The sequence below is a fragment of the Choloepus didactylus genome, chromosome 2 (assembly GCF_015220235.1).
Source record: "Choloepus didactylus isolate mChoDid1 chromosome 2, mChoDid1.pri, whole genome shotgun sequence".
Lineage (NCBI taxonomy): Eukaryota > Metazoa > Chordata > Mammalia > Pilosa > Megalonychidae > Choloepus > Choloepus didactylus.
The window spans coordinates 60,278,679-60,350,767 of record NC_051308.1 but is presented as its reverse complement, the minus strand read 5'-3'; the positions used below and the strand labels follow the sequence as shown (position 1 = coordinate 60,350,767).

The window sequence follows — 72,089 nt, the reverse complement described above, 5'->3', positions numbered from 1 at the left end:
GATCACCACAATGGCTCCTGTTCCAGTTTCCTAATGCTGCCATTATGTAAAATACCAGAAATACATTGGCTTTTATCAAAGGGATTTATTAGGTTACAAATTTACAGTTCCAAGGCCATAAAAGTGTCTAAACTAAGTCATCAACAAGAGGATACCTTCACTGAAGAAAAGGCCGAAGATGTCCAGCACACCTCTGTGAGCTCGGAAAGCAAGTGGCTGGCATCTGCTGGTCCTTTCCTCCTGGGTTCTGGTTTCAAAATGGCTTTCTCCAGAATGTCTCTGGACTTCTGTCTCTTTTATCGTCTCTCTCTCAGCTCCTGTGCATTCTTGCTTGTTCTCCCAGGGCATTTCTCTCTAAGCATCTGAGGGTCCTCTCTTAGCTTATCTGGGGCACATTCTGTGCTTCATCTCTTAGCTTAGTATCTCCAAATGTCTTTCTGTCTGCATCTCCAAGTGTCTGTGTTGGCTCTTAGCTTCTCTTCAAAACGTCTTTTTGCTTCTCTGAACTCCTTATCTCCATGAGCTCTCTTAAAAAACTCCAATGATCTAATCAAGACCCACTCAGAATGGGGGTCCACACCTCCACGGAAAAGATTTAATCAAAAGTCTCACTCACAGTTGGGTGAGTCACATCTCCATAGACATACTCAATCAAAAGTTTCCCCCCAACAAGACTGGATTAAAAGATCATGGCTCTTCTGGGGTCCATAATAGTTTCAAACCAGCACAGCTCCTAACCAGTATCCATGCTTTAAACATGCCCCTACAAGTCTATTCTCAATATAGCAATCGAACCTTGAGGACATTATACTAGGTGAAATAAGTCAGACCCAAAAGGACAATTATTGTTTGATCTCATTAATATGAACTAATTATAATATGTAAGCTCACAGACATAAAATCTGGAATATAGGTTACCAGGATCTAGAATGAGGCTGGAGAATGGGAAGCGGTTGCTTAATATGTGCAGAATTTTTAACTAGGTCAAATTTAAACATTTGGAAATGGAGAGAGGTGACAATAGCATGTTATTGTGCGTATAATTAACAGCACTGAATTGTGGGTGAATGTGGTGGAAAGGGGAAGTTTAGAGTCATGTATATCACCAAAAGGAAAGCTGGAGGTTAAAACATGGGAATGTATAACACAGTGAGTGTTGTGGTGGATGATGAGTGATTATCAGGTCAAATATATAAAAAAGTTCTTTCATGAACTAGAACAAATGTACAATGCTATTACAAGGAGTTAAAAATAGAAGAGTATACAGGCAAAAAATGAACCTATTGCAAACTATGGACTATGGTTAATAGTAATATCTTAATATTCTTTCACCAACAGTAACAATTGTACCACACCATTACTAGGGGTCAATAATAGGGGGGAATAAAGGGTATGGGATATTTGGGGTTTTCTTTTTTATTTCTTTTTCTTGAGTAATGAAAATGTTCTAAAATTGATCATGGTGATGAATGCACAACTATGTGATGTTACTGTGAGCAACTGATTGTATACCTTGGATGGACTGTTTGGTATGTGAACATATCGCAATAAAATTGCATTAAAAAAATACAGCAATCAGAGTGATCTTTTTAAAACCTCAGTCATATCATGGCCTCCTCAGCTCAAAAGCCAGAAATTTGCTCCCTGTTTCTTTTGTGGTAAAACTCAAAGTCCTCAAAATGATGCTACACAGTCTGAACCCCTTACCTCTCTGACCTCACCTTTTATTATTTTCCCTTTCAGTCGCCCTGTTCCAGCCACAATGACTTCCTCGCTGTTCCTAGATCTTACCAGGAGGCCATTTCCTGTTTTGCCTTAGCTGTTTCCTCTGCCTGGAAACCTCTTCCCTCAAGATCCCCAAAGGGCTAACTCAGTAGGCTCCTTCAAATCTCTGCTCAAATCTCATCTTCTTATCTTGCTCAGACCCAGCTACCTGACTCCAGAACTTCCCTACTCCTTCCTCTACACTGCCTCCCAGGATACTCAGCTCATAACTAGTTATACATGGGAAAAGAGAATTAAAAATCCACTTTGCCTTGTGTCTCCTCTGGTCTTGTGTTAGAACCTGTGAAAAAAAGGATACCTCCTAATTTCATAGGGATTAAATGAATTGTCCCATGTCACAAGGCTTGTAAACAACCAAGTAAATGAGTCTTTCTGATCCATACGCTGAGCCCTTTTTTTCAAACCACTCTGCTGCAACCTTTCTTTGTCCTGCCCTGACACAGGCCCTTATTTACCTGGGTCCAATTTCAGCTCTAGTCGGGAAGTAGAAGGGAGTTAGCTCAGGAAGACTTTTTTTTTTTAAGTTTCCAGATCATTATAATACGTTCATCAATCTAAACTGGGAAAAAATGCACACAATTTTTAATCTATTTCATATTTTCATCTGTACAGGTTAACTAGAAAATCGCTAGGAACAGAAAAGTGTATTAAGCTATAATCTTCTTCATCCCACTGGGGTCCCGGGTGCTTATTCGCAGCGTTTCTGTCCCTTCTCCCCTGCCTCCCATTTCACCCCACCTGTACCAACTGAGGACGGTCTTTCAGGATTTGGCAACGTTGCTGAAGAACAGTCATTTTTCCTAGCTAGGAGGCAAGTTTCCACAGTGGTTCAACACAAGGGTTGTAGGTGGACTCGTTCTGCCTGGGTTCAAACGCTGGCTCTGCCACCTTCTAGTGCTGTGGGTAACTGATTTCGTTTCTAAGCCTTAATATACGCAGATTTAAAGCCTAGAAAATAAAAAAGTTCCTCCTTTATGGGTGACTGCTAGGCTGGAATGAGAGAGCGCAGGGAAAGCAGGCTGCGCAGGCGCGGTGAGCACTCCGCGCGGGTTCGCGGTTGCTGTTTCACCAGTGCTCCTCCCACGAGGGCTCAAGCTGCTCCCCATTCATGACCCAAAACACTCTGGAAGAAGGTCGTGTTGATTGACTCTGGAGCAAATTTACACCTTGTGAAATGACCTTCGGATGTGTGTCAATGCTAGTCAACTTTCTTACTTCCTTGTTGGGGGAGTATCTGCATTCTGTTTAGTCCCATATACTTTTTATAACTTTTATGTTATAAAATAGCAGTTCTAAATACAAATTATTTCAATTTTTATCTTTATCCACAATCCACATTCCCAGCAAGAATTCTATAAATTTCTGATTCTAAGGGAAGTCTAGCTTCCTGCCACTCCCTCAATTAATGTACAACTGTACTAAGTAACACCTCCTCACTGTGTTCAAACTACATGATCAAAATAGGAAAACAGACTTCCTAAAAACAGAACTAATGCTAGACATCAACTCTCCATGTCTGGTTCATTAATATATATACACACATATATATTTGCATGTTATTAATTCTTTTAAAAAAACTAATTTAGGAATCTGAATTATGTAAAACTTAAGAACAATGGCAAGGACTAATTTGCTCCTTTTGCTAAACAGTGTAAGGTAACTGCTTTACCGTTTAAATTCATTTTCAGTTTCTAGGAATAGGAAGATGTATTTAAAGAATTTCATCAACAGAATTATCAAAAAGAGGATTTATCAGACCATTAGAAATCTCTAAAAATAAGTTTAAAAGTCTGTGTAAGTTACTATGGATCTATGCATCATTCCCTTTACAGTCTTCTTATTTGTAATCAAATAACAACATACCAGCTAGCTGATCACTTTGATTTTCTGCAGTCCTTTTCCTAGGTGCAATATATTCCACCCTGCAAAGACTGAATGACTCAGAACATTCAAGCTGCAAACCTCAGGTTTGGAGGGTGGATGTGTTCCTTCTCTCTTGCAAGTACTGCTGAGAAGAATTAGGATATGATTTTTTTTTTTTGGATTTGAAATTCAGTGTTCGAAAGGCCAAAGAATTTAAACATGTCTCTCTAACCCCAAGAAGAAAAAATGTAGAAACAAGATTGCCATAAAAACAGTTCTGATTGCTAAAAAGATTGTTGTACTTAACTACATTAGCATTTGCATGGTCCCAGTAGGACATGGGGGAAATACCTCAAGGTTGCTAAAAAGGTGGGGAAGCCGGTGAAGTTTGCACCTTTTTTCACCTATTGTTTAAGTTGAGCCAGTTTTTTCCTGGCTGGATAAACAGACCACATTGAAGGTGAAACAGGTATTGTGAAAGCTATTATTACTTAAAGGGGAAAAAAAATTTATTATAAATACTGTAAAACGTGGGAAAGTGAGGATTTTGAGCACTGTGACTTTCTTGTGGTATCTATACAAGTAGTTCCCAGACCTGGCCGAGTATCAGAATTGCAAGGGAGGTTTTCATAAATGTAAATTTCAGGTCCCTTTCCTACTCCCAAAATCTGAAGTGATAGGAATGGGGCAGAGACCTGGAATCTGTAAAAACGCTTCCCCAAGGGATTCTGACACACAGCTAGGTTTGGGATCAGACAAAGCTGATAAAACACAAAAGGTGCAGCCAAACAAATGGTCAATCACTCCTCCCCCAGCTCAGTTGTAAATTGTATGGGTGAAAAGTCAAAAAGTACTTTAAAATTTAGGAGGAGGCATTTTTTTTCAGTTTAAATTGTCACATGCTAGTAATATATCCTTAATTGTGTTAACTTTTAAAATTCCCAATTAAATCCTTAACTTTAAAAAGTTGTTTTAGAACATACCCTTGTCACCTAATTCCTGTTTATATTGATGAGTTATTAACATCTTTGTGCTCCTTTGCAAGGCCCGGGGCTTACCAATTTCCTTCAGTTCCCTCACACAATCTTCACAGCAACCCCCCAGCTCCTATTATCCCCATTTTACAGATGATTAAGTGGGGCATTGGAGAAGTAAATTGTTCCAATGGTAAAGCCATGATTTAAACCAAGATATCTAATATGTACGCTTGGTGGTCCATCACAAACAGCTGATTTGGGTTTGTTGGTTGGTTGATTGGTTGGTTGGTTGGTTAAAAACTATTTGGAGGAATTTACATATGAGATTTGGGTCTGTTCAAATCTTAATCTACGGCTGGAATAATCTTCAGACATTCAGCAAACACTGAGTTCATTATCATCGTGCCTAGTACTGGGAGCCCTGGGCAGACACAGAGAGCACCAACAGCTCTCCACTTGGGATGGCACTCCCCCAACTCCACTGTCTCCCAGGAGCACACTCATAGTGGTCTAAACTGTCAGCTCTCCACTTTTGATTCAGAAATGTTCACCCAAATGATGGGTGTAGAATGCTCTCAAGGTACACAGGTGGGTGGGGCCCTCTTTGAAAGCCTTCACAGAGGATGTGGCTTATGAGCTGAACGTTGAAGGATGAGAAACATTTCACTAAACTAAGAGAGTGTTGTAGGCCCAGGGCAATATGTGCTAAACTTAACATGTCTGGCAGGGACCAGGAGACTAAGATGCAGCTGGGGCTAGGGGCCACAGAGGGAAAAGGGGGCAGGGAAAAGACAAAGAAGGGGATTTGATGCTCAGTAAGGAGTTTAGACTTTAAACAATGCAACAATGGTTTTGATGCAGCAGGTTCATAGGACTGGATTTGCATTTTAGAAAGATAATGCTTGCCTTAGGGTGGAGAGGGACTGAGTGGCAGGGACAGGGACTGAAGAGATCAGGTGGAAGGAAGGCAGTCCCAATAACCTAGACCACATCCCGCCCACATTACAGCAGTGATCCCAAGGCCAAAGGAGGGGTTTCCCAGAGAAATTGCAGAGGCTCAGGCCTCAAGCTTTAGAGTTGGTGTGTTGAATGCTGGCTCCAAACTCTAGCTGTGGCCTTGAGCAAGTTTTTAACTTCTTTCAAACCTCAGCTTCCTCATTTTATAAGGGGGGAAACCTGCCTCCTGGGTTACTGTGCAGATGAAATGAGATCCTGCACTTGGCACAGGACCTGCACATTGTCCTCACCCAATGAATGGTGAAAACAGCGATGGTGATGATGATGATGATCTTGCTGTATGACTAGCATGGACCAAGGGCAGGCAAGGGAAGAAGTAAAGCTATCTGCAAGGTTTTTCTCTGGGTGGGTAAAAGGACATGTCATCAACAAGACTGGCATTACAGAAAAAGACCTCGCCTGGAAAAAAAGGCAGTGAGTGTGGGTTTGAACATGTTGAGCTTGAGTTACCTACAAGATTTTGTTTTATTAATACTTAGATTGAAAGAGCAGTCAGAGCTAGAGGTAAAAACTCATGAGTCATTCAGAATCATGTCTGAAGCCTTGGAAAAGGAGTCTTAGGGAACTCCTTTCTTGGTAGGGGATGTTGATGGGAAATCCAACTAGGAATTAGTTTGTTTAAAGTCAAAGCTCTAGTTCAGGGATGTCAGAAACAGAGCCATTCAACAAATACGTGCTGAGAGCCACCGACGTGGCACAGTCCCTGAACCTGATTCCTGGAGAGTGGGGAGATCACTTCGGGGGAAGCAGGCAGGGTACAGTGATGTTGAAAACTGGCCGGAGGCCCATGTGAGCTCCCACACCAGGTAAGGCCTTCCAGCAGATGCAGGAAGTGACATTTGAGCTAAGACCTAGGATTATAAGGAGTTTACTAAGGAGGGGTCTCTTCCAAGCCCTTTATGCACATTACCTCATTCGGCCCTCACAGCAATCCAACCAGGTAGGTCCCCTCATTATCCCCATCTTAAAAATAAGGAAACCTACCCACAGAGATGTAAATTGTCCTCAGAGCTAGTAAATTGGGAGAATGAAGACCTTGACCCAATCTAGCTCCAGAGTCCCTGCTCTAACCCCTGAACCAACCGCCTCTCACTGTGATAAATGCCGTGAGAAAAGGAGACTTAAAGAAGTAGCAACCAACAGAACATCATAGAGGTTAAGAGCACAGAGGCTGTTTGTGGAAATAATGAGTGTTTGTTAAGTGTTTGCTATAGTATTATTTAAAGCACGGCAGTTTAATAGAGAATTGGTCAGAAGTGCCAGATTAAAATGCCAGCTTTACTATTCACTAATTCTTTAACCCCAGGACACATTATGATCTCCAAAAGTCTAATTTTTTTTTATCTGTAAGATAGGTCTGACACTAAAGGATTATTCTGAAGATAAAGGGATATATCCCACTTGAAAGGGATATAACCCACTTGACATACGTAGCACAGTCTGTTGTACACAGTGTTATCTTTAGTGGCCGGTTGATGTGGAAAAAGGTTCCCAGTGCAGATAACACACCATCCCTCATAAAAAGCTAGAGCTCAGAGCAGACACAGCATCAAAACAGGATACTTTAGGAAGCATTCTACAAACTAATTGTCATTCTCAGAAAAACACATGGGTAGCATAAAAAAACAAATCCGTTTAAGAAGAACGCCAACCAATTGGCTGGTATTACCAATTCATAAGGGAAATTAAATTTATTTTATTTCCTACTATGAAAATTAGCTTGGCTACACTAAAGGAAAGTCTATTTCACTGAAACACAGCTCACTGCAAAGTGATTCAATCAGGAAGGACAGGCTTCTTACGCATTGTTCCTTTTTCTCCCTCATCCTATCCTTATAGTATTGCCCCTTGGGAGGGAGAAACAAAACAGCAAAATAAAAGCAAATTAGCTCTTGGGAAGAATAGACACCAAGCACTCCAAGGGCAATGTTAAGTACCATAACAGAGGTACAGAAAGACGCCTCTCGGGTCGGCGGGATTGCTGGATCAGTGTTTCAGACAGCAAACGATGGTTTCCTGGGTGGACAGGGCTTCAACGAGGCCCTGGAGGCACGGTTCTGCCTGCCTGTGTCTCCCACGGCAGATACCACTCCCTCCTCACCCGGACCATGCAGCCAGAAAGCCTGCTGTGTTCTCCGCATGACGGCATCTGCACTTGCTCACGAACAGGAGCACTTCTGGTCTTATTTTCTGCCTATCTCTACCCACTGCTAAAAACTGTAAGGTCCACAAGTGCCTAGAGATTGTCTTTCTTGTTCACCCTGATGTCTTCCCCGCACCTGGCAGGAAGTAACGAGCTCAATAAATATTTACCAAATCAATAAAGGAATGCAGATGAACATGATCAAATTGCAGAGTCAGAAAAGTCAAAGCTGAGTTTGAGAAAACGGTGACTAGTTCATTCTGTCCAGCTGGGCACAGAGAGAGATGAGGCTAGAAATGCTGCTTGCAGAAGCCCTTAAAACAGTCTGGACTTAGTAGATAGTGGAGAATCTCTGAGAGTATTTGACCAGTAGAGTCCCACAGATAGGACTGTCCTTAGGGAAGGTTAACCTGACGACTGGGGATAGGATAGATTGAAATGAAGATAGAAAACTCATAGGAAAACCATTGTTACTCCTAAAATTGGCAAAATTTAAGAAGTCTGACAAATTGGAGAGAATTTGGGGAAACAATTTTCCAAACAGTTGAAAATCAATTTGGTTGTATCTCTTGACAGTGAAATTGTGGACATTCAAACTGCAGCAATTCTACATTTAGGTGTATAGCCTAAGAAATTATTGCATAAATCCAACAAATGTGAAAGTGGCATTATCCATACCATGGAATACTAGACAACAATGAAAAAGAATCAGCAGGAATTTTATATATATATATATATATATATATATACGTAGATATGTATATATATATACGTAGATATGTATATATGTATGTATATGTAAAAACATGGATAGATCTCAGAAACAATTTTCAGTGAAAGTAAGCAAATCATAGAAAAAGAGGTATAGTGTAGAACATTATGTATATTCAAATCCATAAAACAACACTAAATATTTTTGGGTCCATAAACATATATAAAATATTAAAATATAAAATATTTAAAAGGGCACATTGAACTGAACCTGGATTCTGCAGGTGAGAACGGAAGGAGGGACTAGAGTTGGTGTTCAAAGGGAACTTGACTTTATCTCCAGTGTTTTATTTCCTTTAAAAAATGGAAACAGACATGACAAAACTGCTAACAGTTGTTAATTTTGGATGATAGGGATATAGTACAGTGCTTACTTTGTTCTAATTTTCTGTATTTTAAAAAAGTTCTCAAAAGATTTTAAATAGTTTTTTAACTTAAAAAAAAAACGGTGACATGTTTGAACCAAGAGGACCTGTTAGGAGACCATAGTGACAGTTTTCACCCGCGGCTATAAGGATCAGAAACAAGGGAGGTTGGGCAGCAGGAATCAGAGAGAAGCGAGTTCACAGATGGAAAAACTAAGCAGCTGCATTAGTAGAGGGCGCCAAGAAGCCAGAAAGGATGGAGAGTTTAAAGTTATAATCTTTTTTTAATGATGGGAGACGAGTTCCATTTTAGAAAGTTTCGCTGTATTAATGGGATATTCAAGTGATGTCCAGCAAGAAGTCAGAATTCAGTTTGGAAACTCAGTTGGAGCCAGGGCTGAAAAGCCCTGTCCCTGGGAAAGTAAGGATTACCATGGGTACCATAGTCAATTTCCTTAAAAAATAAAAATAAAAAAGACATGTTTAAGGTTCCTAGAGAGTTCACGTCGTGTATTTAGTTTCTTTACAACATAAAAAGAAAACTCAAGCACAGTGCCCTACATTCAACAAATGTTAGTCTCCCTCTAGAAAGTCTGGTTACTAAATTTTAATACACATTACATTTCTAGGAAGCCTGGAGGTCGGATTTCTGATATTCCATTAATCACTCTCCTAAGGCAACTTGTTAAAAATTACCTTTCACTAAGCAACAAGGATGAATAGAGCAAACAATGACCCAAATTCACACTGTTCAGATAAAAATTTCAATTTCTCCATTGTGAAATCCAACTCCCTGTTCTTAATAAAGATCACTAACTTCTCATTATTGAAAGAATGCAGCTTATTGTTATTAAAATGTACCCTCTCTAATAATTTCATGATAATGGTATTTACATGTTTGCATAGGACCTTGCTATCCTTTTATAATGTGTTTAGCTCTTCTCTAAAGAGGGAAACAGAAGAGACTGAGTGACTGCTCAGGGTGACTCAGGGAACTCAGAACCCTGGAGCCTGGCATTCCGAGCTCCTGAAACTGTGAGGCTCTTGCTAATCCCAGCAGATTTTACTCCTTCACAGGCTGTGTTTCTTTCTTTGAGGCTTCTGGGACCAAATGGCAGTCTCCAAAGTTCTCTTCTTCAGAAGTAGTTAACAGAAATAACATTGGCCTGCAAGTTGTAGTGTTTCATGGTTTAAGAACATCTGAATTTAAGGAACCACTGAAACAATCTGACAATCTCCATAATTACTTAACATTACTGGTGATTTTTTTTTTTTTTTAAATCCTTTTTTCAAATGCAGTTAAATTCAAGTCAAACAGTACGGTCTAAATGCTTTGCTGTTTTGTGGCACTGTTTAAACTATTTGCTGGTTTGTGTGTTTGAGTTAGTGCTATCTTGGACACGCTGAGCTCCTAACAGCCACAGGACTGGGTCTGCTGGTGCTGACTTTATAAAGCCAACAGTTAGGGACTGTGTATATAAAGATGTAAGAGATTATTTGACCTGAATAAAGTTGCTGTGTAGCCATCCGGTGTGAATGGTGTTTCTCTCCCTTAATAAAATGAAGAGGTCTTAAGCACCTGAAATTAAATAACATCTTAAAAAAATAAACTGACATACTAAAATTTAGGTTTACTGACAAGGTATTTTCAGTTAAAAAAAAAAAAAATGATCCCACTGTGGTTTCTTTGGTGTCTTTCTCATGGGACTTTAGTTTTTACACATTACACATTTTTTTCATTATCATATATTTCTAATTTTAAATTAAAAAAAAAAAGAGGAGGTAAATAACTTATCCAACTCACACAGCCAGATCATAACAAACTAAGAGCCCAAGTTTAGTTTAGCATTAAGATTCTGACATGATGTCCTTTTCACTAGGCCATATTGCCTCCTTATTTTATTTCACTTAAAAGAATTATTTGCATATCAATTAAAGTGATCACATGGAAATATAAAAGCCACCATTAATTATCAGCAGATCCTTTTTCAAAACAACAAAAAATCAGTTTGTGCTTAAAGAAAAAAAAATGTAGATGTATCTTCAATTCAGCTACAAGATTAAGCCGTCATTGTATTCCTTAATTAAAATGCCATAAATCTTCCCTTCCTATTGCTAAAATATTCTTAAACCAGTGTACAACAAACCAAAACACACGTCAGCCACAACACATACAAATCCATCACCCAATCTCGGTCCATTACTCTTGCCAAGGTCAGTATCGAGTATTCCTGAAATTTTCACTTGTAGAATGAATAGATGTTTTGTAAGGATTATCCAGGCAGAAAAAAGGGGGGAAGGGATGAAGACAAGAAACAATTAGCTATTCAACTGGTACTGAGCAAATTCCGAGTATGAAATCCTTTGTTTGTTTTTATTTTGTTTTGTTTTTCTTGCCTACCTTGGGACGCCAATCCACGCAAAGATACGTCCTGTGCGTTTTTCTAGAGCTTTTCTACAGACCTCAGTGGAGATGCTGCAGTCAGCTCTGGCTTTATTTTGCAGCCAGGGCCTGGAACCCAGAGCTATCTATTTGCATTTCAACACCCTTCTTTTGTTTTCTGACCCTCAAGAGGCTCAACCACTTCAAACTGCAGGTAAAACAGATCATTTTAACGACTCTACAAAACTCAAAGGAGAAAACTTTTGCAAACAATGCAGTCAGTTTAGCTAAAAAAACTAGCACCTACAGACTTCTTCAGTTGACCCTACAAAGCTCAAGTTAGACCATCTTGTTAAAAATTTACCTTGGATTGTTCTTAATTCCCTACCCGAGAGAGGAGAGTGACAGAGGTGGGGAGGGGAGTTCTGCGTCTTGGAATCTCTTTTGAGTAAAGATTGCAAAAATGTTCAAATGTTTATAGGTATTTACATACATTATCATTCTGAGAGCAACAGCCTCCTCCTAAAACACAAAATTAGAGAGGGGGTGAGGGTCCAGGCATCCTAGGACCTGAAGGACACCCAGCCACAGATGGCTGCTGGTGTACAATTCCTGTCGTACCCACTCAGAGGACTATGCGGTCAAGATTATAACGTGACCCAGAGGGAGCTTTCTAATGCTTATTTATTCCGAGAGGCATTAGCAGATAAATATTTGTAGACTTGTAAATTTTAATAGGTAAATCCCCAGGTTCCATGCTGAAAGTCAGTGTTTGGAAGAAAAAATTTTTTTAATGACAGTCACAGATTAGAGATGGAAGGGACCATGGAGTTCACTTACTCAAGATCCATCGTTACATAGCTGGTTTGTGACAGGCCAGGAGCTATGAGTAGGTCTCTAGGCTAATATTGCTGTGCTCTTGGGCTTTTGGTTACCAGACAGGCTTAGATGGCATCCACAGTGAGATTATGTTATATGGAATCCTGGTACTTGGCCAAAAGGAAGATACATTTGTATATAATTCAAAGGCCTGACCTTGTTATCCTGCAAAATTACTCATTCAAGCATCCAGTCTTTGATAAGCAGCTCTCCTTCCAACTTGCATGATCGACAACTCCAACTGTTCCTAGAAAATATCAGGTCCTCCAGTCTATTGATCCCTCCACTTTATCCCAATTCAACAGCCCTTTTGAAAACAATTCAGAGCATGTTCCTCCTCTGCTCAAAACCCTCCAATGGTTTTCTACTTACTCAAGAGTAAAAACCAAAATCAAGACTAAAACTCAACAGTGAAAAACAAAGGCCTACTTGACCCTATCAGCACTGTCCAATAGAACTTACCATGATGACGGAAATGATCTGTATCTTACTGTACACTAGCTACATGTGGCTCTTGAGCACTTGAAATATGGCTAGCACAACGGAGAAATGAGTTTTTATTTTTGGTTTAATTTCAGTGTAAATAGCCACACTTGATTAGTGACTGCTATCTTGGAATGCACAGCCCTATGTGATCTGCTCCCCAGCCATCCTAACCCCATCTCAACTCTACATCACCTTACAAAGCTGCATTAAAGTGAGATGATGTCATTCCTCTGCTTAAAAATCCCCATGGCTTCCCATCTTACACAAAATAAAAGCCAAAAAATGTTCTTATTTTGATTTGCAAGCCTTATCTGATTTGGCCATCCCCACCTAACTCTCACCTCAGTGCCTATTCTTTTTCGTTTTACTCCATCCAGCCACAAAACTGGCCTCCTGTCTCAGGGCCTTTGCTCATGCTGTTCTCTCTGTCTGGGACATTCCCCCGATATTCACGATCAGCACAGAACTTCCTTACTTCCTTCAGGACTCTGCTCCAGTGTTGTCTGATGAGCGAAGCTAACCTGACCTAACTCGACCTGAGCCCTATCCAAAGCAGTATCCCTCCCACACTATCACTCTCTATCTCCCTACTCAACTTTTTCTTTGTAGCATTTATCTCCATCTGATATATTATATATTTATTTGTTTATTAAAATTGTCAGTCTTTCCCTACAGGGTCAGGGAGGGTCTCTGTCAGTTTTGTTCACTGCAGTACCCCTAACTGCTAGAACAATCCTTGGTTCATAAAAGGCATTCACTTTTTTTTTTTTTTTAATGCTGAATTTGATGAACGAATATGGATGACTTTATGGTGCTAAAGACAACTTACAACAGTTTCAATCCTTAGGCCTGGAATCCAGTGCTCTCCTGCAACATATTACCTGGGGAGAGGTTGAGCATTGGGTTCCTCTCTAAATACCTTATTCACATTTGCAAGAGGACAGCTGGATGCTTTGACTATATTAGCATTAGTCTTCACAACAACCTATTTTACCAGGAGGGAAACGGAGATGTTAAGTAAACTGCTCAAAGCTCGGCTAAGAGTGAACTTCACCTTGCATCTCATGATGGGAATCCCACAGCCAATAGAAAACCCTTCAAGAGCAACTAGAGAGATGCTTCAAAGTGATCGTATAGCTTCATTATGAAATCTTTCTACCCATTCCATGCCCTCACAGGAGAAAATGAGAATACTTCATTTATATAATGACAATTACATAAACATAATTATTATAATTATATACAAAGTATGCAAAACTATAAACTAAGAATAACTCACTTCTATGATAGACTAAATTAAAAATTGCTTAATGTGGTTACAATAAATGTTCTTGCCAATTTCATCCTTTACTCCTCTCCTAAATGACCTAGGTCCTTCTTATCAAAGTGCCATTAGGTTTTTAAAATGCTACGTTAAATAAAATATTGCTGGCCTTCATGTTTGAAGACTTTGCTGCTGAGACTGCTATTTTTTATGCTAGAATGTTTACAGTCAGTCAGCAAATAAAGTAATGGTCAGTAAATTCAAGACCAGTTTCACGGAATGGATCAACTTCCTCTTAACCTGCTGGACAAGAGTGAGTGGAATTTTTTTGGTTTTGTTTAGCATATTAATGAGGAGCAGGAATGCCTAAATAAATTCAGACCAGAGGTACTCAAATCAACTTTTACCATCGGTTCTGATCATATATACCACAAGATCTTTTAGTAAGATTGTCAAACTATACACAACAGTTTGTGTTTCACATCCTGTTCTTTTTCACTGTTGCCCGACAGAAGAACCAGTCAATAGGAAAATCACATCATTGGCTACAAAAGTGAAGGTACAATTGGAGTCATCCATTATACAGGGAATCTAGGAAATTTTAGGGACTTTGGTACTCCTCTTTCCAACACCCTTGGTTATCAGACAGGGAAATGTGGGTCATGTGATTTGCTGCAAAGCCCAGGAAATGTGAGGCAGCCCTGCAGTCACTGCTTTTCCACCATAACTCAATGACTATCCTCCAGTCATCTGGAGAAGAGAAAGAAAGAGAGAGAGAGAGAATATCTACACATATGACTCTTCTGGCGCTATGCAGTTATGAATTGCAAATTACTTCTCTCAAAATACCCAGACACCTGGCCACAGACTGCCAACCTAAAGCAAAAATAGGCACCTTGATCAGCACACTCTGTGACTTCAACCATTCAGCAGCATTTGACTACAGAGGCAAATACCTCTGCCAAAAGAAATATGAACAACTCTGGGAACTGATTACAAAATTGGGATCAGTCCAAACTTTCCAAAGTGATGGCTCTGTTGTCTGGAATGTTTCATGGCCAGGCCATTTTTCTTAAGTCAGTGCTAAATAATGAAAGCAATTAGAAGAAAATCAGATGTGCACAGAGCTTCTCTCACTCTCTAATAGGGAATAATAATTAATTGCTCAAAAATGTAAGCATTGGCTTATGGCTTATGATTTACCTTTAAAGTTGTGCAAACAAAGGCTCAAACCTTTTGTAAAGCAATTTAACAATGTGTATCAATAGTCACAAAAATGTCCATTCCCTTTGACACATTAATCTTACTGCAGGAAACTGATCTTAAGAAACAATCCACAAGATTCTGATGTAAGGAAAATGTTCAGAGATAGATTGTGGTGATGAACGCATAACTATGTTATCATACTGTGGACAGCGGATTGTATACCTCGGATGATTGTATGGTGTGCGAATGTATTTCAATAAAACTGAATTTAATAAAAAAGAAAAAAGAAACAATCCACAAGAAAAGAGGTGTTCACTGCAAAATCTGAATCAATCTAAATGCCCAATAACAGGAAAAATGTTAATTGTGGTACATCTTCCTAATGAAATATTACACAGCCACTAAAAATGAATTAGGAGGACTGTCACAATACAGTGAAAATGCTGAGGATGTTAAGTTTAAAAAAAAAGCAGGATACAAATTGTTTGTGCCTTATGATTTCAACCATGTTTAATGTATTTGCATGTAGGTAGAATGGAATGGCAGGATTATGGGTGATTTTCCCCCTCTTTTTCCCTAAATTTTTATAACATTCATCTATCATGTTAATAATTTTTAAAAAGGGAAATATTTGTGTATAAGGCTTCATATTCCCTTCTTATATAAATAAATAAATAAATATTTTTAAAAATAAATCACAAGCTCATTTAAAATATTTTCCCCGTAAAATCTGGAGGCAGGGTACTTTTGCCCAAAATTTAAGACTCAAAAGAATATCCATATTCATATTGCCTCAGCCCTTCTGACTTCTCTAAAGTCAATGCAGATCCACCTGAGCCCAGGATACATTCAGATCAGATCATAACATCACATGGTTCTGCCTCAGCCTATGGCTCTGGAAAATCCCTGACTCAGGCCCCTCCCTAAGGAAACCAGCCCTGGGGAGCTGGGTCCCAAAGCCCTACTGCTTCCAGGGAGGGCTGGGTTTGCCAAACCTCTGCGACCACCCCAGTGTTCCAGAAGGCAAGTTAAGTGCTTTCTAGAGAGGACTTTGAATTTCTGGACCCAAACATAGAAAAGTACACAGCAATGAAGTCTTTGTTTTCATATTTGTTTCTCAAAAACTGATTTTTCATACTCAGTACACCTGGGGAGTAGCTCTCTCCTGGACTCACCTATAATTCTCAACAGGAAGATGAAGAGGTAGAGGCTTCGCCTCTCGCTTCTTGTCTACCACCAAAAGGAGTTAATAATCCCCACAAATAGTGCAGGAAATGAGCCCTAACCTTGACTACCCAGGCTCTGAGTTCACATAGATATCAGTCATTAATGTTTACACATGAAAGGAGACGGAGATTTTGTTATAAAGAGCATTAAAAAAAAAAAAAAAGCCTACTAAATTCTACAGATTTGTTTCAAATGAGAGCAAATGTTCAGAGGAATTTAGAAATCTGTCTAGAGAAATATAGCTGTTACTAGCTAATTCTTAGTAAACGTTGACACAATGATTCCATGTCAGTAAATAAGAAATGAAAATGGACTCCATTTTTATTATTGATACATATGAATTATACTGTTTGAAATAAATGTTTTTGTCACTAATACTTCAAAGGGAAAAATTTTAATTCTGCAGGATATTTTTCTTAAATATCAAGCTCTTTTTAAACCGTCATACCTATAATGCTCAAAAATCACTGAGACCTTGGGTCAAGGAGACATTCACACTGGCTTTCAACAGAAAATGTGCTTCTCTACCCTAAAATGGCCACTTAAGCAAGAATGTGGAAATGATTTATCTCACAATGTTTAAAGTTGGATCTTCGCTTCAGCTATATCATGACTGCACAATCAGTCAGGGACAAGTAGTTACATGCTCCTAAACAAAGAAACGCACTCTAATGGCCAAAGAGTTAATTATCTAACATACCAAAATTACCTTAAGAAAAGTTAAATTACCCACATCCCAAAGGATAAAAATCACTGACAATAATGATGTTTAGTGTTAAGAAAAGCAGAACATAAAATAGATCTATTTACATCACATACAGGTTGTCTTCCCAATTTGATGTTAGCAGTGTAACAGTATAAAGTCGGAAAGAAAAAGAAAAAGAATCAAGTGGCATAACCAGAGATTACAACTACATGAGATCAGAGATTGCTATTTGTTTTGTCTACTGCGGTATCCCAGGACCAAGTAGGTTCTCAATAAATATTTGTTACATGAATGAACACGACTCACCAAGATCAAAAAACAATTTGTATTGTGAAATTGGAGAGACATGCATACTTGCATTGATAAGTCAGAAAGGAGACTCTCTACCCAAAAGTGATCATGTTTGCCACACACTGTATTTAAAAATTGGACGTTAAAATTTAGGTATGGATCCTGCATTTAAAACATGCCTAAGATATTAATAGAACCAAGTTAGGGCCATTCTAAAAGACTCTCGGAAGATCAGTCATGCTGGAGTTTCAGAAGTTCCTTGGCCAACAATGAATTGACTAATAGGCTTTGAGAACCCCCCTCATTTCACTTTAATCTCCTCCACCCTCGGAGTCACCATTCCAATTATGTGTACTAGTGGGCCAGAGACTGCTCCAAGGAGCATTAGGAAATAATACAGCCCAAGATGCCGTCTTAACTCTTCCCAAAGCAGGAGCACTCACCCCACCCCCATTCTTCTCTAGCTGGCTACCCAGTGTCCTTCCTTTGTAGCACTTATCACAGTCCAGTTATCTTGTTTATTTGCTCTTTTCTGTCTGCCTACTCCCGCTAGAATGTTACTTCCAGGAGGGCAAAGAACTTTTACTGTTCAGTTTATTACTATATTCTAGCACCTGACATAAGGCCTAGTACCTAGTAGATATTCAAATTCTTAAGAATGAATGAATGAGTGAATGAGTGAGTAAATGAATACCAGATCCAAGGATGATGTAAATAGTTTATCACTGGCTACAGGAAAATACATTCCTGTATAGATTTTTCTCAGACTGCTACTCTAGGCTGCTACATGACAATGTAAAATTCTGTCTCTAAATAAGATTTGGTAAAGGTTTTCTAAGTAATTGACATATTATCCATGGACAGATTCTAAGAAAGATCCCAACACTTCAACTTTCAAATCACTCTCAGATTTGAGAGGCCTACTACATTCCTAAAAATAATTTTTTTTTAAAAGTGAAGGTATTAACAACTGCAAGATTCTAGCTTCAGCACAATCTACAAGTCCATTCAATTTAACAAGTGACCAAATAAATTTCCTGTCATATTTCTTAATCATCACTAGCGTAGTAAAATATTCAAGTCAACAATTCAACAGTGTATTTGTGGAAATTCAAAGACTTTTTAATTTCTTCATTTTTCCTCAACTTAGACTTTTAAGATACCCTGTTAGTTTTAAAATTATATCTGTATTTTCAGGAAAAGATTTTATTTAACAGAGCTTTTTATCAGCAGTAGATATGAAATTGGTTCTAGACCTCTCTAACCTTGCTGCTAGTTTAAATTCACTTAACTAATGGAAGTGAAAACATTGAATGTAAAAAAAATGGTTTTACAATACAGTCAGCTTCCCTGGGTGCATCAAGCCTTGGTATGTGTCTACTTGGGGTGAAAGACTGTGTTGATATTAATCCACACAATTCACTGAATATGGGACTCCAGCAACCCTGATGAACACACACCAGATCAACCTCCCTGCAATATACTCAGACATGGTACACACTGATATTTCATGGTATTGTCAGGGAATTCAAAGTCAGGCTAAAAATTAAAATTAAATTTAAGTATAAAATTTCAAACTTCATTTTCAGCTCTTTACTTGCCATTACTGCCTCTCTTTACTCTGGGTTCAATGATAGATATCGTTTTTGCCTGCATCAGTAATCATTCCAAAACCAGGTATAGCATGGAGGTATTAACTCAGTTGGTTTTGTTTTATTTTGGTGCAAATATTCAGCAACATTAACGAAAATCAAGTTTTCAATAAGAAAATCACTCATACAACTACCCTGGTACCAAACCAAACAACTCATTTGTTTGATTTCTTTTTGGTCCTTATCCATACATGAACATAATTTAAAATTACATTCATAGTGTACATGCCATTTGGGGTTTTGTCATTTTTTTTTTACATATTTCCATCTTGCTAGACACTTCACATTTAAAATTTTCAGTGGCTAAATATCCCATCCAATAAAATTCTGTATTTTATTCTCCTCCTGTGGGACATTTGGCATTTTCCTTTGTTTGGGAGTTAGGGGAGGGAGAGGGAGTGTCATAAATAACACTACAGGTCCATTTTCGTGGATTTCAAAACACATTCTCAGACTGGGATTGCCAAGTCACAGAACATGAATATTTTCACATATTGTTTACATTTCAGTTCAAATTTTAAAGTCTGTTTTTAGAAGTATGAGTAATAGGGATTTTCCAGGAAATACATAAACATGAATATTAAAATGCTATGGTTTTTGTTTATGTTTAAAAAGTACTGGAGAAATAGGAAATAAGTCATCCAAATCACTGGTCTGTCTATCCAGGAGTTTATGAAAAGTTAGTCTCCTTGCGACAGTAAAAGTTTAAGAGATGTGGCCCCAAAGATGTGGTAATCTCTTAAGTTTTCCTCAGCACCATTTTGGAGTAATTACTCTTAAAATTATCTAAATATACTTTTCTACCCAGAAACCAGCTTTAAAGATACTAGAATGTATCACTCTGATGGCAACAATACCTGTTTTTCTCACCACTATAGCAGCACTAAGACCCCAAACAGTTCCTGGCATGCAGTGGGTGTTATTTGTTGAATGAATCTGTTTAACAAATGTTGAGAAGACTGAAACAAGTTTGAACTCACTAAATGTGTGCAAGCTTAGCAGATCTCCTTGTTTCCACTCAGGGAATCTTAACTTCCTGATTTACATGTTATTTGGCAAATCTCTTGGTCAGAATCGGAAGTAGCAGATTTCCACTCGCTTTTTTGTTGTTTTAAGAACAACCCCATTTCACAGGCGGAAGATTTCAGCAGAGCATTAAGTACTGGGCCTCTTCAGTAAAGGCTCCATTCGGATCTGAACTCCTCTCTGAAATACAATGCTTCTAGCCACACAGAACATCAAAACATCTGCCCCACACAGTCTCACACCCTAAAAACACATCCACACATAGTTCCCTCTTTGCTGAATGTTTTTTATATTTTTCTGTTCCCCAAAGGATCGACTTCTACACTTTATTTTTTGTTAAATAAACTTAATAGGAAGAAATAAAGTGAGAAGCAACACTAGTGACAATCATAGGTAGCTCTCTCTTTCTAGGAAAGGAATATAGGGAATCACAGAACAAAAAGACTAAACCACATATCCCTGAGGAAGCAACAGTGACCCTATGGTTCAGACAACACCAGGGTCACCATGGAACTTGAACTAACAAGGGAGAGAGTTAACAAAAACTCAACAAAGAACAAGCAAGAAGTGTGTGTGTGTGGGGGGGGGGGGGCGCTTTATCCAACTGCCCTACAATTTGTGGCTTCTATTTACTAGAAGTTGGTCAGTAGTGTCCATGGAGTTCAGCACAAAACATCTTTAAAATAATACCAAAGTTTTGAAATTGTTCAAGTGTGGTCTTTTGATAACTAATGAGTGCTAACAGCTGTATTAAAAATAAATAAATGCGATGCTGTGGCTTCAGCACTGACAAAGATCACTTAAAGTAAAATGCCAGCCAGATGTGCTTGTCATCCTAAGTACAAGGATGCTGGAGGGAACAATCACCCAAGGGGGTAAAGAGTAAAGCCAGGAGAATATAACAACATCATCTATTTAAGGCATAGGATATATATAAATTTAAAATGAATTTCTGTTGTATTCCTTAATATTCATCTGGCTGAAGAGACAACCCAATTCAGTCTTTCTTAGAAATTTTTCCTTGATTAGGAAAAAGTATATGATTTCTTGCCAAACATAGAACCATCCCAGAAAAACTCTAAATGTATCCCAACAACACTGAATCAGTGTGTTATCTCTGCATAGAAAGGGCAACTTCTCAGTTGACTAACAACTGGGTCAAGTTGGGGAAAGTTTTCATATTGGCATTTAAGCATACTAGCAAAAGACCTATCCATGGTCATAGAATGAATTTAAATTTCCCATTAATTTAAAATGGAATGTGAAAAATCAAATAAAATGATGAGAGACATTAATTAGCTAATTTTAGAACAATACTCTAACTATGTATCACTATATCTATAACTTTATATCAAGTATGCTTTTTGCTTCTTGAAATTAAGGCCACCTCATTTTTGTTTTTTTGCAAAGTTTTACATTTTATGCATACATGTTTCATTGTTTAAAAAAAATTAAAAGAATAGACACGTAAGCAAAGACTTGGAAAAAGAAAACCCACAATCCCATCACCCAGATAACCTTCCAGACTCTTTTCTATGCATATATTCTCATAGGAAAAAAAAAAATCATCCTACACTTTATTCAACGACCTATTTTGTTTTTTTTTTTTAACCTGAATAAATGTTGAGCATCTTTCCACTTTCTTCAACATCACTTTTAATGAATGCACTCTGTAGAAATAGAACAGGTTAGTCAACCCATCTGGACATTTAGAGTATTTCCATTTTCACCACCATTAACAGTGTTGGGATGAGTATCTTCATTCATCTTGGAACACATCCCACAACATTTCCATGGAATATGCTCCTAACTGGTGTAATTGGTGGCTCAAATGTCATGCATATTTTAAGGCTTTTGATATAAATGTACCTGAAGAAGCCTCAGTAATTTAAACTACCAATTGGCAGTATATGAAAACTTAGACCATATTTAAAGGGCTGTTATATTTACAGTGTGTTTAACTTAGGTGATGTCTTAAATCAGCATAAAATAGAAGCAAAATCTATTAACAAAAGAAAAATAGCCAACAAACAAAAGAAAACTTTCAAAATAACCACAAAAATGAAAAATAAAATGATCCATTTCCCCTTTACCAAAATTGAAGTATTTTATAAAAGGACAATAGCACCAATATCCTAAACTCCATTTCCCACTGTTGTGCTGACTCACTGCCTGGGAAATCTGTGACTGCTAATCCTGGTTAGGTCCACTGACTACTAGTTGGGTCACTTCTTTCTATTAGTTATATCCTGCTTCCGGCTCCTCTTCCTCCCCGAGAGGAAGGACCATGTCTGCTTTTTGTCTCTATGCCAGTTGCTACAGTGCCTAGCACTCAATAAATACTGTTAGGGAGTGATGTCATATTTTAAAAACTGAAACATTAACAAAATATTGGTTTCCATTTAGAAATGTCTCCATTTTCCTAAATTATATGTTATATGCTTGACGTTCAGAAGCCGTAAAAAAAATTTCAAATTATTCTCTAATTCTCTGCAATTTCTCAGTTTTCTCTAAGAAAGTACTATATTAAAGCTGCTTCAGAAAAGTTTCCACAATAGGCCACAATTCCAAAAATAAAGTTAATATAAAAATACTAGAGTTGTTTACTCTTCAATATATCATTCTATTTTCAATTTTTCTCTATTTATTCTGAAAATGACACAAATCCAACTTCATAGTAAACACCCTGACATCACTATAAAATTTCTATTTCTTAGAAAATTGTATTTCTTTTTATCTACTTATTAAGATTTATTAGGCAAGAATAATACTATGACGAGATAAGAAGAGTCATGTGTTTCTCTAAATTGTTGTTTGGGGGAAACAAAATGAGGAAGGTGGTAGTATTTTCCTTTATATTCATCTTCCCCATGGAAACTATAAAAATAATGTGAACATCATAGAGATAGAAAATAAACTACTTTGTTATAAAATTTTTCTTCAAAAAAATTTCCCAGAGTGCAAATTCAAATTATCAGCAAATAACAGCTGAACAGAATAGTATCAAAACTGCCTCACTGGGTATTCACAAATAGGACATCAGAATTCTCTGTGAAAAGAATGAGTAAAAATAGAAACCCTTCACTTCTATACATTCAGTTAGCCCAGTTTGGCCAGACAACCTCTTTTAGGGAAACACAGGTGGGTTATAGACCTTTACCCATTACAGAGCATTCTCCTGTTCTCTGCTGTGATGGTCACAGCAGTCCTGAGAACCAGGCAGGCAAGTATTTTTATATCCACTTTACATTTATGGAAAAAGTGATCAAGAAAGATTTAGCAGTTTCCTCTGAATCACATAATTCAAAAGTTCTGGAGCTAGGATTACAACTCAAACCTCTGACCCTTAGCCTGCTCTTTTTACTTCATTAAGCTGAAACTTGGTACAGTACCAGGCTCCAATAGTGAACACAGTGGAAAATGTCAGGGAGTTCTGCACTCTGGCTCCACATTTCCAACATTTCTTTGGCGGAAGTTTCCTAACCTAATTTGTTCACCTGTAAAATGAGATTAATATTACTCTGCCTCTCAGGCTTGTCAGAATTAAATGAGGCAAGGTATACAAAAAATCTGGCACAAAGTAGATGTTGAATAATTTTGACAATTCACAACCCTCCTACAAGCGGCCTGTGGAACTTTCACAAGCAACCCCAGATGCTTCAGAAGGTATATTTTATGAATTAGTACATTGTGCCACACTATTACAGAGTACACAACAATCTAAGGGCTCTTTTGGTTTATGCAGCTCCAAAATCAGACATTCCAATCAATGGACTAGAATTTCAAGTCTCATATAAACCACTCTTCCTAACAACATAATAGGACCCCTTCCCTCTCCCACCTCTATCAGGAGTTGCTACTGATCTGAAGTTAGTAGTTGCTACTCAATCCCTCAGTCAGTTTCAAGCCACATAAAATAAGGTATTGCTCAGGTAACACATGCAAAATAAGACTTACCTTTAAGGGAAGAGAAAAAAGAGAGAGGATCTTGAAATAAAAGAAGGGTAAGATGCCTGTACACTGACTTAATTTATTTTTAATGTTACCTACAAACATGAATTTATATAAATAGGGACTTTTAGTTAATGCAAATAAATTTGTTAGTTAATGCAAATAAATTTGTTCTCATTAAATAAGACCAATCTCAAACTCTAAATTCCAAACAATAATCCTAAATCTACCATAACAAGTGTGCCAGAAATTATCTAGATAAACCAGATTAGAGATTTGAGTAAAAACTACCACTGCCATGTTTTATGAGTCTACCAACGAATTTTCATTTAGGATTTAAGAAGCAACTAAATTCCTTTGATTAACCAATTTCGTTATCAGACAAAACAATGATCTGAAATAAGACAGTAACTGGCAACAAAACAGGCCTAAACATTAATTGAATCAGATTGGCCTATGGTGTTTTTCTAAGGAAGCATTCTCACTGGAAATTGCCCCATCTGTAATCACAACAAGGCAGGTATTTATTTCTCAAATATTGATTGGTCAGATCCTGGAATGGTTAACCACAGATCTAATAGTAATTAACACTTCTGCACCCTGTTAAGAGCCAGAGCCCCAAGTCAGGGGTACTATAAATACCACTTTATAGATGAGGAGACCAAGGTTCAGGAAGATAAGGAAATTTACTTCTACTCATTGACAGAGTTAAGATTTCAAATTAGGCCAGATAATAAAGCTTTCACATGGATCATTCCTTAAGGCCACAAGACTTCTGAAGCAAGAAGGTATGGAAGAGTAGTAGTTAAAAAAAAAAAAACCCTCAAGATCTGGAATCAGAGACCAAGGGGTTTCACCAATTCCACCAGTGAAGTAACTTTAGGCAAGAGCAATTCACTTCTCTCCGAGTCTCTTTTCTTCAACAGTGATATGAAAGTATTTCCACCTATAGCACAAAAGTGACATGTGGACTGATACACAAATATAATTGTCATCAATGTTTCTAATACTCATTGTTGGTTACCAGCACCCTAAAATCTCTTCCCCCAGATTCACTTTCCTACCTTCTTTGGATTGTTGCTCCAAGACACCCCTTCTAGGACTTCTTATATGAAAGAGCCCACTCTTTAACACGTTCTGGTCCCTTTATTTTTTTCTTTCTAGCACTAACATCCTATTTGTTCACTCAGCTACTCCTCTAGAATTTATTTCATTAGCTTTTCACCTGTATCACCTAGAATAGTGCCAGGCACAGTGGACTCACAGTTATTTGCCCAACAATTAGATTTGAAAAAACTGAATTGGTGAAATTTGGCTAAGGACCTGTGGGAATCCAACGGTTTTTATTAGGGATGAGAAAGGATAGCCAAGGAAAAAGGGTTGGAGCACAGGTGTAAGGGTTTTAGGACAGTGCTTCTCAAACTGTAATGTACCTGGAAGACGTTGCTAAAAGGCAGATTCTAACTCAGTAGGCCTAGGAGTGGGCTGAGATTCTGCATGCTTAATAGGATCCTAGGTGATGCTCATATTACTGCCCACTTTGCTTCGCCAGACCCTAGACAACCAGCAAGTGCTTTTAGGTAGGATCTAAAACAACTTTGCACTCAGATAGGGATCAGGGCTGCAGAGGACTAATCAGATGTTACTTGCTATTAGTTAATGAAAAGCATATGCCCCATCTCTGCACTGCCTCCTTTTCAGCATCTAAGGCTGATGAGAGTCTAGTGATACTTTCCAGGATGAAGAATCTGAGAATCTTAAGATTCTGACCTAAATAATGATTTATATTATATGGCATCTTTTCCATAATGCAATGATCATCTATATACATATTAGTTTTGTTTCGAAGGTAACATACTGGAATGTCTAATATTAAAAATGTATTTAATAACTTTTTAGCATGTATACAAATACAAAATACTAACAACTAATGAGTATGATTTCAATACTAGATTAGCAAAAGCGTTCTTCTCAGTAATTGTGCTTCACCAGTACTCAATACTTAATGCAACAAACACACACACAACCTCTGAATTAAGTAGCTGGTAGATTCTGAGTAGCTGAAAATTATGAGATTAAAAGTAGCTAAATGGAGAAGGGAATATATTTCAAGTTCAAGACCAGGCAGTTGTCCCTCCTCAATTTGGACAATAACATAATTGGGACCAAAATTGAGGAGCACTGAGCATCATTCATTTCCAATTTACAAATTATGTTTACTTATAGAGTAAAACTCTCAGTTTATTTTTATTACAATAGGCATTTTTAATCATCAGTAAAGTGAAACTTTTATTACATCTCCTTCAACCATCCCTTAATCCAAAATAAGTGATGCTGTATTTATAATAGAAAAAAATGAAAATTATTTCAAGTTCCAACTATTAATAGTTTTTAACTATTTCATAGAACAAATGGAAGAAAGAATAGAAATTTTAAGACATCCCATTTGCAAAGTATAAACTTAAGTTTTTTTATTACTTTACCATTCTATCTAAAGTAAATATACTCAAGTGCTAATTTTTAAGGGTAATCATTTATGTTCACAACATAAGTACTACTTACACAATCTCTCTGAAGTATTAAATTTTCACCTTTTAATAGACATTTCTAGAAATTCACTTGATTTTACCAAATGAAAAAGTATCACTGTTTTGTTTTTAAAATGCAGTCTTTTGACTTAACTTTTAATGTTTTCCTACATTTGAAAAGCAGTGCTTCAGTTATGCTTTCATTTATACTCCACACTTCATCCCCTGAAAGATCTTAAGTGGCTATTCTTGAAACAGAGAGAAACTGGATATAACTTATACCTTAGGTGCACAAGGAATTCCAAAAATAGTATCTGTTGTGTGAAGCCTCATTTTCTAGGCATGTTTTCAGAAATGAGTTTTTTCAAAATTCAAGTGAAGTCAGGTTCAGGCAGAGATGTTTCATATTAATAAGCTAACTACTTTCCTTTCTCTTCACAATTTTAATAGCTCTAAAGACATTAATCTTGTTGAGCAATGTCTCCACCATCTGCTCTTGCTACTGGTATGCCATCTGAAAACGTAATTTTATATATATAATCAGCCCCCAGTAAACTGTGTTCTGAATATTTTATTACAAAGCAAGTACTTGGGGGAAGGGAAGTAGAGAATAATGAATTTGTTACTCTACATAACTATTTATACATAAGTTATACACAAAACTACTAATTGAATTATGAAAGTCAATTCCACATTTATTTTGAATTTCTGCTCTCACATTCATCTGGCAAAATTCCAAATGATATTTAGAGCACTGAACATTTTTAACAAATAGTATTTTCTAACTGTTCAAAATAGTTCTGTATTTTAGTTCCAGATGGGAATACTGATTTAGTGAATAATTGGTGAATAACTGAACACAATCCAGAGTGATAACTGCTTATTAAATTATAAAGTGCATGTTATTTTTGATTTGAGAACCAGAAAAATAATTTCCATCATTAAATGTCATGAGAAGCCTTGAAATTGTCATAACTGCACATGCAATTCTATAAAATTTTACCTACATGTTGTGAAAGATTCTAATTACTTATGTAGATAAATTGACTGTATTTTGAAAAACAATATTTCCAATAATTCTTTCTTTTCCATTCAATTTAGCTAAGAATGAAAACGTTTTTATCTTGTATTACCAATCAGTTCTGACAGTACTGTTTTATCCAAATTAAGATACTCACCCATACTGAATTACAGAAATTCAAAATTTCAAGTCTCAAGAAAACGTAAAGATTCTTATCAGAAATAAACTATTAATAAACTAGTATACATTCATTTATGAGTAATAAAGGTTTTAAGCAACACACTCCTTTTTCCTTCCATCTTCTCCTAAATACTCTCTTCTACTTTTCGCAATACACTACAGTATTACCAGCAAAACCATCATTATATCATTCATTAATATTCCTTCTCTCTCCTTCCCATTTATCAATTTGTTTAGAGGTTTAATAAAAATCAAAGGCTGAACAAATTGAAAAAACTCCTTAATTTTCTACTCATTCTACCAGGCTGCTCTAGAAATCTCCCCAAATTGCATTTTCATTTTGTCTTCATAGTACATTCCTGTGATTTACAGCAGTAACCCATAGGAACCCATATCAGTTTACCATTATTACCAGTCTTCCAAATATATCTAATCCAGATCTTTTAAGGTCTTTTAACTATATGACCATGGTAAACATGTCCATTAATATTAACCTCCTTAGATCCCTTTTCATTCTGTCCTTATACAATACTCATTCCTCCCCTTTCAAAGACAAATGTCACAAGTTTTTAATACATTTTTACACCATGCTCAACATTGTTTTTTTTATTTCAAACAAATCCTAAACAATCTATGTTTGCTGTACTTAGTCATAACTTATGACTTATTAAAAATAAGAAGCAATTTAAAAAGTATAATGGTTTCAGATACCCTTGCAAATTTTCTACACTAAACCTCTAAGCTATTAGTTAAATTACCAACAACAGAAACACAAAAAAATATACAGCTAACTATTCGAAAGGTGACTGAGTATAGAAATGTGCATATCTTAGTGGACTTCATTTTAAAAAAAAATCAAAGATTTGGAACTTCTGCTGCTGTCCTCCAAATCCAAAGGAATAAAATTCAATGGAATTTTACCTTTCAAACATAATCCTCAACATATTAACACAATTTTAAGAGCTCTTGAAAGGCTACTTTATAACAAATAAAGTGGAAAGCAGCAAAAGACCATTTTTTTAAATGTTTTAATGCATTGATGGAGTACTGTGAACCTTGCTCAGTTTTCTAATACTGTGCTTATGACAAAGTAAAATTTACATACTAGATGTATTAAATGCAAACACTTAATAATTTTTATGCTTGTACCTTATCCACCTGCAAGAAGAAAACTCCAAGTCTCAATCTGCTTTCCAATCTATACTAAGCACTTGTTGTTTTGGGCCACTACAGAAAGAAACTGCAGCCTCAGAAAAGTTCTTTCCAGTTCCACTCACTAAACTGATCAAGGTCATGGGTTGTCTATTCATGGAGAACCATTTACAGTTCTCATTATCCTCCAAAAAGAAGGAACCCTTTTTCAAATGTTTGCACTTGGCTTCCTTGTAGGAAGAGCTTAGTTTATGTGCAATCAAACATAAAAGTAGTTATGCTGATCTTGCCATTCAAGTTTGCAATCTGCTCTTAAAAAATCAATCTGAAAACATCACCTCCAGACCTCAAGAACTGTATTTATTGTCCCAAAACTCAAAATTAAAACTTTAACTTCCAATTAAAACTTGACTTTTCCAATAGATACAGCTTATTAAACAAGATTCTTATCTAAAGTAAAATAAACAAGTAAGCCAGTCACAAGTTAAAATTAAACACCACTTTCAAAGCAAATACTTCAAAAATAATTATTAAAGGTTTTCAAGTTTTTACAATCACTCACTTCTCCTTTGTCATAACAAGGTATGCCTCTATATACTGCACTGCAAATGATTTTTGGCAGCTGGGGATGTGGATACAAGATTTTAATTCCTAAATTCTGTGTGTAGTCATTTGATCACACATAACACTAAATTTTGTCTGCAATTGTTTTAGTAAGGAAGAAGTTATTTAAAACTCTTATCAACCAATGGAAGCTATGTGATTTTATAAGTTACTAAGAAAAAGACTTAATATATAAATACAAAGATTAGCCATCATTTTACAGATTGGGAATGTCAACAGAAGTTCACCACAGTTGTCTCTTAAGAGTTATTTATTAATTGTTCCACAATAGTCTTAAGGTTCATACCAAACCAAATACTGAAAGAATAACTGAAAGACTGACAAAATACATTTTCAACCAAAGATCTAGTTACTTAAATACTCCAGTATCCTGTGAATATTGGAGCAAATTTTATATTCTCTGTTTTCCTTTGAAACTCATTTCCTTTTCTTCTTCAATTCCAAGGTATCTCTTACTTTCTTTAACACTCGATCCCTGCCTGTTATTCTTTTATGCCCTACAAATTCAGGAACAAATGCTCCCCTTTGGAGTATAAGGTCCAAATCATTACATTTTTCTCCAGCTATTTATCTACACTCAAGAGGTAGTAAGATTGGAATGAGCACATGCTTTTTAAGAATTATCTTGCACAGTAAATTTCAACCTAGCTAGTCATACTCAGGCTGTATGAAGTAGTCTTCAATGTTATTAAGAACTCAACACTATTCCTCCTCAGTAAAATGGTGAGGGTTGGTTGCAGGTTTTTTCATTTTTACCAGTACTTATGTGGGAAGTTAATTCTGTGCAACTGAAGAGCCAGAGTAATTGACTATAGTTGTGTACACTGTCAACACATTTCTTTGTTGATGGAAAATACTGAACTATTGTCAACTCTAGCATGTATATGGTACGTATTAATTATCACATGAGAAATTGTTTAAAAAATTATTCAACTCATTATTTGATCAACATATAAAGCTCTACGGCTTTATGCAATAAATGTGTTCCATAAATGCTGAGTAATTAATTAAATTGAAGATAAAGAAATCTTACAGTATCCTCAATATTTGATGTTTTAGTTAGGGCATTGACTTTTAAATTTATTTGTGCAACAAAATTCCTATATTTAGGCAGTCTTCCAAGGAAGGGATTCTTAACCTGGAGTCCATAGGTCAGAATTTTTTTGGAGAGTGGGGAGGGTCTTATGAGCATGTAAATTGTCTGGTAACTTTTCATGTGCAGATGTATTTTGCTAATAGAGGGGAGAGGGTACACATTCTATCACCAGCTGCGCAAAGAGTACCTGGCCCCAAAATGTTAAGTAGCACTTTCCTAGAGCAAACCAAAGGTTCATCAAGAATTTAAATAGAAACTCCTTAAGTTATTCACAAATACTGATATTTTTTAAAAAGCAAAGCAAGTACAAAGAATGAAAAAATTAAAAGTGTATGCTCCCTTTGTGGTAATAATCTTAAAAACTAGTCTCAGAGGATTTTTTTAGATTTTTTTTAATCAGTAAGACAAAATAATTCAAAGATCCTCTATTCATGCTAATATTCATTTAAAATAATAAGTTAATGAGGACATAAAAATATGACAAGTAGAACTGATTAACACAGAACTTTTGACGTTTCCTGAACTTTCGGGCAATCTTGATCGTCAAGTAGAAGGTATGAGCAGATTGGTAAACCACTACAGAAATCTCTTCTAAATCACCAGGAGGGATCCTCTAACAAAAATATTCATGGAACATTACTAACATAATCTCGTGCAACAAGACGAATGGATCATATCATAGCAGTAATAAAGAAGTCTTGCATCACATTTTAAAAACGAAATCTTGTCACTGCATAACATAGAAAACATCAAGATCATAAATCTCAGAAAATTATATTTTCAAATGTTTTACTCTAAACATAGAACTTAGAGGTTCAGAAACTAATATTGTGAGGAAGGTTCTTCAGTTTAATTTTTTAAAAACCCTATGAATGTAGAAGCTGATAATTGCCTATGTCCTTAAGAGGCCATCTTGCTCAAACTAACATCCAGCTCAGACTTAAATGCTACTAATGGCAAATAACTACAAAATGCCAGATACCAGGAATGAATAAAAAGGTTTACTTCTCTCATCTCATTAGTATAATACAAAAAACTAATTTAAGGTTGAAATATTCGTATCATATGCTTCCAGTTAAACAGGTTTGAATGCAAGTACAGATTCTTTTCATTTTCTGTTCTCATGACTGACTCACCTCACAAATTACTGACCAGCAATACTGAATTATGGTAGTCCTTAACCTGAATTGACAACAGCAAAGAAATCCAAAGCACAGTCTCCTTCTCCATATCCTAATCTCTTAAAAGCAAAAACCTTAATTTTAAAATGAAAATATTCGGATATACACATTCCACAGAGGAACAAAAAGGGGAGGGAGTGGGATGGGTGAAAAATAAAACCAACATTAACCTGTCCAGGCTAATCCAGAACAGAGAAATAAGACATCTGTACAGAGAAATCAACAGATAGAATTTAGTGCAGGTTCAGTGAGATTCTGTTCATTATCCTTGTTCAAGAAAACGAACAAATCTAAGGAATAACTTTAGCAAACGAAAATAAAAATACATTTCCTAGTCATATGGGCCCATGAGTACAGATATTTCTATACAGAGAAATCTCATGGTTATGCTTAACATAAATCACTTTCTCACTTCCCTACAATACTATCACATACAAAAAAAACAAAACAAAACAAAACAAAAAACAAAGCCTCAAAGGCCCACTATACCCCTTAAATTTACTCCTAATCCCTCAACATCTGTAGTCAGGAAATTTCAAAGCAGTTTTCTCACCATCTTACAGTCAACTACAATTTTTTCTTCATCTTGAAAAGTTATATTTACTCTCTTTTCAAACATCTTTTCTGCATGCCTTAGCTCTTTCCTTCTAATATCTACACTCTTGACTTTTTAAAACTGCTAAATATGATTTAATACTTTTCCTATTAAAACTGTTCATGGTCATTTTTATTTGTCAGTTATTACAACCTTTTTGAGGCAAAAACAATATACCTAGAACCAAAAGATACTGGCAGCTAATTTAAAACAAAGCCTCAAATACATGATCCCTCTGGAGTAATATACAGGGTGGCCAACCCAATTTCAATAAAGCATGTTTTAATTTACACAATATAAATTCTGCTCGATATTATTATGCACCTCAAACACAAAGAAAATATTCAACCAATTATCAAATAAATTAAGAACCATGAAATACTTGAATATTAAATAAATAAATAAATAAATAAAAATACAAGTCCCTAAACAACAGGTTAACACCACTGATGTGAATTTTTATGAAATGCAGTTAATGGGAAGATCTGGAAAATGTGACTGGATATTAAGTGATATCTCCTTTCTTCAATTTTGTGATTAACAGGACTTTTATTGGTAGTAAACTAGAGCAAACAATCAGAATAATACATATGCAGTATTCAGTACACACAAAGTTAAAGAAATTCAAAATCTGTATAAAACAAAAAACTGGAGAAAAATCATACAGCTTGAGATACAGTGGTAAAGGTCCTCTCCATCCTTGAATTACAGCTTGTACTCTGTATTCAATAGAACTTACCGCACTTACTGAAATAAGAAATACAGACTTTTTAGTACTGAGTGTATTTAAGAGGATTAAATACATTTTCTAAGAACTTTGCATTGACAATATATAGGTGACCCTTTAGCTGGTAAAGCCGACTTAAAGGAGGAAAGTGGGGAAAGGAAATTAACTAGCATTTTGTAACCCTTTTTAATAATTCCTTATTTTCCAAACACTGCTTTCATAACAGAAGTGTTTTACACTTGCACAATATTAATTACTTTATTATACATGAAAGCCTGTGGTAGGCTGATTACACAATAAGACTGCAAACAACCAGTGGTACTTTTCTGACGTCAGAAGAGTACATAAGACTGAAATATCACCAAAAGTACATAAAAAAAACTCATCAGCATAAACATCAAAGTACATTAAAAAATAATCAGAAAAAAAATACAATTGCTAAAAAGTGGTTTAGAGCAGAGCCACTGCCTATCAGTAGCTTCAAATGGCAATTAGCATTCATAGCAAGTTTTGATGACTTTACAAAACCCATGTACAATACTGAATAATGTACTTTTTAAAAATGTACATTAAAGGCTGCAATTTCAAAGAGAGGTTCTGGTGTTATTACTAAATATAGACACTCTTAACCCTCACCCTAGCTACCAGTTGGAATTACAACCTTAATACCTACAGCTCTGAGTATGTGAGGTTTTATTATACATGGAAACGTGTATGGGATTTGTTTTTAAAAAAGGGAGGGAGGGATTTTACCCTATTGTTTAGTATTTGGATGCCACAAGGCATATAAAAAGCATAATGAATTACCTACTGGAATGTAAATCATTTAAAAATTTAAACAGTCAAGATAGGGAAAATAGGGAACAAGGAAGGCCCAAAACTCCTAAGAGAGGATAGATTAGGTTAAGAACAAAAACAAAAAACAGAAGTGTTTGGGTGATATGTAATATCGTAGACAAGAGAACAATGTTTTAGGCCATGTATAATAAATAACGCATACCCCAACTTTCAATGAATATGTAATTACAACTTGGGTTCTAATACTGGAACCAACCAACCACTTGGGCTTCAACACTGTACTAGACATCAGGAGAATCTCTGAATAGAATTTACAGCCTTGTTACAGTTGGGATAAGGGGAGGTTGCTTTTTTTCCTTCTTATATTAAAGCTATCATTCCAGGCTTTGATCAAAGATCCAAGAATATTTGTTCTACCAGGCTGGAATGAATGTAGACTGGAAGTTCAGAGTACTTTTAAAAGCTGCAACAAAATAAAGGTAGCCAACATCTCAGAATTTTGGATCAGCCCAGACAGAGATAGCAATTTGAAATGCTTTCTATCCCTTACTTAAATGAAGAAATGTATATCATATTAGCCCAGATAGAGCAATCTGAAATGCTTTCAATCCCTTAAATGATGAAATGTGTATCATACCATCTGTAAATTGGATATTCCATTACAGTGATAACGTACAGAATTCCCATGCGTTATTACACTTTCCTGAGAGTGAAGCAATTAGAATAACCTTAATCCTAGAAACAAAGTTTTTTTTTGTTTTTTGTTTTGTTTTGTGTTTTTTTTTTTTGTAGGGTTTTTTTTTGTTTTTTTGTGTGTTTTTTTTTTGCATTTAAAAATTTTGGGCTAATCCCTGACAATCTATACATGTAAATTTGATTGCTAAACATTGTCACTTTGAATGTCAAACTATTTTTAATCTATTGATTTTGATTAAAAATTATAATACAAACAGAGCTAAAATCACGCTAACAAAATAAACTAAATATGAAAAGTTGCATTGAAAGGGCATTACATTATTCTTAATAGGATCGTGTAGAAACATTCCAATGGCAGTGTTCTCAAAATAAAACAAAATTATCTTAGAAGACCCCCAGCCTGGTCACTTCAGGGACCTTACCTGTAACTCTGACTGGTGGGTGTCTTTACTCTTGCACTACATGGCTCACTTACATCAGACATCATATTTGTATACCCTGAGAAATCTGACACTGAAGTCCTTACTCTATGGTCCACTTCTCCATTAGAGTTAATAAAGGTCATTGGCACCCTGCTGCCCGACTTAAACTGAGAACCAAACGCTTGTGCAAAGTTCTCAATCTGGTACGTTGTTCTAGGCTCTATGTCTTTCTGAGGATCTATCTGGCTAGCTAACTCCTGAGATGGAATCTGAAAGCTCGTTGAGGAATCTAAGTTTTTCTGTTGTTCCTTCTGGCTAGTCAATTTCTGAGATGAGGACTGGAAAGCTGATGAAGTCTCTAAATTCTTCTGAGAATCTATCAGATCATCCAGCTCCTGGGAAGGTGTCAACTGCTGATGTGTAGCATCCAAAGCAGATAAATAAAGACCTGGTTGAGATCCAAACAACATCCCAAAAGGAGGCTTTGGCAATGAGGATGGCAACACTGAGGTAACAGACTGGCCGAAACCACACTCCAAAGGAGATGTAGTGTATATCTGCTTTTCTGGAAATAAAGTGTGGTTGTGGAGAGGAGAAGACAAACTGACAAATTGGAAACCGGGTGTAAGAGTAAAACCTGCATTACTGGATTTTTCAAAAGCCTGTTGGAGGTATTTGGAGTATTCTTGCAACATGCTTGCTTTATCATTCGAAGGTGTTTGGGTGCCTGGGCTCAAATTTTCTTCTTGAACCAATTCTGCGTGTTCTCCTGAAGTGTGTAAATCCACTCGTGGTTCTGCAATATTGAAAGGATCCTCCTTCTGGCTTTCTGATTTGTTGGAGTATTGATCCAAAATACTTTGTAAAACCTCATCAGGAATTCCGGACTTATCATGACAAGACTTAATTTCAGCATTTAGAGCTGAGGAGTCAATAAGTGACAATGGGGCCTCATTATCCAAAACACTGACACCTGCAGACTGAATGACAGACTGTTGGGAGACCATGTGTCCTACGTTTAGAGAAAAGGCACTGTTGCTGCTGGCAGTTGGTAAATATCTTCTTTTCTTTGAAAACTGCATGGCATCATCATAATTACTAGTTATTGGACCTTGTTTGCCACTTGTACTTTGGAGAAGACTAATGGTCTCCACACTACTATTCGATACTATGCCAAGTGAGCCACTTGGTTTCCCAGACAAGGATTTTTGTCCAACTATGTCTGGTAATGGTGACACAAAATTAAGGTAGTTTTTATCTGTATTCTTTCTGCTTCCTTTTTTAAAAATCAATTTTGGCACCCTTTTCTGTAATTCATCTATACCAGTGCCAATTATGCCTCCACTGGAAGACACAGTAGGCATTTCTACTGAGTAACTCTGCATGTTCATGTTATTTGAAATTTGAGATTCACTTGTTTTACCAGTCTTGTGTTCTTTATTTTCAATAGCTATGCTTTTTGACTTTGTTTTTCTCCTTGAAGAACTCGTATTTCCCTGAGACAACACAGACAGATTACCCATATTGTTATGGTTTGATGACCCAGGTTCTGCACTAGCTGCTTTAGCTATGGCTTCACCACATGTGCGCCTGTGCTTCAACAATCTATCAGTCCTTGAAAAATACTGTTGGCAAGTGTCACATTTATATGGCTTTTCTCCACTATGTGTCCTCTTGTGTCTCTCCATATGGTACTTCTGAATAAACTTCATGCTGCATTGATCACATCCAAATGGCTTCTCTCTACTATGAATTTTCTCATGTCTCTGCAGTAGGTATTTCTGAATGAAACCCATGCTACACTGGCTGCACTGGAAAGGTCTTTCTCCTGTATGAATGAGGACATGTCTCCGCAGGTGATAGGAGCTTCTGAAAGCAGCACTACAGTGATCACAGATATGAGGTTTCTGACTTGGGGAGAGGATGGCACCTTCTCCATCTCCAACCAAAGGTTTGGAAGATGCACTTGGCTTCCTCTTGGCTTTGATTCCCTGAGATTCTGGCTTTGGCCTCTTCGCCTTTTTAACATTAGTGTCTGGCTTTGGCTCCTCGTTGCCATGGTGGTCATCAGTCCTGCTACCGCTGCTGAGTAATACCTCACGGTGGTGCTGCGCTGGATGCTGCTGGGCATGCTGGTGGAGAATACTGAGGTCCTGGATGACGCCGTGGCTTCCTCCTTCCCCGCCTCCTAGGCCTGGAGATCTCTCTTCAGCCCCAGCGAACAGCCCCCCATAGTGGTGGTGGTGATGGTGATGGTGAGACTGTTGCTCCTCAGGATCTGTCGGTTTCTCCTGTTTAATGCTAACCAAAGACTGCAAGAATCCCCAGGAGGTCCTCTGCGAGGGGAAGGCCGCGGCTGACGCCGCAGGCTCCTTCTTGAAAGTCATGTCCGGGGCTGGCGGAGGGGGGGGCTCGGCCGCCGGGGCTGCGGAGGTAGAGGAGGATAACACGCACTGCGGGGGAGGGGCGGCTGACCCCGCCGGCCGGGTGAAGCTGGTGACCGGGGGAAGCCGGTGGTTGAACATAACCATACCCTGGGGAAAGGTGGGTTCCATATCTGCCCTCCTGCTGCTGCCGCCGCTACTACCACCGCCGCCGGAGCCGCTACCACCGCTACTGCCGGTACCGCCGCCGCCACTCAGGAACCCGCTGCCGATTTTCATACCCCGGAGGAGGCCTGGCTGAGGAGAGGAGGAGCAAGAGGGAAGAGAGAGGAAAGGAGGTGGAACCGGGCCCCGGGCCGGGACCACCGCAGAGCTCAGGACCCCGCCGCGCCGCCGCCCAGACCGCAACGCGCCCAGCACTAACTCCCAGCCCAGCCGCCTCCGGCACCAGCACACATGGTTCTGCGACTCTTCCCTGGGCCTCGCCCCCTCTCTCCCGAATCCACCCGCAACACTTACGGGTCCCGCCGCCGCCGCAGCCGCCGTCGCCTCCAGTTAATAAAAATAACGCCGTCCTCTCCACAATGGAATTAAAAGCCTCCCCGGTACTGCGCAGCCGCAGCGCGGTGTCTGCTGGGAACTCCTCGACCGGGCCAGAGGGGAGCTCTGTGGAGCCAGGGCGCCTGCGCCGCAGCTTCCGCCCGGCCTGCCTGTCAATCACTAGGGCGGTTGGGCGGAGGGGGAGGCCCAGGGCGGTAGGGGCGGGGATTTGGAGCCCCCTTTAAAGATCGGCTTCCGAGGTAACTCGGTGTGTTTGGTGGACTGCACGGAATGGGATGGAAGTATTTGAGAGCTTGGGGAAAGACGCTCAGGAGGTGGAACCCAGGGGGCGGGAAGTTACCGTGCAAGGTACTGCAGCGTGGCGTGGGAGCTAAAGAGAAAGAAGCCGGAGGAGAAGGGGGGTCGGGGGGAGGTCGGGGAAGTGAGCTCTGAATGCTGGGGCTTTCTTCACTTTACGGTTTGCAATCCAGGTATTAATCAAAATCCAAACCCATGAAGCCGATCGTTAGGTCACTTTTGATTCTGAGCTCTACCTAAAAGCATTAAACTTCAAATGCTCCAAATTTATTAAAAGATTGCCTCTGTATCTCTCTTAGTTTGGAAACTTGACAATGGGCGCGTATCTTTTGCATTTATAGGAAACCGCAATAGAGATACCGTTGCAAAAAAAAAAAATTGTCTCACTGCCAACCTACCTGAAGGCTACTGGAAAAGGAAATTGCGTGTAATCCAGGTACAGCAGCCCTGTAAAACATGCCCACACACATGCTTCATCATCATCAGATGTTATTTAAATGCCCACATACCTTCTCAGTCTGTGCTAATGAGTCTGGTTGCCAGAGTATATTGCTGCCTGGCCCCTTATATGATTTGTGAAAGATTGACCACCAGGCCTTTCTCAAAATCTTTGCTACGATCCGTGCACCCCTCCCCCAGTATAGAATACTGGGAAATGCATGCAAAATCAGGAATTCCTTCTCTTAAGGGAAAATTACAGTAAAATCTTGAAAGCAAAGTCAGATCAGCAAACATTTATTCAGTGTATATATATGTGTGTGTGTGTGTGTGTATATATATATATATATATATATACGACACTCACTTTTATATTAAGCATGCAAAAATCTAATCCAGCAACTCTTCTAAAGAAGTGAATTTGCAAATAGCAGATATTTTTTAGCAAGGAGCTAGAAGTGTGAATAGTTTATTTATATAGTATATTTTTAGTGAAATTATGTCAGTTTTCTTACAATATTTCTCGCTAAATAACTTCTCAGAGAAATTTCATAACTCAGACCATAAAGATTATTAATACTTGTAGGCCTTTCTGAGCCTGCTTCACAAACTTAAAAGACAATATTTAATGAACATTTTAAAATAAGAAAAATTGTTACTTTTCTAACTCCACGCTATTACATCTGAACATGCTGCCACTTAAACTGTGAAATTTTAATACTGTCACGTATAGTTAAGTATTAAAAGAAAGACTGAACATTTTAAAACTTAAGGCAGTGGTAAAATATTAGTCAGTGCCTATGAGAAATGAGGCTGTCCCTTTATTCAGGGTGTCAGTGTTTAATGGTGAGCTGGGATGCATATAAGCTAGTCCAAGCATGAAGGGCAGTAGGACACTCATATGAAAAGCCAACTTTGTTCCTCAGTTATCAAGATAAGAAACCTGTCATTTCTCTCATTCACTCTGTCAGCCTTGAGATACTCCAAGCAAGCTTACCTCTGTGCTGTACACCCCTTATATCAGGAAGATGAAGAGACCCTGTAAAATAAAATTGAGGGGAAAAGCTGTTAATGCTAATCATTTCAGCAGTAGAAATATCTGAAATAAACTTTCCTGGGAACAGACAAAAGAAGACACACTTCATCAAGGTCAATTTATTTTTCTATTTTTCATCATTAGAAGCTGTGCCTTGAGCATTTATATGATAACATACCAGCACATCTCTTATAGTGTTGTGCTATTCAATTCTTTTAGAAATCAAAAATAAAAATGCCATCCCAAGTACACTGACTATTAATTAGAAAAATCAATATGCCAACCTGTGTTAAGACAAGTTGTGAAAATATTAATCTCAGAAATATCATTAAAATAATCATAGAAATAGCACTAAGCATCAGTTTTTCCAAGCGTTGCTTTAAACTAGAGTATAGTCTTCAATGGGGTAAACATTGAAAAACATTATATTATTAAAATATAAAATAGCTAAAGGGAAAAACTTAGGGCAATAACTTAAGTATGAATAGTTTTTAAAATAATACCTAAAATACCAGTTTAAGTTAGATAAAATTTTAACTACAGCTTTTTGGAACTGCACACATTTTTATTGTATCCTATATATATAATTAAAGTTCTGAAGATTTGCTATTTATTCATCTTTAGCTTTAGAATTAATTGTAAAATATAAATTAAGCCTTGAATCTAACCATAAACCAACTTTAAAAGTAAATAAAATTAATATGCTTTAAACTATTAGAGATATCAGGGAGAAAGAAATTGTCCTTATATTTTTGCTTTGCGAGGAAATAAAAATCTGCATTTTACTCTTGTTGGGTATTAATATGCCAAAATTACATAGGGATCTGGAATAAAATTTGGAAATAGTTCAAATAGTTAAATAATGACATTTTCAAAGGGAAAATATTTAATATTTCTTTTACCTATGAAAACTTATAGATAATGGAAACAATCCTAGGGCAAGGAAATTGTATAAAACAGAAAAGAGTTTTGTTCTTGTTGGTTTGGTTTTTTTAAAAGACTATTTTTCAGAACAATTTTAGATTTACAGAAAATTAAGAAGATAGTACCAAGATTTCCCGTATCCCATACCTGTTTTCCCCATTAACACTTTATTATGGAATGTTTGTCACAATTAACCTCATTAGTTTTCAGCACTGCTACTTACATAATTTCAGAAACTAGAACTATTGCAACAAGAATATTTGTATTAATAAGAAAGATTAATGAAGGGTTTTGAACAATCAAAAAATTTCTATTTTGGTAATAAAATTTTAAAAATTCAACTATACTCAGAACTTTGTAGCTAAGCTCAATATTAATACTCAATTCTGTCAAGTAGCCTTCATCAAGATTTACATAGCGCTGAGTGAATTCAAGCTGTCAATTTTTAGACCACTTGTTTGCCCCTACTCTAGATAATTCTAGAAAAAAGTGTTTTTCTGACTTATGTAAAACCATGAGATAATTAACAGTCCTTTTTCCCCTAAGTAATGACTAATTCTTTATACCTTTTTGTGAAGTATAGATATGAAATTAAGAGTAGGACACTCAGATTTTAATTCTATTTATAAGAGTATATTGCTTTATAATAGATGAGTTTCTGAATAAATAAAATTTCCTGTACACTGAACAATATGCACTATGATTTTGTATGATAAGAAACCCAGTTGTTTACATGGAATCTCTGTGACTTACTTTGAACATAAAAGAGCCCTTCTATAATGTGTATAATCACTCCATTTTATAAAAAAGGAGAGATTTTAACAAGTCCCATTTCCTTCATGTGTTGATAAACTGAGAATATAGAGTATGTACCCTTCTTTAAAGTAATATAAAATGATCAACAGCTAATGTTTCCCTTTTGAAAAAAGGAATTATCTTTAAAATGAATTTTGGATAAAGCCAACATCCATCTAAAAGTTTTTTTCCTTTTTCTTCAACAGATGCACTTCTCTTTAGAACATAAGCAAGAAAAGCCCCCAAAGGCTGGCTTCTGAAGAGTGTGGTAAAGTATGAAACTTGAAATCACTCCAGGCACTATCTGCCTCTCTTTCCTTTGGGTTTTCTGATGCTACCACAGCCAGTTGAAAGGTAAAATAGTAATAGTAATAAATAATTAATTTCATTTGATGACCCCACAAAGTATGACTTTTTTCCCACTGCGTTTACCAGCCACTGACAGTTGTGATGACTTAGGTATAACTCTACAGAACTTCAGGAACCCTTCATTGCTGGATAAGCATCCCATTTCCTGTATTCTCCAAGGGGCAGAATCAAAACAGAAACAATTAAACAGAAAAATCTTAAGCCATTAACTATGAGCCGCTTTTACATTCCTGCAGAGAGAATATCTTTAAAAACAGCTGGAAGGAACCAACTGCCAATCTTCAACTGGCACTGAGATTTCTGGAACTCTTTTTACCAGCATTCTGCCCTACTAAAAAGTGAATACTGAAAGTGTGCCAGCTATTTCTGAAATGAAACATCTTTCGTGTCTGTCAGGTAGTTTCTGCTATTCCATCCATAGACATATCCATCCATAATGTATTTGGAGTCTTTGTCTATAGAGATACCAAATTCTCGATGTTTCAGTCCAGTAAAAATAACAATAATTGGGCAGAAAGCATCCAGAGTGTAGCTAGATTCCTGTAGCATGTGAGTGCTTTATGGGCAGGAGCCAGGACTAGGGAAAAGTACACCAGGATATTACATCTGATACTGTACAGGAGTTAAAAATAGAAACTTAAGAGAAAGGGGAGTGGGGAGATCATTTTATTCTCGTTTATCTATGAAACATTCAAAACTGAGTCAGCTTTGTAAATATTTTCATTGTTACAGGAAGCCCACTGAATAATATCTGCAGATAGATTCAATAGCTGACATCTAGTCTGCTGTTTTTATATTGATTGTTCTGTACTTTTAGAGTGTGCTTCATGAGTGCTACAAAATCAATCTTCTTTTAAGTGATATTATATTCTTTCCTTTTCCTACACAAAGAACAGGAAAGGTGCCTCCAAACACACTGCATTGCCTACTCAAGAATCAGAATAATATTAACAATGCTAATACATGTATAGCTCTCTCAAAGGCTTTCATTTACATAATTCCATTTGTTCCTCACTACAGTACTGAAAAGTAGCTAGCATGAGTATTGCTGGCTTCATTTTATACGTGGGGATTTTGAGGTGTGCTCAAAGTGGCACAAAGCTGAGAATTTGGCAGAGCCAAGGATTAGTGTTCTCACTCCTAATACAATACTCTTTCCCACACACTGCCTTAAATAGATGTGTTTGTAACTCTTAAGTCACCAGCTTCAAGGTAAGGCAGTTGGTGAGATCGTTCGAAGCTCAGGTTTATTGAACACCTATTGCAGTTTGATTAGCTCATAGAGTCGGGGACTCAGCATTTAGTAATAGAGCTTCATATAACCCCAGTTCTTCACCAATCTAGGTTGACCCAACAAGTTCAACAGGAAATTTGCTTTGCAACGATGATTCTCAGTTGCTTTGTGCCAGGTTCTTTTGTCCTTTCCTTACAAATTCTCATTCAATGATGTATACTTGCTAGTTGCTGGGAAACATATCTTTTTCCATCAAAAGGCTGCTAGGTAACAGGATAATCAAACATCTTTATCATTATCATCATTTACTAATCTTCTCTGAATGTGTAGCACTACACTGTGTACTCTTATTTATTTATAAATCATGTTCCAGCCTATTTCCAAAAAACAATTCCCATTTTGGGGACTATGTCCCATAGAAAAAAAAAAAAACCATCATTGTAAAAGATATGTATATTAAAGGTTGCTTGTTGCAGCACTCTGTAGTGGCAAACATCTGGGAAAAAAAAAACAACAAAATGCCCTTCAGCCCAGGAATGGTTGAACAAATTGTGGTATGTCCATACATTAGGATATTAAGCAGCTAAAAGAATGAGTTAGAGCTGTATTGTTAGCCTGGAGGGATTTCCATGCATTGTTAAATGAGAAAAGCAAGAAGAAAAGACACATGTTACATATTCTCATTTTTGTAAAATAATAAAATTTTTTATTTCCCCTGCCCCAAAATAGCTAATTAAACAGAAGAAAGGTATGGAAGGACACACACCAAACCATTATCACCGGGTTCCTAGTGGGAAGGGTTGAGGAGAGGAGAGAGTCAAAAACAGGCAAGACAGAAGCAAACTGGAAAAATATGCATGACGTTATCAATGGAAGAGATGGAATATATAATTCTATCCTGTTACTGTAAGTATAGAAAACAATCTGCATGCAGACAAGGATGAAGTTAGACAAATGAAATTTTTATTTGATTTGGGGTAAGATTGTGGATTTCTTCGATTAATTTCTATTACTTTAATATAAAAACTACAATAAATTTGTTCAAAAATTTACGAGTTTATTTAAAAATGCATGTGTACGATAGGAACATTAGAAATAAAATCTGAAAGAAATCAGAAACCCAGAAAAAGATGAAATAATTCTTCCGGGTGTCTCAGTGTTTCATTTAGCTTTAGGTAGCCAAGGCCACAAAACAGAGCCCATATGGTTTTCACTATCCAATAATAGGATCGATGTTTCACAAGAGGAGGTTCTTCCTGACAGTATTTCCTGAGAGGAATACTGAATGTCATAACAGGAGAATATCTTATGGCAATTTTGCAGAAAACCAAAGAGGATACAAAGAGACAGTTGAGTATAGTGATTAAAAGCTAATGATTTCAAGTCAAACAAACCTGGTTGTACTCCCAGCTCTACCACACGCTAGCCTTGTGACTTTGAGCAGTTTTCTTAACTTCTCTGAGCCACACTTTTCTCATTCTATAAATGGTAATCCTTTTACAGTGTTGTTAAGATAATTCAGGTAACACTTAGCATGATGCCTGCACATAATGAAAATTCAGTTAAGTGTTAGCTACAATTTTTAACTTCTTCAAAAGTCTGTTCTGTTTACTCTTGATAAAGACTAAATACATAACAGTAATTCATGACCATTTTTACATTATTCATTTGCATTTATTGAGTACTTAGTAGATATCAGGAACTGTGTGAAGACTACAGTGAGGGTTAGGACTTGTAATGTGCCATCAAGAAGCCTAGTAGAAGAGTCATATTTTAAAAATAAATATGCATTCATTGTGATTAGTAAACTAAAACAAGCTTATGCAGTAGTTTATGCAGTAGAAGGAATAATCAGTTTTGCCAGGTAAGATGTTGGGTTGTAGGAGGGCTAAAATCTTTAAAGTGATTGCCTCTTTTGTGTTAAGCATTTGATTTGATACTTTTATGAGGATTTGATTCTTGAAGGATAGGAAGCGTGATCAAGGGAGACAACTGGGAAATGACATTTCAGGGAGATAATTTGAAAAAGCAGAGCATTGTGAGAGCACAAGGCTCTCAAGGAGACCTGCAAAGAGTTCAGAGTTGCTACAGCTAGTGATTTTCAAGTGAGAGAGGGGAAGGCAATGAAACTGGAGAGGACAGGACCAGATCATGAAAGGCCTTGTACACTATGCCAAGGAGCTTGGCTATTTTCTGGGGAAAGAAGGTCATTACAGAGTTTTAATCAGAAAAGTGATGTCATAAGAGTTTTGGTGTTTTTTTTGTTTTGTTTTAAATAACTCTGGTAGCAGTGAGGGAGGTAGATTGAAGTGGCACAAATTAAAGGCAGGGCAACCAGTTAGGAAGCTATAAGCAGGGTAAGAACTGAGGAAATGGTCATGAGAATTCAGAGTTATTTAGAAGGTAGAATCAATTAGACATAGCTGCTGACTGGACATGGAGGGAAAAAGAGAGAGCTGAGTTAAGGATGATGCTCAGATTTCTGCTTCAGTGATGGCATGTGTGGTGATCCCATTTCCTAAGACAGAAAAATAAATGGAAAAAATGCCTGCTTGTCAGGAAAATAATAAATTCATTTTGTGCGTGTTGAGTGTGAAGTATCTGTGGTCCAGTGTGCAATTGAACACAGAAGTTTGAACCTTAGGGATAGAATTATGGATTTGAGAATCATCAGATTACAGGTAGAAATTGAAGCCGTCAACTAGCAAGAATATAAAGTAAATAAAAGCAGTGGCCTTGGACAGAGTTCTGGGAATTGTCAACACTTCAGAGATGAGCAGAAGGAAAAGAACCAGTGAGGAGGAGTCAAGGAAGTAAAAAGAAGATGTTTTCATGGAAACCATTGAAAAAGAGTTTCAAGGAGGAAGAAATTATTAGCAGCAAAATAGACTCTGAAGCCAGACTTCCTGAGTTCTAGTCCTGTCTCTTCCACTTGCTAGTGTGTGAGCTTGTGCAGATTACTAAACCTCTCTGTTATTCAGTTTCATCATCTATAAAATGCACATGATAATTGTGCCCATTTCAAAGGATTGCTATTGGAGTTAAATGAGTTAATGTTTGTAAAGTGCTTAGAATAGTACCTGGCAGAAGGTCAGCACTATATTATTGATTGATCAGTTGTCACTGTAAGGTCAAGTAAGAAAGGATTTGAAAGTGCTATTGGATTGGGGAATTATTAATTCATCCCATTCATATTTGAGTACCTACTATGTGTCAGGCACTGAGGACACAGTCATGAACAAATCAGTGTTCTTGCCCTTGACAGAGCTTCCCTTGTGGTGAATAATAATAGTTAGCATCTACAGTATGTGTACTATGTGCCATGGACTGTTGTGATTGCCTGACGAGCATCGCCTCACTCCTTCCTCACAATTACCCTAATGTGTAGGTGCCATTATCCCCACATTACAGCTAAGAACAATGAGTAGCACAGAGGGGCTAAGTAAGGTCTCCAAGACAGGAGGTGGTGGAAGCAGGATCTGAACACAGATGGGACAGCTACCTGGAGAACACGACTTTAACCCCTAAACTAAACTGAGGTGGCTGCTGGCAACCCACTAGCAGTTTTAGAAGCACGGTTGAAGCAACATCCAGTCTGCAGTAAACTGAGCACTGAATGGGAGTTAGTCAAGATTGAAAGCGTTTCCACAGAGAACCAAACCAACAAAAACCAAACGTGTATGTGTGGTGATCTTACTTTGAGTGATACAGTAAGAAACACAGAAGGATTAAATGGTAAGCAGGTTCTTTGGTCAAGTCTTTCTCAAATATCTATTGTTTTCACTCCTCCTTTGCAATGAGCTGGGTGACAGTTAAAGATTAAGATCTCTAGTGAATGTCCAAGGGTATATATTTGGTATTATTTCTTGAAGTAAGGTCAGTATAATTTAAATATCAGATATACATGTGGTAGAATCTCATTCTGTTAAAAAAATCAAAGAGAATGAATTGCATTCTCACCCAAATCTAAGATCACTAAAGGCCTCAGATGAGAGAGAATTTTCTGGTGAATGTAAAAAATCTAAAGGGTAGTCTTAACCTTTAATTGATGTGGCTCTGAATTCAAACACCCTGGGTTGTTCCTGGGAATTAATTCCAGCTCCACCACGTACTCACTCTGTACCTTGGACAAATTGCTTAATCTCTCTGGGCTTCAGTTTCTTCACTGTAACATGTAGATAATAATAGGACCAACCCCAGAAGCTTGTTAAATGAGCTAATTTGAGTAAAATACTCAGAACAATACCTGGCTCAAAATGAGCATTATATACGTATCTGTTATGTAAAATAAATAAATCATGTTTTAAGGAATAATCAGCAAATAAAGGGATCTGTAACTTGAGAGAGTTTAGAATTTGCCTTCTTTGAAGATAAAATAAATTATGCCTTGAATCAGTCCTCAGGCCTTGTAACTGAAAGGCTGGAAAGGGTAAATAAATTAGGAAGAATTTCAGGACATTTAACGAATTTTGGCAACAAAAATTTTCTTCTATGGCTTTTTTTAAGTTAAGGCAATTGGCCAGATAGGATATAAGGTGTACCAGATATAGGGATTACATTTTACAGATCTGTGTGACAAGAATTTCAAAACATAGTCTAAATACTGTTTTAATTGGGACCCTCTTGGTTGCAAATGACTGAAACCCAACTTAATACAAATGAAGCAAAAGAAAGGAGTAGGGAACTTATTGAAAGGATCCTGGAGTGGGCTATCAGAATTGAATAAATAACTGAACAGTTAAGTCTCAGGAATGTCAAGAAGAGGAGTGAACAAAGGATTCTGTTTCTCCGAATGTGTCGGTGTCATTCTCTCAGACCATCTTTCTCTGATGGAAGATGTGGCCCCCGACAGCTCCAGACTCTCGTTCTTCAAGTTCCCATACATAAGAATTGGCTCTTCAGGCTTCAGATAGGATTCTGGCCCCGTTTGGTTCACAAGTCCATGCATGGACCAATGACTCTCATCTAGGGAATGGACCATTGTGATTGGTCAGACTGGTTTACAAGCCTACTCTTTAACCAATTCTGTGATTAGAAAAGCAAGGTCTTATAAGCAGATGGCCACTAACATTCAGACCACTTAGCTAGAGCAAGAGAAGGGACAGGGGTAGGACAGAAATAGTCACTGGAGAAATCTTAGCTACCCTGGTTAGTGCCTACTGCAGACATGGTCCCTGTCCTCAGGGCTTACAGTCTAGTGGGAGAGCAAAACAAATAAATTTGTATATAAGAAATGCATATAAATGTGGATTATGGTATTAGGAAAATGCAAAGTTAAATATTGAAGGATCCCCTGGAGAACTGGGATTCTGCGTCTTAAAGGAGGAGAGGAAATTCTAGTGATCAATGAGAAGAGATCTTATGTCTGAGAGACAAAAGTATGTGAAAAGAAGGAGTATGTGAAATAAAACCTGTTTGGATGGAAAACCCTGATTAAGGACTCTGTAATTTTCCATTAAGACTACATTAGTCATTTACTATGGAACATGACAGATTTATTAAAGACATTTTAAGGAGTAAATCACCTTAGTAGCTAATAATGTAAATAATGTTAAGAGGCACAGGAATAATTGGAAGAAAAGCAGGGAACCACATGAGGAAAATATCAGAGGATCCCAAGTGAGAATTTACCAGAATCGAGGCAAGAAATTGTCAATGAGAGAAGAGCTGAATGAAAAATCTGCATGCTCTGAAAAAAAAAAAAAATGTTTTAGAGTTTGACTGATGGGATTCAAGAAACCAAGGAAAAATGAGCCAAAGAATTGTGAATATTTTAAACTTGGGGATGAAATAGCAATGGGGATATTTTCAGTAATAATGTGGAAGATAAAAGAGCATAAAAATTTAGGGTGGAGATTCTGGAAGGGGAGCTTAGCTAGACTATTTTGAGGGAAAAGAACACAAGTGAATGTACAGAAGGAAAGAAATCCAGAGAGCTGGGTTTCTTGGATAAAGCACACAATCAAAAAGGAAAACTCTTAGATAGAACAGATTTTACAAAATAACCCACATTTTAGATCCAGAAGTGAGTGAGAACACAACAGATGTTTCTGTAGTGTGCATATGCAGATTTCTGTTAAATGTGATTTGGTGACTTACCGAATTTGCCCTGCTGGTTAGCAAAGCCAAAACTAGAATCCAAACCACCTGGCTCCTAGACTCATCTATAACCCACAACATCATGCCCACATCTTGCACCCTTTTATGAAGATTTCTTTTAGGTCTCAATACCAGGTAAATGGGGCCTTCTGAGCAGAATTTGGTTTTCATCGTAGGGAAACTGTGACTCTTATAATTAAATTGTTTTGGCTGTTGGATGTTCAGAAATCAAATTTGTGACCTGCCATTAGCACCTTTTTATGTTGCCCTGGTTTCAGTGTATTTGTACGTGCAGTTTATAATATTAAGAGCCTAATACAGTACCTGTGCATATTAGGGGTTTAATAAATATTTGATGGATGGCTCTATCTTGTCTTCGTATTCTAATGACCTATTTTTCTTTCAGAGCTTATTGATGCAACTTTCCCAAGCTACTTCATTATTTATTGAAAATTAATATAAAAGTCAAGGCTCCTAGTTCATTCAAGGAAAGAATTGAACTGTTAGAAAAAGCCTTGACTGAGTAGGGAAATGGTTAAGCAAATTATGGTATATTGATGTGATATTATATTATGCAGCCATTAAAAATAAATTTTTATTAAAAAATTTTAATCACATGGGAAACTGCTTAAGATAAAAATACATGAGCCAGTTGACTGTACACCATGGATGATTGTATGGTATGGTATGTGAATATATTGCAATAAAACTGAATTTAATTAAAAAAAAAAAAAATACATGAGCCAAAAAAAAAAAAAACAACAGAACACCAAAAAGTATTATCTCAACTATGTAAAATAAAATGCATTTAAAGAGAATAGAAGGAAATATGCCAGAGTATTAATGGTGATTACCTTTGAGTTGTAGAATTATGGATAATTTTTTCCCTTATAGTATGGCATATTTTTCAAATTTTCTATTTCTTTTATTATCAGAAAAATATTTCAAAATATTTTTATTAGCATGGGTAGCAAATATTCTAAGCTGTTAAGTGACAAAAAGCACACAAATTTGCATCACAATATAATCACAACTATATAAAAATGCACATAGAATAAATGGACAAAAGTATACCAAAATGTTTAAATGTTGCTTCTAAGTGGAAATATTTAAGGAAATACCTTTTTCTTGCATTTTATTCTTTCACATTCCTGTTTCTGCAAAGAATTTGTATTTATTTTATAATCAGAACTCCCTGTCCAAATAAAAGTAAGAGTTCCATTAAACATAAAAACCTAATAAATCAGAAATATCCAGAGTAGCTGCTCTGCTAATTATTTATGAACTGCATCTGTTATAAATCTAGACTTTCACCACTTTCATTTAAAAAGATGTCACTAAACATTTCCAGGAAAGAATTTTAAAAACATATCTTAAGCATTTTAGCAGAAACTCACAACCTGTTGGGTTTCCTAGAACTTCCCAGTAATCAGGGGTATAGCTAACAACTTCCAAATTTCCTGTTGTATCTGTTGAAAATCATTACATAGAACAGATAGTCCAAGGAAAATAGGTATGTTATGTTACTTTGTCATCTGGTGACAGAAAATAGAGGAGACAAGTTGTCGATACTAACCAAAAAGAGGCTGCAGTAGCCTAAAACTACTGTGAAATTTGGATAAATTTTTCTAGGCAAACAAATTCACTGAGTAATTGCCATGGTCTGTTGAAAAATTCAGGAAACAAAGACAGCATAAACCAAGTTCTATCTTTTGCCAAAGCCAACTATAATTCTTGGAACACACGCCACTTGGACTCGAGTGTACTTCACTAGAATTCGCATGTTAAGCTGCTAAGTCAACCTGACATCCCCTTCAGGCTGAGCTTCATCAGAACTTACATTCATTCAAAATATTATAGAGTGCATACTAGGAACATATATTGTGGAGTACCTAAATTGCCTGGATATTCAACTTTCAGAATTCTAGTCTCCAGCCCTGCTTTCATTAAAACCAGGGCCTCCTCTCTTATACATACACCCATTTAAATACTCCAAAATATCTTTTTGAAATAAGAAACAAATATGAAGATTTAAAAAACAACAGTAAGATGGCATAAGGCCAAAATGGTTGGAAATTCCCCCTTAAGTCCAATCCTAGTCATAGTGTTTATATGAGCCAGGACTCCTAAGCCTAGCCCTGTGCAAGTTCCTTTTCCAGTTCCTGACATTTAATTCATTCATTTGTAAACATTTGCATAGTACTTTATACTTGGTAAGTTGCTTTTATGGCACATGAACTCATTTTAGCCTCACTACATCCTATTTTAGAAATGAGGAACCTAAGTGGTTTGCCCCAAGGTTTCAAAACGGAGTAAATGGCAAAGCAAGGATAGAACCTAGATTTGGTGGCTCCAAGTTTAGCATTTGTTCTACGGTAACATACTCACACTTAGCAAATAAAATGGCTTATTCATGTTTGCTTATTTTTCTTTTATGCTTGTAGTTACCTTCTTTGCTCACTTTGTATGGTATACCAAAATTAATTGGTGAATTTCTTACAGAAGATAGTATATCAATACAGATTCTTTAGATGGAATTCAAGTCTTATATAACCCATCTTTAAAAGGAGAATGACTAAATCTACTATTCCTGCCAAATACCTTGAATGTTTTACTCACAGTTTTAGACTCAACCTAAAATCTTATGTGAAGATTAAATAGCTTTCAAGAACTACAGGTCCATTCTGGCTCACATCCTGCTTTATTTTCACTGTGAATGAATAGTTGAGGATAATGTAGGTCTTTGCAACATAACCAGACTTTCAGCTCTTGACTCCAATAACAGTAACTAAATTGTCCCTAAATCCTGGGCCATTTGTCATTCTTTTTCAAAGCTGGTAGTATAATATTACTCCTTAAATCAGGGGAAAGAAACTCCTGTCATAAAGAGTAGAAAATAAGGCTTGTTGTAAGCTCCTCATTATTTTAATTTATAGTTAAATTAAATAACAGTTATCCTATGAACTGAATAAGTGGCCTCCCTCACCTGGGCACTTACTTCAGAAGCAGCTGATCTTTCCTTGTTAGAGAAAGAAGAGGCAGCAAATGTATTGACAGCAAGGCTGTTGTATTCAACAGAATGCCTTTAACATTTAAGTAGAAAGAAAATAACTTCAGCTGGATGAAATTCAGATACTCAGGAATGCCTTTTGTGGCTACCATCCTGGAGAATCTATTAGGTTGTATTCTTCAGGTCAGGGTCCTTCAGGTAAAAATAAACTGTGCAACAAGGTTCTGGGATCCTAGATAGCTTTAAAAATATCCAAAAACATTTTTTCCCAATATTTTTGAAGGAATATTGACCTTTCATGCACCTCTCCCCCCATATCCACGCACACAGATCCTTGGTGTGATATAAGAGAAGGACAGCTCTGCCTTAAATACCTGGTTTGTAAAGCTCATTGGAAGCCCTTCCATCAACAACACTGAACACCAACTCTTAGGCACTCGTGAAAGGGTTTCACACGTACTTTGACTGCAATCCAGCACTTGCCAAAGGGCTTATTTAAGACTCCTGATATTTCTAAGAGGTGGGATCTGGGATATACGTCAGCCATTCCTAGATTATCTAAATGCTATTTCCAGATAAAATTAGATCAAAAGAAAGCAACATATATTTGTAGCCCATTAACATGGCTCCCTGTAGAAGGGCCTTCAGTGAAGAGTGACATCAACTACCTTAATTTTTTAAAATTTAGTTTTAATTTTTATCAGTGATACATGCACGTGGTTTAAAGAGTGAAATAGTTCTCCAAGACCTGTAATAAACAACATCAACCCTCCACCCTCCGTTTCCCATTTAGTTTTTCACTATTTTAGCCAACTGTTTTCAAACCTATCTCAATATGTCTAAATAATATGCTTATATTGTTACTACAGATTTTTGGTTTTTATTCTATTAATGGACTTTACATAGTGGAAAATGAAATTTGACTCTCTTTAACACCACTGTACTTTACTACTGACCTCTTGTTGTGCTTCCTCTGGTTTACTCTTTCTGTTAGGTGGAGTACATTCTTCAGTGGCATACTGAGAGAGGGTGAATGGGAGGCAAAGTTGAGACCTTCACATATCTATAAAATGTCTTTATTCTTTCCTCATGCATAATTGATGGTACAGAATTCTAAATTTGGTAATTATTTCCAAGGCTATTGTTGAGATGTTGGGTACCATTTTTACCCTGGATCTTCTTTGTAAAACATACTTTTTTTCTGTCTGGAAAGTTTTTTCTCATTATTCCAGTATTTGATGATGTCCTTGGTGAGGATCAGTGTGCAGTCATTGTGCTGTACATTTGGAGGCCCTTTCAATCAGGAAACTTTTATCTTTCATGTCTGGGAAATTTTCTTGAATTGTTTATTTGATGATTTTTCTTTCCTCACCCCACCATTTTCTCTGTTTTCCCCTCTTTTTGGAATGCCATATTATTTGAATATAGGATAGATTCCTTAATTTTCTTTTTTTTTTTTCCTTATATTTCATCTTTTATCTTTTTCTTCTACTTTCTGGGGAATTTCCTCAATTTTATCTTCTTACTCTTTACTGAGGTTTTTTTTATTTTGTTTTTTTTTTTTTACTTCTGTTTCTGTTATTCAAAAACTCTGTTTTGTTCTCTGAATTTTCTTTTATTTTTCTTTCATAGATACTAATTTATTTCATGGATACTAATGATGCTAATAATAGAAATTTTGTCTTTTTTTTTTTAAGTTTTATTTCAAATATATAGTTTCTATTTCCTCCAAGTTGGCTTTTTTTCCTGATGTTTTGTTTCTTTGTTTGTTGTTTTGATCTAATCTCCATATTGTCTGTCCATTCATATTTAAGAGTGGGACACAAAAAAGTTGCCTGAAAGCTCTGCACCTGAGTTTGGGTGTTGTCAACTGTGGCTTCCACCTAAGCGTTATCTGACTGGGCTATTTTATTTTGCTAGAGAACTCCAATATCAGCATCTTTATGTCTCTTCTCTTAGGCTAGTTGGATTCACTAGTGAAGACTTTTCTAATCTCCTGCCAACCTTCTGGGCACTGAGAGGAGAAAGAGTGGCTCAATGCTCAGTGTGTGTATTTTCACTTAATGTTTCTCTGTTTTTTTCAGTACAGTACCCTGCCCTCTGCTGTGCCCAGGGTCCCTCCATCCAGTAACGTTCTGTTGTACCCTGTCCAGAGACTAAGCCTCCGTTTTGCTGGACAAAGGAAGGGACAGTGACTCAGTTGTACAGAGGAAGAGAGAGGGGTAGGGAGGTCTTAATGGTTTCCAGACTTCCAATTAATTCTCTTCTCTTCTACTTCCAATTCCTGAGCTTTGGGGGACTGTTCCTTGGCTTTCCCCTTTGCCAGCTTCACATTTGTCTTGTCATGTCTGCTAAACTATCTTCCACATCTGCTTTCTAGCTTCCAGAATACTGATCTTTACATCTCCTATTCGTTTTATCCTTTGGTGCATTTTAAAAACAAACCCCTTTATATCATTTTAGAGGATTTTCAGGAGGGAAAGGATATAAATATAAATCCACTATCCCTAGTTCAAACCTTCTTAAATGTTTAAGAATAGTCGATTAGGTAAAATGATACAGCTACATGATGGATTACTATACAGTCACTAAAAATCATGGTCCCAAGGAAGATTTAAGGATGTGGATATGGGATAATATTCACAGTATGTCATTAAGCAAAAGCAGCAAGTTAGAAAATAGCATGATCCTAATTTATATTTACCAAAATACTAATGTTTATTTTGGTGTAGTAGGTTTATGAGCAATCTTTCTCCCCTTTATACTTTTTAGTGTTTTTCACTTTTTCTGTTGAAAACACATAGCTTTTATAGTCACAGAATGATCAAAGCCTTTTTTTTTCATTTTTAAGATTTCAGTGTACATTTGAATTTTTGCAAAACCATAGTGAAGTCAGCGTTCCTGATGTTTAAATGTTCTGTACGTAAGGATCCTTGCAATAAATTTCTTTGGTCTTCAGTGCCGTGACAAACTTTGTCCCTACTGATGGACTTGTGTGCTTTATTTTATCAGGCATTAAAAATTTAGTAGCCTAATAGGTTTCCTGTTTTTCCTTAGCTGTCACAAAAACTCAAATTAAATGTAGTGTTCATTGTCAGTAGGTAAATAATCTTAAGTGCCAATTAAATCTATTCTTTTATGCCTTTTCATTATTTTTACTTTTAGTTTTTACTTTTTACACTAAAATTTTTAATAAGTAATACATTTATATGGTTTGAAATCGAAACACTAGAAAAAGGTATTCTGAGAAATCTCATTCGCACCCAGTTCCCTCCAACTTGTTCCTTCTCACCCCTATAGTAAACCAGTTTTATTTTTGTTTCTAGCTTAATTTACCAGTGTTTATTTTATTTTTTTTCCAATTTTTTAAATGAAAATTTTCAAATATACATAAAGGGTGAAAGAATTAGTCATCACTATGTACATATATCTACTACCTAAATTCAACAAATGTTAACATTTTGCCTTCAGTCTTTTATCCATCTATATATCTATTTATTTTTATGCTCATTTGCAGAACCATTTATTAGTAAATTGTAGATATTATGATACTTTACCACTAAATAACTCAACATGCATATCCTAAAATTAGGAGCATTCTCTACATAATTAAACCACTATTTTCACACCTAAGAAAGTTAGTAATCCCCTAATATCATCTAATATAAAGTCCATATTAATATTTTCTCAATTTTATCCAAGTAGCTCTTTTCTATTATTATAACTTTTCACTTTGAAATAGTTTAAAACTCACAAGAATTTGCAAAAATAATACAGATAGATAAAATAAACACAAGAAATCCAGAATGTGAGATAGTCTACAAAATACTTTTTTACCTAATATTTGAAAAGATTCATTGATAATGTTGCCTCAGTCAATTATTTCCCTGGAAATTCCATTGTTTCTTTATGCAAATGGTGTGCAAGCAAATATAAATTATATCCTTGGTTTCCCTTTGTTGTTCCACAAAACATAGCATACTGTATACCGCTCTACATCTTGCTTCTTCCTTAGTACATCTTGGAGATTTCTCCATATTAGCACATTCTTTTATACACATGCGATGGTTAATGTTCATATGTCAGCTTGGCCAGGTTTTGGTGTCAGGTTGTTGGCCAAGCAAGCACTGGCCTGATTGTTACTGTGAGGATATTTTATGGATGTAAATCATCAGTAAGATGATCGCATCTATGGCTGATTACATTTACAAGCAACAAAGGAGAATGCCTTCAGCACTGAGAGAAGTCTCATCCAATCAGCTGAAGGTCTTAAAGGAAGAACTGATTATTTCAGTGGTCAGAAAGAATTTCTATCTCTGCTTCAGCCAGCCAGCTTCTCCTGGGGAATTCATTGAAAACCTTCAGAGCTCCCAGCCTGCGGCCTACCCTATGGAATCCGGACTTGCCAATCTCCACAGTCAAGTGAGACAATTTCTGTAATACATCTCATATCTCCTGTCAGTTCAGTTTCCCTGGAAACTCTGACTAATACACACAGTATTTCCATGTGTAAATGTACCATAATTTTTCCAACCAATTCCCTATTGCTGAATCCACGAGTTTTTTCCAATCTTTAGCTATTACAAACAATTTCACATGAATGATATGTTGGCAGATCCACCTTCAATTCTTAGAAGTGACATTGCTGGTCAAGGATTAAATATACCTGTATCTTTTGTAGGTATTTCTAGATTCCCCTCTAAAGAGTTTAAGATATTGCATACTCTCTTTTACAATGACTTTAGTCACAGAAGCTGTGTCATAAACCTTTATTTGATAAGTGGGCAAGATAACAATATAATATTATTTATATTATATTATATTATTATATATAATAATAATATAACATAAACATTTAAAAATACAGATAATATTAGTATGGGGCAAAGGAATGTTGGGATTGGCTCCAGGAGAATTTAATGCCAGGTCCATTATTGAGTTTCTCTGGGTCCCAGTCCTGTCAACTCTACAATAAGCTTAATAAGCTGACTTTTAGGGTCTCTTTCAACTCTACAATTTTGTGTGCCAAGATTATTATATGTGAAACAGATACATCATTTTAGGAGAAGTAACAGAAGTTTCTGTTTACTTTCATGGCTGTAACATTCATTACTCATTTTTTAAAGATTATGTGTTCATTATTTTTTCTACATTTTTTAGTAATAATTCATGACTATAATGGAGAGAAAGAGTATTTGGATTATGTAATGATTTTGCAAAATAAGAACCTTTATCTTTTACATTTGTAAACATAATTTTAAAACATAGATTTTTATTTTCTATCATAAAGATAAAAATATAAAAGGAACTATAAGTATAATATTTATTTAGTCAATGAATAATCAAGTACCATTTATAAATTCTTTCTTTTACAAAAAAGTTTTCATAGTCTCTTTTAGGAACAAATTTTAAAAGTTCCCTACATAAAGTTTTGTTTTTCCTCTCCTCAAGACCCCAAAGCACTTCACGGTGACAACTAATTAATGGTTAGCATCATGGCAGCATCCTATATTAGAAAGAGCTCAGATTAGAAATTAGGATACCTGGATTCTAGTCCCAGGTCTAGATAGGTCAGAGGGCACAGGAACTTAGTGCAGGATTGGGGAGAAAGTACATGCATGCGTGCGTGTGTGTGTGTGTGTGTGTGTGTGTGTGTGTGTGTGTGTGTGTGTGTGTGTGTATTAAAATATTAACAACATATTAGGACAAAACAGAGAAGTACAAATCTTCCCAAATCCCACCCCATTAATAAGCATCCTTTATATGAGAAAAAGACTTCTTTCTATATATTACTATTTAGCCATTCAAAATAAGGTTTTTAAGTAAAATATAAAGATACAGGAAAATGCAATATGCTATTAAATGAAAAAGGCAAGTCTCCAAATAACATTATTACATTTTTATTTAAGACAATGTTACAGTTTGCTAATGCTGCCTTTTTCGCAAAACACCAGAAACGGGTCAGCTTTTATAAAGGGAGTTTATCTGGTTACAAAGTTACAGTCTTAAGGCCATAAAGTGTCCAAGTTAAGTCATCAACAATCGGATACCTTCACTGGAGGATGGCCAATGGCATCCAGAAAACCTCTGTTAGCTGGGAAGGCACGTGGCTGGCCTCTGCTCCAGAGTTCTAGTTTCAAAATGGCTTTCTCCCAGGACATTCCTCTCTAGGCTGCAGCTTCTCAAAAAGGTGACTCTTGGGTTGTTTGTCCTCTCTTAGCTTCTCAGGAGCAAAAGACTGCTTTCAAAGGCCGTCTCCAAAATGTCTCTGTAAGCTGCAGCTCCTCTCTCAGCTCCTGTGCATTCTTCAAAGTGTCCCTCTTGGCTGTAGCAAGCTCACTCCTTTTGTCTGAGCTTATACAGTGCTCTAGTAAACTAATCAAAGCCCACACTGAATGGGCATGGAAATGATCTAATCAGAGTTACCACCTACAGTTGGGTGGGTCACATCTCCATGGAAACACTCAAAGAATTACAATCTAATCAACACTAATATATCTGCCCACACAAGATTGCATCAAAGATAATGGCGTTTTGGGGGCCATACTACATTCAAACTGGCACAGACAACATTTCACATAATTGAATAAAATCATTATGTTTTTTGGCTTACAATCTTATAAGCATTTTACCATGTCATTTAAAGTTCCTCAAAATGGTCATTTTTAAAAAGAGCAAAATAATCTTTAAGGATATAGCATAGTGTAGTTCACTATTTCTCTCATTTGCACATTTCACCTTTGCACATCTTTGTACTTATATTTGCTCACATCTCTGATTGTTTTCTTGAAATAAAATTCCTAAGAAAGCAGGCTCCAAAATAGGTGGCGAGAATTTGTTTTGATGCAAACTCCTGGAAAACAATTTGACAGTATTTTTCAGGAGCCTTATTGCTCATGTTCATTGGTGATGTAAAGCCTGGGATTTGGAGTCAAACAGATCCAGGTTTGGCTTCATCTGCATCCTTAAAAGTAACTTAAACTTCAGGGCTTAGTTTAATTTCTAACTGTAAATGAACTTTCAATAAATGGCAAGTCTATTATTATCTTATTCCTTTTGCAACAGCATTAAACAATTTTTGAAAATTTGATAAGCTTTGTTGTCTTTAATTGAATTTCTTCGGTTATGAGTGAACTCTAGTTTTTTATACATTTGTTGGACATTGGAATTTTCTCTTTTGTGAACTATTTATTTGACCCTCTACAAATATTTCTGTTGGGACACTTGAGGTCTTGTTGATTTATAAGAACTCTTTACATATTAATAAACATATACAATTGTCCATCCAGCTTATCATTTTAAACAGATTTTAAAACTTAAAATAACTTTTGGGGCTTTTTTTTCTTTTTAGCAAATAACATATGCTCATTTTAGATTATCCATCAGTTGATCATAAATTGGAAAATTTGAATAGGAATAATCTGTAGTTTTATAACCTAGGGGTAACCGTAGTTATTGTTTTGGTATGTACCTTTCTTTTTTTTTCATATCTAAATATATGCATACAGTGTTTAAAAAGAGGGGGGCAGGTGCTCATACTCTATGTTTTATGGCCTGCTTTTTTTTTCACATATTACAATATATTTCCATTGCCATTAAATTTGACAGTAATGTATTTTCTTTTGCAGGGTTAATTTGTTCACATTGTGCATATCACATATCACTCTAATAGTTTGGAAAAATTTAGAGAAAAACCATCAAAAATGAACTTTAAAACATTTCTACAGAAACAAACTAATTAACTGATTTTGAAACAAGGAACCCTTATTGGACAAACTTGACCTTTCACAATGTTACTTGCTGAGAAATGCAGCATAAGCAGACCTAGAAACAGAGAACCTGAGTTTCTACCAATAATGATAATCCATAAATCTCACTATTTGAACTGAAAGGAATGTATAAGATGATTTTGGCAAGACTGAATTGTGTCCTGAATGGCATTCATTGATAAACACTGCAAAGTCAAACAGGTGGAGAACTTGATTCTAGAGAAATTGGCCCCCACCAACCCAAGAAACGTGCTGATTGGATCCCACGGTGGGCTCTGAGACCCCAAACCTGTCACCCAGGTTAGTCTGTGTGCTACCATGGTTCCTGGAATGAAGAATTGAGGAACTTAAAAGGCTTGGAATTTTAAACCCTTTGCCTTTGTTTTCATTTATTTTTATTTTGTTTTGGTTCTGATTGGTTTTTGTTTTATAACGTGATCATTTCACTGCCTCAAAGGAGATGGGGGAGACAAAAGAAGATCCAGCATATACCAAGTGCCTGTGGTGTCTGCTAGACATGTTATGAACTTCATCACATTTTACTCCCCCTAACAACCCTTTTGTAAATAAGAAAAGAGGCTCAGAGAATTCCACGAATTTTGTCTAAAGTCTCAAATTAGTAAGTGAGAGAGCCACGTATTCAAACCCAGGTCCAAGTTCGTTTTCTTTCTCTGAGAACACACAGCCTTCTCATGGAATTAGAGGGACTAATAGTGGGGGTACTATGCATCTGTCGAAAAATGTGGAGTAATTTTTAAGAGTAGAGCATGTGCTTGGCATTCAGGAGAATTAGAATTATACTTGGGGAGAGAGCATGAGATCCAGAGGCACTATGTCCCAGATATTTGTGACAGTCCCGATTTCTGCCTCCATCGTGAGTATTCCCATGTGTAACTGAACATGAGCTCTGATTTTGGTTTAGGAAATCTTGTCAGAATTGGTATAGGTTACCCTAAATAAAAAGACTTAATGATGATGACTCCCTTTATTGCTCAGAGCACTGAATCAGATTCAGAGGAGAGAATCACTGTGTGAGAATACAAGGATTCCATTCTGTGATGCTCTAGATGAAATGACTGGGTTACAATCAGCTGTTCCCACAAAGACAAGCTCTGATTAGGGAACTTAAAATGAGAGCAGAAACAATGCTGAGATTTAAGAGAAAGAAAAGAACTGTTCCTTAGAATAGAAATGTTTACTCTAAGGCACTCCCCTATTGCAACACAGCAGGTCTGAGAACCTTGATATCTAGATAGTTTTGGAAAAGATATCGTCTGAAAAGAGAGATGGCCCCAACCCAACAGCACTCTTTCATCCCTCAACGCGCTTCACTTCTGGGAGTGTTTACTGTGCACCAGCCATGTTCCAGGCACTGTCCTAGGAGCAGAGATACAGTAATGCTAAAGTTCAGTTCCTCCTTTCAGGGAGTTAACTGTCTGAGGTGGAGACAGAAAGGGAAACAATAGAGAGGTTGTCCAGGGGGATTATTCATAGTTCCTCAGAATCTGGGGGAGTCAGGGTAAGTTTACTAGATAGGATGCCAGAAACAATCCTAGGTGTTTTGTATGGTTTCACAGGATGCATAGGGGTTTCGCAGAGAGCTATGTTCTTAACAAAAACGCAATTCTTCAGGAAGAGAATTTACTAGTAGAGATCACAGTGAGGCCATGACTGCTTCCCAGGTTTGACTTTTTCATTTCAGGAGCATAAAAGATCCAACCAGTTTGGAGTGTGGGCAGGGCAGGTCAGGGAAGTCTTCCTGGGCTGGGAACATCTTACAGGGTTCAGAGCGATATGGAAGGCACTATGACTGAGCATCCTGAGGGTAGGATTGTATCTTGTTCCTTCTTGCGCTCCTGCTATGTACACAATGCTCAATCAGTGTTTGATGGATCAGTGAATGAAGGATTAAACTAGTCAACAAATTAATGAAGGGTTCAATTATGATCATGAACAGGACATAAAATTTCTAAGTAAGACTAAATAAAGGTTTTATAGACTATAATAGAACATTAATAAGAAATTAATATTGTTAAAATAATTTTTCCCCATTTGTAGATTTCACCCATTCTAGCTGAGGGCTTGCTTCCATATGGTGGTTCCTATTTTAGCATCTTCCTTCACTCTTTCCTTCATTTAACATTTAACTTCCATATTGTTGTACCCAAGAAAGGAGACTGCCAGAGAGGGGAAATTGTTTCTCCCATCTGCCTAAGGCTTTCTGAGTTCAGTTTTCCAAAGACCCACACCCTTTTTCTAGATGGGAGGCAATGAGGATGGGCTAAGGCTCTGTCACGGAATGGAAATAAAGGAATTGGTAAGGTTTAGTGATGAGGCAAGACTCAGGGATGGGGCAAAAGATTGGCTAAGGATTAAAAATAAGATTCAGGGGTGGTATTAGGGGTCAGAGTATCTGTTGGGCAGAATATTTTGTTAAAATGATCATATCAAAATAGTTGCATTAAAATAACTTTATTGTACTATTGCAGATGTTAGTGATCCATGAAAAGTGCTCTTGACAAGAGAGGGCTGTACCATCAACAGCAGACCTGCCATGAATGATTTTGATGGCCTTGGGGTCATCTGGGGGAAGGGAATTGAATTATCATTTCCAAATTCGGGTATCACCGCATTATCATTTGCCTACAAAACTGCCCTCCATTGAGGCAAATTCTTTAAGTAAAAGGATATGAGGTTGTTCAGCAGGATGTATTTCCCAGTTTCTTTGGCATGAACTCATGCCAAGAAATACCTCCCTAAAAGTCTTCTGAACGTTGGGCCACAGACTCCTTTTTTTTTTTTTTTTTTTTTTTTTTAATCATCATTTTATTGAGATATATTCACATACCACGCAGTCATACAAAACAAATTGTACTTTCGATTGTTTACAGTACCATTACATAGTTGTACATTCATCACCTAAATCAATCCCTGACACCTTCATTAGCACACACACAAAAATAACAAGAATAATAATCAGAGTGAAAAAGAGCAATTGAAGTAAAAAAGAACACTGGGTACCTTTGTCTGTTTGTTTGCTTCCCCTACTTTTCTACGCATCCATCCATAAACTAGACAAAGTGGAGTTTGGTCCTTATGGCATTCCCAATCCCACTGTCACCCCTCATAAGCTAAATTTTATACAACTGTCTTCGAGATTCATGGGTTCTGGGTTGTAGTTTAATAGTTTCAGGTATCCACCACCAGCTACCCCAATTCTTTAGAACCTAAAAAAGGTTGTCTAAAGTGTGCGTAAGAGTGCCCACCAGAGTGATCTCTCGGCTTGTTTTGGAATCTCTCTGCCACTGAAGCTTATTTCATTTCCTTTCACATCCCCCTTTTGGTCAAGAAGATGTTCTCCATCCCACGATGCCGGGTCTACATTCCTCCCCGGGAGTCATATTCCACGTTGCCAGGGAGATTCACTTCCCTGGGTGTCTGATCCCACGTAGGGGGGAGGGCAGTGATTTCACCTTTCAAGTTGGCTTAGCCAGAGAGAGAGGGCCACATCTGAGCAACAAAGAGGCATTCAGGAGGAGACTCTTAGGCACAAATACAGGGAGGCCTAGCCTCTCCTTTGCAGCAACCGTCTTCCCAAGGGTAAAACTTATGGTAGAGGGCTCAACCCATCAAACCACCAGTCCCCTATGTCTGTGGTCATGTTAGCAACCATGGAGGTGGGGTAGGCGAATACCCCTGCATTCTCCACAGGCTCCTCAAGGGGGCACTACATCTTTTTTTTTTTTTTTCCTTGTTTGTCTTTTTTCTTTTTTTTTTTTTTTTAACTTTCCCTTCTTTTTTAAATCAACTGTATGAAAAAAAAAGTTAAAAAGAAAACAAACATACAGTAAAAGAACATTTCAAAGAGACCATAACAAGGGAGTAAGAAAAAGACAACTAACCTAAGATAACTGCTTAACTTCCAACATGTTCCTACTTTACCCCAAGAAAGTTACATAATATAGCAACATTTCAGTGAACTTGTTCCTACTACATCCATCAGAAATTAACAGACCATAGTCATTTCTGGGCATCCCCAGAACGTTAAATAGCTTATCTGTTCTTCTTGGATTATTGTTCCCCCTTCCTTAATTGCTCTCTACTGCTAGTTCCCCTACATTCTACATTATAAACCATTTGTTTTACATTTTTCAAAGTTCACATTAGTGGTAGCATATAATATTTCTCTTTTTGTGCCTGGCTTATTTCGCTCAGCATTATGTCTTCAAGTTTCATCCATGTTGTCATATGTTTCACCAGATCGTTCCTTCTTACTGCCGCGTAGTATTCCATCGTGTGTATATACCACATTTTATTTATCCACTCATCTGTTGAAGGACATTTGGGTTGTTTCCATCTCTTGGCAATTGTGAATAATGCTGCTATGAACATTGGCGTGCAGATATCTGTTCGTGTCACTGCTTTCCGATCTTCCGGGTATATACCGAGAAGTGCAATCGCTGGATTGAATGGTAGCTCTATATCTAGTTTTCTAAGGAACTGCCAGACTGACTTCCAGAGTGGCTGAACCATTATACAGTCCCACCAACAATGAATAAGAGTTCCAATTTCTCCACATCCCCTCCAGCATTTGTAGTTTCCTGTTTGTTTAATGGCAGCCATTCTAACCGGTGTTAGATGGTATCTCATTGTGGTCTTAATTTGCATCTCTCTAATAGCTAGTGAAGCTGAACATTTTTTCATGTGTTTCTTGGCCATTTGTATTTCCTCTTCAGAGAACTGTCTTTTCATATCTTTTGCCCATTTTATAATTGGGCTGTCTGTACTATTGTCATTGAGTTGTAGGATTTCTTTGTATATGCAAGATATCAGTCTTTTGTCAGATACATGGTTTCCAAAAATTTTTTCCCATTGAGTTGGCTGCCTCTTTCCCTTTTTGAGAAATTCCTTTGAGGTGCAGAAACTTCTAAGCTTGAGGAGTTCCCATTTATCTATTTTCTCTTTTGTTGCTTGTGCTTTGGGTGTAAAGTCTAGGAAGTGGCCGCCTAATACAAGGTCTTGAAGATGTTTTCCTACATTATCTTCTAGGAGTTTTAGGGTACTTTCTTTTATATTGAGATCTTTGGTCCATTTTGAGTTAATTTTTGTGTAGGGGGTGAGGTAGGGGTCCTCTTTCATTCTTTTGGATATGGATATCCAACTCTCCCAGCCCCATTTGTTGAAAAGACCATTATGACTCAGTTCGGTGACTTTGGGGGCCTTATCAAAGATCAGTCGGCCATAGATCTGAGGGTCTATCTCTGAATTCTCAATTCGATTCCATTGATCTATATGTCTATCTTTGTGCCAGTACCATGCTGTTTTGGCAACTGTGGCTTTATAATAAGCTTCAAAGTCAGGGAGTGTAAGTCCTCCCACTTCGTTTTTCTTTTTTAGAGTGTCTTTAGCAATTCGAGGCATCTTCCCTTTCCAAATAAATTTGATAACTAGCTTTTCCAAGTCTGCAAAGTAGGTTGTTGGAATTTTGATTGGGATTGCATTGAATCTGTAGATGAGTTTGGGTAGAATTGACATCTTAATGACATTTAGCCTTCCTATCCATGAACATGGAATATTTTTCCATCTTTTAAGGTCCCCTTCTATTTCTTTTAGTAGAGTTATGTAGTTTTCTTTGTATAGGTCTTTTACATCTTTGGTTAAGTTTATTCCTAGGTACTTGATTTTTTTAGTTGCTATTGAAAATGGTATCTTTTTCTTGAGTGTCTCTTCAGTTTGTTCATTTCTAGCATATAGAAACATTACTGACTTATGTGCATTAATCTTGTATCCCGCTACTTTGCTAAATTTGTTTATTAGCTCTAGTAGGTGTATCGTCGATTTCTCAGGGTTTTCCAGATATAAGATCATATCATCTGCAAACAATGACAGTTTTACTTCTTCTTTTCCAATTTGGATGCCTTTTATTTCTTTGTCTTGCCGGATTGCCCTGGCTAGCACTTCCAACACAATGTTGAATAACAGTGGTGACAGTGGGCATCCTTGTCTTGTTCCTGATCTTAGAGGGAAGGCTTTCAGTCTCTCACCATTGAGTACTATGCTGGCTGTGGGTTTTTCATATATGCTCTTTATCATGTTGAGGAAGTTTCCTTCAATTCCTACCTTTTGAAGTGTTTTTATCAAAAAGGGATGTTGGATTTTGTCAAATGCTTTTTCAGCATCTATTGAGATGATCAATTGATTTTTCCCTTTCGAGTTTTTAATGTGTTGTAATACATTGATTGTTTTTCTTATGTTGAACCATCCTTGCATGCCTGGAATGAACCCCACTTGGTCATGGTGTATGATTTTTTTAATGTGTCTTTGGATTCGATTTGCAAGTATTTTGTTGAGGATTTTTGCATCTATATTCATTAGGGAGATTGGCCGGTAGTTTTCCTTTTTTGTAGCATCTTTGCCTGGTTTTGGTATTAGATTGATGTTAGCTTCATAAAATGAGTTAGGTAGTGTTCCATTTTTTTCAATGTTTTGAAAGAGTTTGAGTAAGATTGGTGTCAGTTCTTTCTGGAAAGTTTGGTAGAATTCCCCTGTGAAGCCATCTGGCCCTGGGCATTTATTTGTGGGAAGATTTTTGATGACTGATTGGATCTCTTTGCTTGTGATGGGTTGGTTGAGGTCTTCTATTTCTTCTCTGGTCAGTCTAGGTTGTTCATATGTTTCCAGGAAATTGTCCATTTCTTCTACATTATCCAGTTTGTTGCCATACAGTTGTTCATAATATCCTCTTATAATTTTTTTAATTTCTTCAGGATCTGCAGTTATGTCACCTTTTTCATTCATTATTTTGTTTATATGGGTCTTCTCTCTTTTGATTTTGTCAGTCTAGCTAGGGGCTTGTCAATCTTGTTGATCTTCTCAAAGAACCAACTTTTGGTGATATTTATCCTTTCTATTGTTTTTTTGTTCTCTATGTCATTTATTTCTGCTTTAATCCTTGTTATTTCTTTTCTTCTACTTGGTTTAGGATTGGTTTGCTGTTCATTTTCTAGCTTCTTCAGTTGATCCATTAGTTCTTTGATTTTGGCTCTTTCTTCCTTTTTAATATATGCGTTTAGTGCTATAAATTTCCCCCTTAGCACTGCTTTTGCTGCATCCCATAGGTTTTGGTATGTTGTGTTCTCATTTTCATTCGTCTCTATATATTTAGCAATTTCTCTTGCTATTTCTTCTTTAACCCACTGATTGTTTAGGAGTGTGTTGTTTAACCTCCAGGTATTTGTGAATTTTCTAAGTCTCTGATGGTTATTGACTTCTAATTGTATTCCATTGTGGTCAGAGAATGTGCTTTGAATAATTTTAATCTTTTTAAATTTATTGAGGCTTGTTTTATGTCCCAGCATATGATCTATTCTGGAGAAAATTCCGTGAGCACTAGAAAAGTATGTGTATCCTGGTGATTTGGGATGTAATGTCCTGTAGATGTCTGTTAAATCTAATTCATTTATCAGATTGTTTAGGTTTTCAATTTCCTTATTGGTCTTCTGTCTGGTTGATCTATCTATAGGAGAGAGTGATGTGTTGAATTCTCCCACAATTATTGTGGAAACATCAATTGCTTCCTTTAGTTTTGCCAATGTTTCTCTCATGTATTTTGTGGCACCTTGATTGGGTGCATAGACATTTACGATTGTTATTTCTTCTTGCTGAATTGCCCCTTTTATTAGTATGTAGTGGCCTTCTTTGTCTCTCAAAACATCCCTGCATTTAAAGTCTATTTTATCTGAGATTAATATTGCTACACCTGCTTTCTTTTGGCTGTAGCTTGCATGAAATATTTTTTTCCATCCTTTCACTTTCAGTTTCTTTGTGTCCCTGTGTCTAAGATGAGTCTCTTGTATGCAACATATTGATGGTTCATTTTTTTTGATCCATTCTGTGAATCTATATCTTTTAATTGGGGAGTTTAATCCATTTACATTCAACGTTAAAACCGTGAAGGCATTTCTTGAATCGGCCGTCTTATCCTTTGGATTATGTTTGCCATATTTTTCCCTCTCTCTATTAATATCCTTTATTGTACCCATACCGAATCTCTTTAGTACTGAACCTTTCTCCAAGTCTCTCTGTCCTGTCTTTGTTTCTCTGTCTGTAGGGCTCCCTTTAGTATCTCCAGTAGGGCAGGTCTCTTGTTAGCAAATTCTCTCAGCATTTCTTTGTCTGTGAAAAATTTAAGCTCTCCCTCAAATTTGAAGGAGAGCTTTGCTGGATAAAGTATTCTTGGCTGGAAATTCCTCTCACTCAGAATTTTAAACATATCGTGCCACTGCCTTCTCGCCTCCCTGGTGGCTGCTGAGTAGTCACTACTTAGTCTTATGCTGTTTCCTTTGTATGTGGTGAATTGCTTTTCTCTTGCTGCTTTCAGAACTTGCTCCTTCTCTTCTATGTTTGACAGTGTGATCAGTATATGTCTCGGAGTGGGTTTTTTTGGATTTATTCTATTTGGAGTTCGCTGAGCATTTATGATTTGTGTATTTATGTTGTTTAGAAGATTTGGGAAGTTTTCCCCAACAATTTCTTTGAATACTCTTCCTAGACCTTTACCCTTTTCTTCCCCTTCTGGGACACCAATGAGTCTTATATTCGGACGTTTCATATTATCTATCATATCCCTGAGGTCCATTTCGAGTTTTTCAATTTTTTTCCCCATTCTTTCTTTTATGCTTTCATTTTCCATTCTGTCATCTTCCAGGTCACTGATTCGTTGTTCAACTTCCTCTAGTCTTGTACTATGAGTGTCCAGAATCTTTTTAATTTGGTCAACAGTTTCTTTAATTTCCATAAGATCATCCATTTTTTTATTTAGTCTTGCAATGTCTTCTTTATGCTCTTCTAGGGTCTTCTTGATTTCCTTCATATCCCGTACTATGGTCTCATTGTTCATCTTTAGTTCTTTGAGTAGCTGCTCTAGGTGCTGTGTCTCTTCTGGTCTTTTGATTTGGGTGCTTGGGCTTGGGTTATCCATATCGTCTGGTTTTTTCATATGCTTTATAATTTTCTGTTGTTTTTGGCCTCGTGGCATTTGCTGAACTTGACAGGGTTCTTTTAGGGTTTGTAGACCAGTTGAAGTCCTTATCTCTAATTTATCAGATCTACAGCTTCGTGGAGTACACTTTCTCTAACTAACCAGCAGGTGGCATCCACGAGCCACCTGTTCTCCACAAGCCAGATCTCCCCTGCTTAGCCTTTTTGGTGAGTGGGGGAGTGAGTCTTGTGGGGCCCAATTGGTGTACCAAGCTTGCGTGTGTAGTTGGTGTTGCCTGCCCTGTATGTGGGGCGTGTTTCTGGGCAGTCGGGGAGGGGGGGTGGCCCTAACAATCAAATCTCCCTGATGATCCTAGAGTTTTAAAGCTGCTGCAATAGTCTAATCCTTCAGTTCAGTCCTGCCACAGTTTGTCTCTGCCACTGACCCACAAGTCTTTGGTATTGGCGTATGGCTCCTGAGACTTGCAAGTGGGCCCCTCTTCCAGGCTGTGCACCCCGGGTCCTCTGTTGAGGGATGACTGTGCTATGTCACAGGTGAGTGCCATCCCCCCAGGGCAGTTCTGGGCTTCTGGGCTGTGTTGGGAGGCTCCCAGTCTGCTCAAATGATGGCTGAATGGGGCTCTGTTAATTCACACTGCTCCCCCTTCCCAGCTCTGGGACATTCAGCTGAGGTTGCAGGGAAGGCTAATGTCCATGCCCAGTTTTGTGGTGTGTGCCTGTTATTTGAAGCACTTCTGTCACACTGGGTTGTCTGGGGCAGCTCTGGGCTATGGGGCTGGCGATGGGCAGGAGTGTTTCCTGTCCACCAGGATGGTGGCTGTGAGCGGACACCCCCCTTTTCTTGGGAAGTTGTGTTGTTTAGTGAATTTTCTCAGCCACTGGATTATTGCCTTTTGTCTCAGAGCTCTCTTAGTTCTGCTCTTGACTTGACGTGCCCAAATTGCAATTCTTTGAAGCTTTCTGTATTGAGCTTCTTAGAGTAATTGTTTTAGAAAAAGCAAAAAGGATTTAAAAAAAAAAAAAAAAACAACAAAAAAAAACGGCCCTCCTCAGAGATCTAATGGGTTATTGAAATGCTAATAGACAAAGCAACCAGGGCCATTAAGGAAAGGTGCACAGGGCAGAGAGATCAGCTTTGCTTCGGGATTTGCATATGCGCCTCAAGGCCTGATCTCCGCCCTTCCCCTTTCTGTGTTCACCAGAACTCCAAAAATCCTCTGCTTTTATTTTGGAGTTTTTCGTGTTGTTTTTTTTCTATGCCTGTGTCCTCTCTGCTGGGCTGGCTGCTCTCAGAGTCTCTGGTGTCTGGTCTCAGTCTATCTATGGTTGGAGTTTGAATCAGTAGAATGAGTTTCCGATAAGAGCAGCCACTGCAATTCTCCCTTCTCCTTCCCGGAGCTGACAGCCCCTCCTCCCCCGGGACTGAGCCTGGCAGGGAGGGGCGCGGGTCCCCTGGCCGCAAAAACTTACAGATTTCGCTGATCTCAGCAGTTCCACGTTTTCATGAGTGTTGTATGAAGTATGCCCAAAGACAGATTGCTCTGTGGTGTCCAGTCCACGCAGTTCCTGGCTTTTTACCTACTTTCCTGGAGGAGTAACTAAAACATACAGCTCACCAGTCTGCCATCTTGCCCCTCTCACACAGACTCTTTTAACGAAAGATTATGAGGCTGTAGTTTAAAATGACTAGTAGAGTGAAAATTTAGTCAGAGGTGAACAAAATAGGGGCCAACAAGGATGAGTGTTTAAAAAAAAAATAAACCATCAAATCTTAAAATTGGAAGGGCTCTTATATGTCATCTGGAACAACTTCCCAGCACCATAACTTCCTTGTGAAGTGATCGTCTAACCAACACCCTACCTTTGGATACTGAGAGAGAGCAGTAGGTAACTTACTACACTCACTGCATTGTGTGCAGCCAGTTCTGTCTGGGGGCAGCTCCTATTTATATTGTTATATTGGACTGAACTCAGCCTCTGTGTCAATTCCATTCCTTTGCCCCAGTTTTGCTCTTTAAGACATCATGGAAGAGCACTATGCTCTTTTCCATCAAGAGCTCACAAAGTATTTGAAGACACCGGTCATGTGCCCCCTTGCATCTTCTCTCTTCCAGGATAATTTAAGTTTTCTCAGCATTGCTTGGTGGCAGGGTTTCTGATTTCTCTCTGGCTGAGCACACCCTACATTGTAAAGGTCTCTTACTGCAGTGAAAAACTGGAAATGAAGCTCACAGTCCAGCAATAGGCATGTTAAAATTGTGCTAACTGTAGCCTAAAATTGCATTCAAATTTTAGCAGCTACAGCATACCATGGGATTATACATAATAAGCATACAATGAAATGAATTAAAACCCCATGTCTTGTTCACATAAACTTTCAAGTTGCCGCTCGCCTATCACGTGTGCTTTATTTGGGGGAATATGAAATTAGAGCTTCACATTTATTCCTCTTTGGTTTCATCTTGTTTGTTTTGGTATAATAAATCAGCTTTTAAAAATTAAAAAAAAAGTAATTTATTGCTTTTTAAAAAGATTTGATCATTGTAAAATATTCAAGTAGTAAAAATACAAAGAAGAAAGTAAAAATCACCCAAAACCCCATTACACAGAAGTGATTACATTTTAAAAAAAAAATCAACATACAAGACAATGTTTACAATGATATCAAAGAAATAAATCACTTAATAATGGTAAGCTTATGGTTGTATTTGGTTATGTTTTGTATTTTTAAGTATAGAAAGAGATCCATGACATAATACATAAAAAATGCAAGTTGCCAAACTGTATCATCCTATTAAAAAAAAAAAAACAAAAACAGTAATGCATAATTGTATGTTCAGTTTTTAAAAACAACACTGTATTCTGTCTTATAATTTACTGTTTACCCTCAGCATATACGTCTTTTCAGTTAATAAATATAGAACTATAACATCATTTTCTGTTCTATTCTGCTCATATTCTATTGTGTTCGTAAAGCACAATTTAATTAGCAAGTTACCTGTTTCCAAGTTATACTTTTATAAATAGAACTATGATAAGCAGTCTTTTTGTCCTTGTGCAATTATTTCCTTTGTATAAATTCCTAGAAGTATTGCTATCAGAATTTTTTTTTAATTCCTGAATTTATCTGGTTTATTTCTCCTAGTTTTGCATTATCTGTA

The 72,089-nt window shown here is 37.0% G+C and overlaps 1 protein-coding gene and 1 long non-coding RNA gene across 6 annotated transcripts; one reads left to right on the top strand and one right to left on the bottom strand.

Moving 5' to 3' along the window:
- Positions 1-32,898: 32,898 nt before the first annotated feature.
- Positions 32,899-37,993, bottom strand: ZNF281 (zinc finger protein 281). 2 transcript variants are annotated; one of them, XM_037825087.1, is made up of 2 exons: positions 37,916-37,993; positions 32,899-37,689 (listed from the first exon to the last, which is right to left on the bottom strand). In XM_037825087.1, exon 2 carries the CDS (start codon positions 37,673-37,675, stop codon positions 35,009-35,011), a length of 2,667 nt encoding a protein of 888 aa, XP_037681015.1. In that variant the 5' UTR covers positions 37,676-37,689; positions 37,916-37,993; the 3' UTR covers positions 32,899-35,008. The 2 variants fall into 2 exon arrangements, with proteins under 2 accessions (XP_037681015.1, XP_037681014.1); XM_037825086.1 differs by having other exon boundaries at positions 32,899-37,693; positions 37,916-37,992.
- A 195-nt stretch (positions 37,994-38,188) lies between these two features.
- Positions 38,189-60,902, top strand: LOC119526168. Of its 4 annotated transcripts, XR_005215129.1 has the most exons (6): positions 38,189-38,305; positions 38,596-38,690; positions 39,664-39,841; positions 41,654-42,212; positions 43,780-43,956; positions 59,788-60,902. It is a non-coding gene; the product is annotated as an uncharacterized LOC119526168 (long non-coding RNA). The 4 variants fall into 4 exon arrangements; XR_005215130.1 differs by lacking the exon at positions 43,780-43,956; XR_005215128.1 differs by having other exon boundaries at positions 41,654-43,956.
- The last annotated feature ends 11,187 nt before the right edge of the window (positions 60,903-72,089 follow it).

Excerpts from the sequence above, each read along its gene's own strand:
- ZNF281 (XM_037825087.1), bottom strand. The coding sequence starts at position 37,675 with ATGAAAATCGGCAGCGGGTTCCTGAGTGGCGGCGGCGGTACCGGCAGT.